This window comes from Leucoraja erinacea, chromosome 37 (assembly GCF_028641065.1).
Source record: "Leucoraja erinacea ecotype New England chromosome 37, Leri_hhj_1, whole genome shotgun sequence".
Taxonomy (NCBI): Eukaryota; Metazoa; Chordata; class Chondrichthyes; order Rajiformes; family Rajidae; genus Leucoraja; species Leucoraja erinaceus.
In genome coordinates, this window is record NC_073413.1 from 2,495,943 (window position 1) to 2,551,769 (window position 55,827).

At 47.9% G+C, this 55,827-nt stretch overlaps 3 protein-coding genes across 4 annotated transcripts; 1 reads left to right on the forward strand and 2 right to left on the reverse strand.

Annotated features, from left to right (window-relative positions):
• Positions 1–2,992: 2,992 nt before the first annotated feature.
• naga (N-acetylgalactosaminidase, alpha) lies at positions 2,993–29,849 on the reverse strand. The gene is made up of 9 exons (XM_055663048.1): positions 29,702–29,849; positions 26,310–26,525; positions 25,230–25,404; positions 19,930–20,107; positions 16,605–16,699; positions 13,298–13,459; positions 11,413–11,610; positions 7,994–8,137; positions 2,993–4,761 (listed from the first exon to the last, which is right to left on the reverse strand). Exons 2-9 carry the CDS (start codon positions 26,462–26,464, stop codon positions 4,600–4,602), a joined length of 1,269 nt encoding a protein of 422 aa, XP_055519023.1. The 5' UTR covers positions 26,465–26,525; positions 29,702–29,849; the 3' UTR covers positions 2,993–4,599.
• Positions 29,850–37,177: 7,328 nt separating this feature from the next.
• Positions 37,178–41,749, forward strand: smdt1b (single-pass membrane protein with aspartate-rich tail 1b). 2 transcript variants are annotated; one of them, XM_055663052.1, is made up of 3 exons: positions 37,178–37,426; positions 39,424–39,596; positions 40,606–41,749. In XM_055663052.1, exons 1-2 carry the CDS (start codon positions 37,193–37,195, stop codon positions 39,559–39,561), a joined length of 372 nt encoding a protein of 123 aa, XP_055519027.1. In that variant the 5' UTR covers positions 37,178–37,192; the 3' UTR covers positions 39,562–39,596; positions 40,606–41,749. The 2 variants fall into 2 exon arrangements, with proteins under 2 accessions (XP_055519027.1, XP_055519026.1); XM_055663051.1 differs by having other exon boundaries at positions 39,424–39,567.
• Positions 41,750–42,654: 905 nt separating this feature from the next.
• ndufa6 (NADH:ubiquinone oxidoreductase subunit A6) lies at positions 42,655–46,874 on the reverse strand. Its single transcript, XM_055663050.1, has 3 exons — positions 46,692–46,874; positions 44,394–44,509; positions 42,655–42,837 (listed from the first exon to the last, which is right to left on the reverse strand). Exons 1-3 carry the CDS (start codon positions 46,822–46,824, stop codon positions 42,706–42,708), a joined length of 381 nt encoding a protein of 126 aa, XP_055519025.1. The 5' UTR covers positions 46,825–46,874; the 3' UTR covers positions 42,655–42,705.
• Positions 46,875–55,827: the final 8,953 nt, after the last annotated feature.

The following is a 55,827-nucleotide window of genomic DNA, read 5'->3' on the forward strand; positions in this document are numbered from 1 at the left end:
CCTCCTTTGCCTCAGGGTGATTAAGCGCGACTACATCATATCAATTCCTGGATTTGATGCAGCAGGTTTGAAATATCTCGCCCTTTTTATGTTTCTCAACTAAAAACACAATAATTCCATTAATGTTTTACCTGTTTGTTTCCAGAAATTGGGTTTAATTGAATTATAATTTACATTTTTCTACCAATTGACCAATCACTGAGTGAGACCGGACGGTCTTACGGCCGTGAATGGCTATTTTCTCTGTCCATCATCGTAATGTAGTCCCGCCTTCCAGTTGATTGGCCGTTAGCCACGTCTGTCAGTGCGATCCTCGCTGTGATTGGCGAAGAGCTGCCGTAGGCGGGTCCAATGCAGTGAGAGCCGCCCACTGTGTTGAACAGTGACAGGAGGAAGGAACTGCAGGTGCTGATGTACACCTTAGATAGGCAACAAAGTGCTGGAGTAACTCAGTGGGACAGGCAGCAGCATCTATGGAGAGAAGGAATGGGTGACGTTTCGGATAGAGAACATTCACACGGAGAGTCAGGGGAGAGTGTGACACAGAGATAAGGAAGTGTAAGGTGTGTGAAAATGAGACATCAAAAAAAGATGTGGTTCAAGGAAAATGTAGAAATAGATCATCGTTAAATAGGAGAAGGTGACAACGAAGCACACAGAGATAAAATGCAATCAGGGGGGCAGTCAGACTGGTTGGAGAACTAGGAACGGGGAAGGGATGAAGAGAGATGGCTTCTTGAAGTTAGAGAAGTCAATGTTCATTCCGAAGATCGAAGACCCAAAATGCTGGAGTAACTCAGCGGGACAGGCAGCATCTCCAGAGAGAAGGAATGGGTGACGTTTCGGGTCGAGACTCTTCTCAGACTGAAAAGCTGCTAATTTACGCTGGGCAATGTAAACATTTAATAGGCATTTAGACAGGTGCGTGGATAGCGGAGGTAGAGATACAGCATAGAAATAGGCCCTTCGGCCCACCAAATCCAACTGGTCACACTAGTTTTACGTTATCCCACTTGCTCATTCACTCCCTTTACAGGAGCTCAATTAACCTACAAACCTGCACATCTTTGTATGGGGAAACCAACCAGAGAGACGTGCAAACTCTAATAGTTTATTGTTGTCACGTGTACCGAGGTACAGTGAAAAGCTTTTGTGTTGCATGCTATCCAGTCAGCAAAAACACTGTACACTATTACAATCATGCCGCCCACAGTTTACAGATACAGGATAAAGATAGTCCAATGGTCTCCAATGAGGATGGTACAGTTGCCTTATAACAAGCGGGAAGAAACTGTCTCTGAATCTGGAGGTATGAGTTTTTAAACTTCGCTACCTCTTCTCTGGTAGAAGGTTCAAAGGTTCGTAAGGTCCATTTATTTCAAGTTGGCATTGCAGCACATTAATAAGAATACAACATAACATTATAAAGGAATTTAACATTAAACATAAAAACATCCCCCCACAATGGTTCCCACTGTGAGGGAAGGCACACAGTCCAGTCCCCATCCCCTTGTCCACCCATAGTCGGCCTCCGCAGTCGCCGCAACAGCGGCCCGATGTTTCAGGCCCTTCTCGCCGGGTGATGGTGCTCCGGCGTCGGGAGAACCTTCTCAGCGGCTTGGGATACCTGGAACGGCCGCTTCCTTACTGGAGACTGCGGCTTCTGAAGCCGACAGGCCGCACTGGCTGGAGCTCCACCACTGGCGATCTCGGCGAGAGATCCCAGGCTCCGCGATGTCAAAGTCAGTGCCGCAGCCCGCGGCTGACCGCTCCACAGACCCCCCCCCCAGCTCTTCGATGTTCAATCGGTGGACCCAGCACACCGGAGCTCCAGCCCGGCGACCCGGGAAAGGCATCGCCCACTCCGCAATAGCGCTCCAGCGCTGTGCCGCCGCCGAAGCCGTGGTTCTTGGCCGGTCCCCTCAGGAAAAGCCGCTCCAGACCCAGTGGTAGGCCGCGAGGACAGGTCGAAGATGCTGCTCGGAGGAAAGCCGCCTCTCCGACCAGGTAGGGACTAGGAAAAGCAGTTTCCCCTTCCCCCCCCCCCCCCCCCCCCCCCCCACCACCCAACTCCCACATAAAAAGACTAGACCTCCAAAACAAAACACTATTTTAACATACTAAAAATTTTTTTAAAGTGTAAAAACGGACAGCTACAGGCAGGGCAGCCATACTCAACTGAACGGTGCCTCCCGAGGGAGTGACCAGGGTGAGACTGGTCCTTGATTATGCTGGTGGCTTTGCTAAGGCAGCGTGGAGCGTAGATGAAGTTGATTTGCATTGGTTTCATGTTACCAGGGATGAACATGGGCATGTTGGGCCGAAGGGCCTGCTTTCATGCTGCACATCTTACTGACAAGAAGGAGAAGCCTCATCAGCGTCTCTTCTTCCTGAGGAGACTGAAGAAGGTCCATCTGTCTCCTCAGATCCTGGTGAACTTCTACCGCTGCACCATCGAGAGCATCCTTACCAACTGCATCACAGTATGGTATGGCAACTGCTCTGTCTCCGATCGGAAGGCATTGCAGAGGGTGGTGAAAATTGCCCAACGCATCACCGGTTCCACGCTCCCCTCCATTGAGTCTGTCCAAAGCAAGCGCTGTCTGCGGAGGGCGCTCAGCATCGCCAAGGACTGCTCTCACCCCAACCATGGACTGTTTACCCTCCTACCATCCGGGAGGCGCTACAAGTCTCTCCGTTGCCGAACCAGCAGGTCGAGGAACAGCTTCTTTCCGGCGGCTGCCACTCTACTCAACAACGTACCTCGGTGACTGCCAATCACAACCCCCCCCCCCCCGCCCCCCAGACACCCCCCCGACACTTATTTTTTTTATTCAAATCGTTTGCTATGTCGCTCTTCAAGGGAGATGCTAAATGCATTTTGATGTCTCTGTACTGTACACTGACAATGACAATTAAAATTGAATCTGAATCTGATAACTTCATTTTGCCTCACTTAAGTTAAGAAATTTAATTTAAAAAACACCACAGCAACAGAACATGGTAACATTTTATTGAAAAATACAAATTCACAGAAGCAACAAGTTGATTTAAAAACAATAAGCTCATTTTTGCTATCCCTTTGTAAACTCACCCTTTGGCAATCGACCCACCACCATTTAATCTTTCAACACCACCACAATGTGGCTGCAATGGTGTGGGATAATTCACAATTAATCCCAGGGTCTTGTTCAGTAAAGAGAAGATTTATGTAATACGGGAGTTAGCCTCAACTGGAGGTTTTGGGAAACTTGGGATTAAAAAAAAAATGTAGACACAAAATTATTTGTCTGGGAAGGAACTGCAGATGCTGGTTTACACCACGGATAGACACAAAATGCTGGAGTAACTCAGCGGGTCAGGCAGCACCTCCGGAGAAAAAGAATAGATGATGCTTCGGGTCGGAATCCTTCTTCAGTCTGAAGAAGGGTTCTGACATGATAAGACACCCATTCTTTTTCTCAAGAGATGCTGCCTGACCAGCTGAGTTACTCCAGCATTTTGTGTCTATCCGTGGTGTAAACCAGCATCTGCAGTTCCTTCCCAGACAAATAATGGAATTGGAAAAATGTGCAGAATCCATGTGTGGTTAACAAACAGTCAACTCTTTCAAACAATACCAGTTCAAGGGACCCATTGCCCACATTCTGTGTCTTCAGCTTCAAGGATAGGCATGGTTCAAGGACAGCAATTATGTTCCCTCATACTTACAGCTATCACCCTTTAAGTGAAGTGAAAAACGCCCAATGTGCTATCACGCCATCATGTCTAGTGGCTTTTTTATCTGTACTTTTTGCTGCAGCTGTAACACCAATTTCTGCACTGAGTTAATGATGCTCTTTGCCCCATCTGTTATACTTGTGCAGGGTTTGATTGTACCCATTTACTGGATGGTAGGATAGGCACAAAAAGCTGGAGTAACCTCAGCCGGTCAGACAGCGTCTCTGGAGAAAAGGGAATAGGTGACGTTTCAGGTTGAGACCCTTCATCTGACTTCCTCTCAGTCTGAAAAGGGTCTCGACCTGAAACGTCACCAATTCCTTTCCGCCAGAGATGCTGTCTGACCCACAGAGGTTACTCCAGCTTTGTGTCTATCTTTGGTTGAAAGCAGCATGTGAAGTTCCTTCCTACACATGAGTATGGAGGAATTGGGGTTGGTCCGACCTAAGATGGGCTGAATAGCCTCCCTATAGAGATGAGTACTTTTACCTGAGAGTCTGAACATTCGCTGTTCAGCAGTGACCATGAAATCTAGTGCAGAAATTCCAAATTGACTGCTTAGCCTTTTGACCAGCAGAAGCAGCATAATCACAGGAAGGCTGAATTAAACATAAACCATCAAAAGAGGCAAAAGGGAATAGCAACCCCTTCTGAAAAGCCCAATCATAAAAGCATGAAATATGCTCAATTTGCAAATCAAATGTGCATTCAAAGAGTTAATACACCAAAGTGGAATTGAAGACCAGATACCTCCATAGCGATTAAAGCTGCTTCAGTGCAGCAGAGGGTGGACTTTGGGCCTTCTGTTGCCGTGGTGATGGAGGCTCCTTCACAGCAACAGGCTTTGGGCCTTCAGTTGCCGTGGTGATGGAGGCCCCTTCACAGCAACACTGGGTAGGCTTCGGCCTTTCTGTTCGGTTGCTGCTGCTGCTCTCCTGGATACATGTAGAGCATAACCACTCCGCTTGGGTTGACGGTGACAGTGAACTTGCTGTCAAATTCCAGGTTGTGGTAGCCCCGGCCCGAATAAACATCCAGCATCTGAACATGGAGGAAAGAAAACCAGAGAGGTCAGGGCCACACAGACTGGATCTTTAGTTTAGACCAGGGGTGGGGAACCTGCAGCCTTAAGGCCATTAAGTGCGGCTTTTTGAATGAATCCAAATTTTGTAGAACAAATCCTTTTATTTTTATTAATATGTTTTTGTTTGTCTTTTATTTTAATTTTAATCTTAAAATGAACGTATTTCAAATACCAAAGAATAAAAGAAGATTCAACTAAATAATCCTATATCTAATTGAAGTTTCTTGGATGCAGCCTTATTAGATTACAGCTAACTTAATGCGGCCTTCCTACATGAAAAGGTTCCCCACCTCTGGTTTAGACCAAAGATCGCTCCGCTATAAGATCTTTGGTTTAGACAGACACAAAAAGCTGGAGGAACTCAGCGGGACAGGCAGCATCTCTGGAGAGAAGGAATGGGTGACATTTCGGGTCGAGACCCTTCTTCAGACCGAGAGTCAGGGGAGAAGAGGACACAGAGATAAGGAAGGGTAACGTGTGAAAACGAGACATCAAAGGGGATGAAGCAAAAATAAATATTTAGAATAGATCACTGTTAGCTAGGGAAAAGTGACAACGCAGGAGGATAGTCAGACTGGTCAGAGAACTAGGATGGGGAGGGATGGAGAGAGAGTTTGGTTTATTGTCACGTGTGCCGTGGTACAGTGAAAAGCTTTTGTTGAGGTGGAAAGACAATACATGATTACAATCGAGCCATTCAGGTACTTCACGTATCTTCACATATCTCGTACATCAACTGGTCACAAAGACTTGCTGAGGAACGATATTTCACCCACACTCCAAAGACGTACAGGTTTGTAGGTTAATTGGCTTGGCATAAATGTAAATTATCCCTAGTGTGTGTAGGATAGTGTTAGTGTGCGGGGATCGCTGGTCGGCGCGGACTCGGTGGGCCGAAGGGCCTGTTTCCGCGCTGTATCTCTAAACTAAACTAAACAGAACAAAGAACTACAGATGATGGCTAATGTACAAAAGGACACAAAATGCTGGAGTAACTCAGCATGTCTGGCAGCATCTCTGGAGAATGTGGATACGGGACGTCGAGCCCGAATCATTTCTGCTGAGTTATTCTGTTACTCCTACACTTTGTGTCGTTTCATCTTAAAACTCGGGGCCGATGCCGCTGGTCTGCACCAGCGGGCTCATCCCCATCAGCTACATTACCGTACGGCAAATGTGGCCACCATCACAGTCCTTGGCCTTCAGCACCCTCTTAGTCCCCCCATCGCCCCCCACAACAGCAGAGACCCTCCGAGATGGGGTATGTCAGCAAGACTAGGGGTGAAGGGGGAGGAGAGAGAGGAGGCGGCGCTGTGGAGGGGGGGGGGGAGGGGGGGGAAGTGAGGAGAGGAGAGGACGAATGGACGACAGAAGCTGGTGAGAGAGGAGGGAGCCCCATGGTGAGCGAGTGTGTCATGTCAGTTTCAGCGACCTGAAGCTAGCACCGTCCCCAGGGGCTACAACGTGAGCCACAGCAACAGCTGCACCGACTGGATCGCATGGTCGGCGGAGGGGGCTTGCTGCTGAACTCTGCGAGCCGGGATGACGTCGGCAGGGACCGTTCACTATAACTGAAATCCGTTATAAAGGGATCCGTTAAACCGAGGGTTTACTGTATTTTTCAAAACTGAAGTACAGACTTGCATTAGTGCTTTTTAGTAAGCCTCCCTCAGTAGAACTTTGCAGCAGGAAGAGCTGCTGTTTCACCACTCCAGCTAGCTGGGTTCAATCCTAACCCATGGTACTGTCTACCTGCAGTTTTCACATTCTCCCAGTGTAGGAGCCATATGTTTAGGCTAGCTACTGCTGGGATATTATATTATTTTGTCTAGATATTTCTAGCAGTATTATTTTGGACACTTGGGGGCGGTCATTTGAACCATAGAGGGGTATAACATATGGGCTTAGGGGACAGGGAGTGATCAGACCAGGCACAGGAGGTGGAGGGTACACAGTTCTCACCAGATAGGGGAAGACAGAAAGCAGCAACGTGCTAGAGAATAAGGAGAACCTGGGGTACGTCATCTCTTTGTTTGTACAACTACTTCAATAAAGAACCAATGAAACTAGAAATAACGGCTGGAAGATCTGTTCTTTTTGGTCTGTGTAAGATCACTCCCACTTACCTGTGTAGTCATGCTCAGGGTTCAGTCTGAAGAAGGTTCCCAACCCGAAACGTCACCTATTCCTTTTCTCCAGAGATGCTGCCTGACCCACTGAATTGCTCAAGCATTTGCAGTGGCAGACTGGCCAGGGTGTCAGCTTGCCCGATGGCAAGTGGGCCCCTGATGAAGTGGGCCCCCTTTGTCTCCTGGCAACCAATATTTTTAGACCCAGTCCACCACTGAGCATTTGTGTCTATCTTCGGTACAAACCAGCATCTGCAGTTCCTCCCTCCCAACTCCACCCATCTCTTGAGAACAACCTGCTGTTCCTTTCTCCCCTGTGCTTATCCAGTTCCCCCTTGCAGGCATCAATTGTACTCTGCCTCGATTACTCCAAGTGATAGGACCCCTTGTTCTAGTCTCTAATAAGGTCATATGGGATAGAAGTAGAATTAGGCCATTCGGCCCATTAAGTCTACTCCACCATTCAATCATGGCTGATCTATCTATCTCTCCCTCCTAACCCCATTCTCCTGCCTTCTCCCCATAAACTCTGACACATTTACTAATCTAGAATCCATCTATCCCCACCTAAAAAATACCAATGACTTGGCCTCCACAGCCTTCTGTGGCAAAGAATTCCACCACCATATTACTAGGTCAATCTTTCAAACAACTGAATCATCCTACCACAACAAGAGAGCAGTTCTGAACTGCTATCTTGGTGACCCTCGGACTATCTTTGATCGAACATTACTGGCTTTACCTTGCACTAAACATTATTCCCTTATCATGTATCTCTATACACTGTAAATGGCTCCATTGTAATCATGGATTATCTTTCTGCTGACTGGTTAGCACGCAACAAAAGCTTTTCGCTGTACCTCGGTACACGTGACAATAAACTAAACTTATAAATGATAATCGAGTGCCTCACCAGAATTCCTCTTGGAATGATCAGCTATCTTCCACCACTAACCCTGGTTTAGGGATCATTCACCATGGTTTGAGCCCCACTATACTGACAACAGCATTTGATCTCTGTTTTGCACACTTGCTACATCCAGAGGTGGGTCGCACTCACCGAGAATATCTTTGGAGCAGTGATGTTGAGCTGGCTGAGAGACGTGGTGTAGTGGTAAGGCATGTCAGTGCGCTGGCTGAAGAAAGCGATGGCCATGGTCGCCGAGGACAGTGGCCGCATCCACACCTGAATCCCGTTCTTACCCTGCGGGCAAGATAAATTATATTAGCATTGCAAACACAGAAAGCTGCAACTTGTTGAAAGGGAGCGGGGCGGCACGGTAGAGTTGCTTCCTTACAGCGCCAGAGACCCGGGTTCAATCCTGACTACTGGTGCTGTCCCTTCGGCCCACCAACTCTCCCAGCTATCCCCATACACATATTATCCCACACATACTAAGGAAAATATACCATTTTTTACCAAAGCCAATTAACCTACAAACCTGTACGTCTTTGGAGTGTGGAAGGAAACCAGTGCACATGGAGAAAACCCACCAGTTCTGTCTGTACGGAATTTGTACGTTCTCAATATGGCCCCATGGATTTACTCCGGGTGCTCTGGTTTCCTCCCACACCCCAAAGACGTACAGGTTTGTAGGTTAATTGACTTCAGTAAAAAATTGTAAATTGTCCTTAGTGTGTGTGGGATAATAGGGTCGGCGTGGGACGAAGGGCCTGTTTCCATGCTGTATCTCTAAACTAAACTAGATTGTCCCCTCAAAATAAATAACAAATGTTGCCAACCAACCAACCTACAACCCCAAATATCTTTGGTATGTGGGAGGGAACCAGAGCACCCAGATGAAACCCATGTGGTCACGGGGAGAACGTGCAAACTCCACGCAGTAAGCACCCAAGGTCCGAATCGAACCCAAGTCTCTGGCGCCATCAGGTGGCAGCTCTACCAGCTGAACCACTGTGCAACCCTGACTAATACAAGTTTTTGAAACAGAATTGGCTAAACTGATTAAAGTTGACTAAACTGGGCTTAGACTCACTGGAATTTAAGAGAATGAGAAGCAATTTTACCAAAGCATATGAAATTACAGGTGCAGCGGTAGAGATCCTGCCTCACAGCGCCAGAGGCCCAGGTTCGATCCTGACTACAGGTGGTGTCTGTACAGAGATTGTACATTCTCCCTGTGACTGTGTTGGGTTTCTCCGGCTGCTCCGGTTTCCTCTCTCACCCCAAAGACGTAGAGCTTTGTCGGTTAATTGGCTTCTGTAAATTGTAAATTGTCCCTAGCGTGTAGGATAGTGAAAGTGTACATAACAATCGCTGGTCAGCATAGACCCAGTGGGCAGAAGGGCTTGTTTCCACACTGTGTCTCCAACGTCTAGAGCAGTGGTTCCCAACCTTTTTTTGGCCATGCCCCACCTAATCACCTCTAAAATCCTGATGCCCCCTCCCCCCCATGTGGTGATATATAATTCTTATCATTTAAAAAGTGAACTCCGTTTCAGCTGAAGAAGCTTAAAACGCCAATACCTTGGTTTAAACAAGCTTCAAAAGAACATTGTGGTGATTATGTAATAACTACACAATAAAGACCTTTTATACCCAAAAAAATAATTTACTCAAAATAACATCTGAAACATAAACTACATATGTTTACCTGATGGAAAATCCAAAAAAATAAAAATGGAAAATTTGGACCCAGACCTCCTCAGTCGCGCTCAACTGCCCCCCTTAAAAATCAAATTGCCCCCCTGTGGGGCGTACGCCCCACGTTGGGAACCACTGGTCTAGAGTAAAGTCTAATGTCTGTGGATTAGAGTTGGTGGGAGCTTGGTAAAATACATGCTGAGAAAATAGTTGCCCTGACAAAGGGTGGTGGGGCAGGCTAGTGGGCTGTACACCAACGCTTTGCTCCGATTTCTGTTATGTTTGTGCAAGGATAGTGCAACAAACTATAGCCTTTTTAACTGCAGTGAGAACGACTCAAGCAATTCGAGTTTCCTCCAGCAACTATCTGCAGATTTATTAAGCTGTTGGAGAAAAAGTTCACCCCGACAAGTTACTGCCACCATCATGTAAACAAAAAACCACAAACAGATCACAAGGCACAAACACACCCATGACGTACAAACAATAGTGTGAACTGGTGATCAATGGGTTAGCATGGACGCGGTGGGCCGAAGGGCCTGTTTCCATGCCGTACTAAACAAACGTCTCCAAACTAAAGGCAACTTGTTCCCCTTAGTGCAAAACTCACCACATCTGTACATTTCTATCGTTATGACTGGACATAATCAACTACAGAGGCTGCAGATTAACCCACGATCTTTTGCTTGCCGTTTGACACAAAATGCTGGAGTAACTCTGAAACGTCACCCATTCCTTCTCTCCAGAGATGCTGCCTGTCCCGCTGAGTTACTCCAGCACTTTGTGTCTATCTTCGATTTAAACCAGCATCTGCAGTTCCTTCCTATACATCTTTTGGTCGGTGCAGTAAAATGGCTCGTGGGCCTTGCTTGATTTTGGCAAGCTGGGAGGGCCCCAGTCTTACCGTTTTATTTTTGCTATGCACTTTTGTACTCAGCCCAATCCCCTTCATATATGAATATAACCTTGCAGGAAAAAGACAATTGAATCTGTGATACACAAAATGCTGGAGTAACTCAGCGGGTCAGGCAGCACCTCTGGAGAAAAGGAATTGGCGACCTTTCAGGTTGAGACCCTTCTTCAGTCTGAAACGTCACCTCTTCCTTTTCTCCAGAGATGCTGCCTGTCCCGCTAACTTACTCCAGCATTTAGTGTCTATGGCTTTGGTGTAAACCAGCATCTGCAATTCCTTCCTACACATACTGTAGGAGCTCTATGGGGAAGGGCCATAGTTTAAGAACTGGCCCGCTGTGTTACTCCAGCAATTTTAGTTTAGAGATACAGTGCGGAAACAGGCCATTCGGCCCACCGGGTCCGTGCTGACCAACGGTCCGCGCATATTAACACCATCCTACACACACTAGGGACATTTTTTATATTTACCAAGCCAATACCTGCACGGGTTTGGAGTGTGGGAGGAAACCGGCGATCTCGTAGAAAACCCACGCAGATCATGGGGAGAACGTACAAACTGCGTACAGTCGGGATCGAACCTGCGCTGCATTCGTTGTAAGGCAGCAACTCTACCGCTGCGCCACCAATGACTGCCCTTTGTGAATTTGTGTCTTTCTTCGGTGTAAAATGGCATCTACATGCCCTTCCTACACCATTGAATCTATGGCCAGCACTCATTCCCCCACCTATATGAGAGGGTTAGATATAGCTCTTCGGGCTAACGGAATCAAGGGATATGGGGAGAAAGCAGGAACGGGGGACTGATTTTGGATGATCAGCCATGATCATATTGAATGGTGGTGCTGGCTGGAAGGGCCGAATGGCCTCCTCCTGCGCCTATTTTCTATATTTCAAAGCCCAGGCAACTTATTCTCCCATGCACGCCCTGCCCCCATTGCCAGCCTGAAGTCACCACTTACCTGCAGTAGCATACGGCCCTGAATCGCCAGCGGATCCTGGCTAATCCTGATCAGCAGCTTGTTCTGTAGGATGTACATGTCTGGCCTGGAGATTGTCCGTAGGTCGTTGGACATGAAGAGGGGAGCAGCGAGAATGGCCCAGAGAGCCATCTGCGACTTGGACTGCTCGTGGCTCAGGCCAAAGTTGCCAATAATTAACTAGAGAAGGGATTAAAGAATGAGAGGATGATGACAGTGCACTGGCCAGGATTTACCATCACTCTTCATTTACAGTCGTAGGGTCACAAGTTCACAAGGTATAGCAGAATTAGGCCATTCGGCCCATCAAGTCCACTCCGCCATTCAATCATGGCTGATCTCTGCCTCCTAATCCCATTTTCCTGCCTTCTCCCCTTAACTCTTGACACCCATTCTAATCAAGAATTTGTCTATCTGTGCCTTAAAAATATCCACTGACTTGGCCTCCACAGCCCTCTGTGGCAATCAGTTCCACAGATTAACTTACTCTCCTCCTCACCTCCTTTCTAAAAGAGCGCTCTTTAATTCTGAGGCTATGACCTCCTAGACTCTCCCACCAGTGAGAAACATCCTTTCCACAACCATGCCTTTCATTATTCTGTAAATTCAATGAGGTCCCGCCTCAACCTTCTAAACTCCAGCGAGTAGAGGCCCAGTGCTGTCAAACGATCAGTCATACAGTGTGGAAACAGCCCCTTCAGCCCAACTTGCCCACACGGACCATCGTGTCCCATCTATACTAGTCCTACCTGCCTGTGTTTGCCCATATCCCTCTGAACCTGGCCTATCCATGTACTTGTCTAATTGTTTCTTAATGCGATAGTACCTGCCTCAACTACCTCCCCCTGCAACTCGTTCCATACACCCACCACCATTTGTGTGAAAATGTTATCGACAGATTCCTATTAAATCTTTTCCCCCTCACCTTAAACCGATGTCCTCTGGTTCTTGATTCCCTTTCTCTGGGCAAGAGACTCCATGCATTCACCCAATCTACTCCTCTCATGATTTTGTACACCTCTCCAAGATCACTGCTCATCCTCCTGCGCTCCATGGAATAGTCCTAGCCTGCTCAACCTCTCCCTGTAGCTCAGGCCCACGTGTCCTGGCAGCATCCTCGAAAAATCTTCTCTGCACCCTTTCCAGTCTGACAACACCTTTCCTATAACATGGTGCCCAGAACTGATCACAATGCTCTCAATGTGACCTCACCAATGCCTTATATAACTGCAACATGACCTCCCAAATTCTATACTCAGTAAATTTGTCACCAAAACTTTCTTCATAGGTGCATTTTCAAAGAAAGTTTAATACTGAAGTAGGTAATTCTATCGTGCAAAATATGACTTGTATTTTTAGTAATCTCACATAGGAGGAGAGAAGAAAGAAGAAGTGTGGGGGGGGGGGGGGGGGGTGAGGGAGCAGATATGGCTGGTGGGGGTGAGAGAGCAGGTGTGGGGGGTGGGGGGAGGGGTACCAGGTGTTGGGGTGGGGGAAGGGTAGCTGGTGTGAGGTGCGGTGGGGGAGAGGGAGCAGGTGGGGGTGGGGGGTGGGAGCAAATATGGCTGGTGGGGGTGGAGAAGCAGGTGTGGGGGAGGGGGGGGAGGGGGTAGCAGGTGGGGGGTGGGGGGGGGGGGTGAGGGGGGGGGTGGGGGAGAGTAGCAGGAGTGGGGTGGGGGGGGGGGGAGGGAGCAGGTGTGGGGGGAGGGGGTGGGGGGGGGTTGGGGGAGGGGGCAGGGGGTGGGGGGTGTGGGTGGGGGGAGGTGTGGGGGGAGGGAAGCAGGTGGGGGGGAGGGGGAGCAGGTGGGTAGGTGGGGGGGGGGGGGAAAAGCAGGTGTGGGGGTGGGGGGCAGGTGGTGTCATGTACCATGTCTGGGTCGTTCCACCTCCCCGGGCCGGCTGCCGGCTGCAGCATGTCTTGGTGAGCCCCGTACCAGTTGATGATGCCCCGGACACTCTCCCACGAGTCGCTGATATCATCGTAGTTCCTCCACAGATTGCAGATCTCCCCCAGCAGAGTGTAGTTCACCTGCAGACAACCCACAGGCATAAAGATTCAGAGTTTAGTTTAGATAGAGTCTGGTCTGTGTGACCGATAAACAGAGTATTGAGTATAGAAGATAAAACACAAAATACCTGTACTGGAGTAACTCAGCAGGACAGGCAGCATCTCTGGAGAGTAGGAATGGGTGATGCCTTGAATCACGACCCTTCTGCAGTTTGAAGAAGAGTCTCGACCCGAAACATCACCCATTCCTTTTCTCCAGAGATGCTGCCCGACCCGCTGAGTTACTCCAGCGTTTTGTGTCTATCTTCTGTTTAAACCAGCATCTGCAGTTCCTTTCTACACATTTAGCTTAGTTTAGTTATACAGTGTAGAAAAAAGCCCTTCGGCCCACCGAGTCCACACAGATCAGTGGTCCCTGTACACTAGCACTATCCTACCCACTGGGGACAATTTACAATGATTACCAAAGCCAATTAACCTACAAACCTGTACATCTTTGGCTAAAGAAATTCCTCCTCATCTCCTTCCGAAAGGAACGTCCTTTATTTATGAGGCTATGACCTCTAGTCCTAGACTCTCCCACTAGTGGAAACATCCTCTCGACATCCACTCTATCCAAGCCTTTCACTATTCTGTACATTTCAAAGAGGTCCCCAATCATTCTTCAGAGTCACAAGGTCAGAGCTTCAAATTGCCACCTGAAGGCTCGAACCCAATAGACAGTAGACAATAGGTGCAGGAGTAGGCCATTTGGCCCTTCGAGCCAACACTGCCATTCAATGTGATCGTGGCTGATCATCCCCAATCAGTATCCCGTTCCTGCCTTCTTCCCATATCCCCGAACCCAAAGTCTGTCAAGTGCTACCAATCCAAGCCCCACCAAGAACAGAGAGGGTCCATTTGGGACCACACCGAACACTTTGTAACTTTGTCGGTGCCCTATACGTGGCGACCCTTCGCATACCTTGTGTCTGGTACGCAAAACAAATCATTTCACCGTGAGGTGTCACATGTGATAATAAAGTTTCTTTCGTTCAATCATAGTTGGTGACAGAAAGATGAGCATTAGCCAAGATACTGAGTATTGTCCTACTCTTCTTCACAGTTCTGCCATGGATTCTTTTATCCATCCAATGAAAATAGGCCTCAGTTTAACGTGTTTAAGAAAGAACTGCAGATGCTGGAAAATCGAAAGGTAGACAAAAATGTTGGAGAAACTCAGCGGGTGAGGCAGCATGTACGGAGGGAAGGAAATAGGCAACGTTTCAGGTCGAAGCCCTGTCTGAAGAAGGGTTTTGACCCGAAACGTTGCCTATTTCCTTCGCTCCATAGATGCTGCTGCACCCGCTGAGTTTCTCCAGCATTTTTGTCTAAGTGGAAGGAAACCCCAGAGTAGTTGTCGTGCTCAAGACCTCATCTCCAGTCCAGAACTTCCTCAGCACACCACTAGATGCATCATTATTTAATAACAACTTAAAGGGGGGGGGGGGGGATTTGCCAATCAGGTCCCTCCTAGCTCAGTTCAGTTTAGAGATAGTGCGGAAACAGGCCCTTCGGCCCACCGAGTGCGTGCCGACCAGCAATCCCCGCCCGTTAACACTACCCGACATACATTTTATACCAAGGCAATTAACCTACTAAACCTGAATGTCTTTGTGGGAATGTGGGAGGAAACCGAAGATCTCGGAGAAATCCAACCCAGGTCACGGGGAGAAGGAACCAGGGTCTCTGGCGCTGTGAGGCAGCAACTCTACCGTAGTTCTCAGTGCATTCACATTCCTCCACTTATTTACCTGCCCACTAATTCTCTTACACATGTACAGTAGTGCTCCACTCTCTGTCTCACCAGCCACCAAATACCAATTCTACTCCTATTCCTTATGACCTTATCCGCAATGGTCTGCAATGACTGTGTCGAACATGATGCCAAGTTAGACACAAAATGCTGGAGTGTTTAATACCAATTAATCCAACTACCAGCGTATCTTTGGGAAGTGGAAGGAAACCCCAGAGTACTCACGGGAAGGGGGAAGAGGAACATGCGATCTCCATGTCGCCAACACCCAAAGTTGAAACTGAAACCAGGTCTCAGGAATCTCACTGTGCTGGGATTTTCAGCGATAGAGCTGCTGCCTCACAGCATCAGTGACCCGGGTTCAATCTTGACCTCGGGTGCTGTCTGCGCGGAGTTTGCACATTCAACCCTGTGACCGCGTGGGTGTTCTCCGATGCTCCGGGTTTCCTCCCACATTCCAAAGCCTGCAGGTTTCGTAGGTTAATTGGCGTTTTATTGAAGCTTACAAAACATCACCTACCCTTTTCCCCCCCCAGAGATGCTGCCTGGCCCGCTGAGCTACTCCAGCATGTTGTGTCTAACTTGGCATCATGTTCGACACAGACATTGCAGACCATTGTGGATAAGGTCATGTGGAATAGGTCAGGAAGGACATTCTTGCCATAGAGGGAGTACAGAGAAGGTTCACCAGACTGATTCCTGGGATGGCAGGACTTTCATATGAAGAAAGACTGGATAGACTCGGCTTGTACTCGCTAGAATTTAGAAGATTGAGGGGATCTCATAGAAAATTACAAAATTCTTAAGGGGTTGGACAGGCTAGATGCAGGAAGATTATTCCCGATGTTGGGGAAGTCCAGAACAAGGGGTCACAGTTTAAGGATAAGAAGGAAATCTTTTCGGACCGAGATGAGAAAATAATTTTTTACACAGAGAGTGGTGAATCTGTGGAATTCTCTGCCACAGAAGGTAGTTGAGGCCCATTCATTGGCTATATTTAAGAGGGAGTTAGATGTGGCCCTTGAGGCTAAAGGGATCAGGGGGTATGGAGAGAAGGCAGGTACAGGATACTGAGTTGGATGATCAGCCATGATCATATTGAATGGCAGCAGGCTCGAAGGGCCGAATAGCCTACTCCTGCACCTATTTTCTATATTTCTAATAGGAGTGGAATTAGGCCATTCAGCCCATTTACTCTGCCATTCAATCATGGCTGATCTATCTCTCCTTCCTAACCCCATTCTCCTGCCTTCTCCAAAAAACCTCTGGCCTGTTATTGTGCTGCACTGCTCAATGGTCTAATATATCTAAAGCCACTCATTTCCAAATCACTCCTCTTGTTCTGTCTATATGAGCCTGGTGTGAAGTTACCCGAGGCGGTAATCCCCCTTCGTACGCTGGCCAGCTACAGGAGAAGGCAATTGGACGCCCTGTGGCATTCAATGCCCTCGACATCAGTGGATAACCTGTGTAGAAAAAAATGTGACAGCATTAATAATCAGTCTGCTTTCTCCTCAACGGCACAGCACACTGAAATTCTTTAGCACAGCCAACAAATAATAATAATAATAATATTTATAGAGCACTTTAAAAACAAACATAGCTGCAACAAAGTGCTGTACATCACTAATCATTGACAAAAAAGTTAATACACACCAAAAATAACAATCAAAAGAAATTGTAGGAAAAGACATGTAAAATAAAGAAACATCAAAAACACCACAAACAGAAGCAAAGCCTCAGGCATGGTCAAAAGCCAGGGAGTACAAATGTGTTTTAACACTGGATTTGAAGATGGACAGTGAGGGGGCCTGTCTGATGTGCAACGGCAGGGTGTTCCAGAGTGCCTGAGCAGCAACAGAGAAGGCTCTATCCCCTCTGAGCCTCCGACTAGACCTCGGTACCTCCAGGAGCAGCTGACCAGCTGACCTGAGGGACCGGGCAGGAGCGTATGGGTGGAGCAGCTCAGAGAGGTAAGGCGGGGCACAGACACAGCTTACAAAATAAAAATTCGGTCCACAAGCTGTCAGTACTGGAGCACCCCCCCGATCCAGGTAGGCCCCAGGCTTCTGCAGGCCCCAGGCCAGAGGTCCCCCTCCTCGCCCGACCACCTCTGTGTCCCGGGGGAGCCTCCTGCAGCCGACCTTGAAGGCGCTGGAGGCAACATCCTGAGTTTAACCAGGACAATTCTGCAGAGAGGGAGGGAGTTCCTTCAGATCCTGTACCACCCCTACCCTCTCCTGAGCCCCAACTTCAACCAGGTTGGAGATGCGAGGGGGATACCCTCTGCCTCGGGGTGGACCTGGACTTGCATCCCACCAGGGTTCTTCCCCACACTGACCCGTCCGTCCTGGGCCTCCTCCATTGTCAGAGTGAGACCCAATGCAAATTGGAGGAACAGCACCTCATATTCCACATGGGCAGCTTACAACCCATCACAACTTGGGTTGTCAAGTCAACAGAGTTTATTGCCATGTGTCCCAGATAGGACAATGAAATTCTTGCTTTGCTTCAGCACAACATAACATAGTAGGTGTGAATACAGAACATATCAGTGTCTATCTATCTATATATCTATCTATTTATCTATCTATCTATCTATCTATATATAAAACTGTGTGGCTGCCGGCTGGCTTTCTGCCTGACTTGTGGCTGCCAGCCTTTGATTCGTTGCTACGCCAACACCTGACCCAGAAACGCACTGATTTTTTCCATCTCGGTAGAGATTTCACTTTTCATTCCAAGTATCCACTCCTCATTAAATTTATGTACACATTTTTAATCAAATCCTTCTCCCCCCCCCCATCCCCCCCCCCCCACTCACTCATTTTGTCGCCTCCTGCTGGCCAGCGACCATAACGGCTGCTGGCGCCCGCATCTCGCCTCAAAGACAGCCGCACTGCTGATTCCTGAGCCGCTTGAGTTGGAGGACCACGTCTCCCGTGGGGGCTACGGGTAGGGAACAGCTGCGTTGGGGGAGCAGACCCAACGGGTCTGCACTTGGTCTAGTACCATTATATAAATATATACACAAATCAATAGTAGTAATAATTATGATATCTTGAACTTCAAGTAACCCCTGTATTCCTACTCTCCCCATCCCACTCTCCATTCCCCACTCTCCCCATCCAAGTCGTATCAGCTTCAAAGTTGTCTTCTTGAGTCTCAAGGGCCTGTCCCACTTGCCGATATTTTCGGCAACTGCCGGCAACATAGACTGACGTATCAGGTCACGGGAAAAGTCGCAGTGTGACGCAGCGTGATGCCGCATTGACGCGCGGTGTTTTTTCAAGTGTCGCAACATTTTGTTTGTGTCACCGCTGGATTTTGAAATGTTCAAAATCTTTTGGCGACCCTGATATGATGCCTGGCCTGCTGAGCTACTCCAGCATTTTGTGTCTAACTTGGCATCATGTTCGAAACAGGCATTGCAGTCCATTGTTGCTGCAGTCGCTGAAAATAAAAAATTTCCAAGTGGGACAGGCCCTTCATTGTCTGTAACGGTTTCCTTTATCATCATGTTTTCCTTAATCATATTTAATTTTTTGCATATCTTTCATTCATTTGAATTATATTTCTCCACATCACCATCTATGTCTCTCATTTCCCATTCCCCTGCCTCTCCAGTCTGAAGAAGGGTCTCGACCTGAAACGTCACCGATTCCTTTTCTCCAGAGATGCTGTCTGACCCGCTGAGTTACTCCAGCTTTTTGTGTCTATCAGCAATAACCAGCACCTCTGCAGCACCTGCACATGCTAGTTTGTCCTGGACTACCCACATCGAAGCAAAGGCCAAGAAAGAACACCACTACTTCCTTAGAAGGCTTAGGATGGCCCCAATAAATCTCGCTGACTTCGACAGATTTGTACCTTGTACCTTGCCAGCAAGAATTTCATTGTCCTATCTGGGACACATGACAATAAACTCTCTTGACTTGACCTACCTACTGAAGAGTCCACCAGGGACTATACTGGAAGTTGGACACATTTTTTTATACTGGACAATTTTTACATTTACCAAGCCAATTAACCTACAAACCTGTAGTCTTTGGAAATCCAAGATCTCGGAGAAAACCCACGCAGGTCACGGGGAGAACGTACAAACTCCGTACAGACAGTGCCCGTAGTCGGGATCGAACCCGGGTCTCCGGCGCTGCATTTCGCTGTAAGGCAGCAACTCTACCGCTGCACCACCGTGACTGTCATGTTGCAGAAAGCATTTTATCAGGATGCATCACCGCATGGTTCGGGGACATTGTGCAGGAAGGAACTGCAGATGCTGGTTTACAACCAAGAGAGACACAAAGTGCTGGAGTAACTCAGGCAGCATCTCTGAAGAAAAAGAATAGGTGACGTTTCAGACTGAAGAAGGATTTTGACCCTTTGTGTGGAAGTTGGAAGGAAACCGAATCTGCCAGAGAAAACCTACGCAGTCACAGGGAGAGCGTGCAAACTCCGTACAGACAGGACCCGTGGGTTTTATCCGGCTGCTCCATTTTCCTCCCACACTCCAAAGATGTACAGGTTTGTAGATGAATTGGCTTTGGTAAAATTGTAAATTGTCCCTAGTGTGTGTAGGATAGTGTTAGTGTGTAGGGATCGCTGGTCAGCACGAGGGGCCTGTTTCTGCGCTGTATCTCTAAACTAAACTACACAAATGGATGAGCGAGCAGTGGGCAGCTGATCCTGTCCTTACCCATGGCCTTCTCGGACGAGTTAGAGTAGCATCCATCCAACTTCAGCATGTCCACTCCCCATGAGGCGAAGGTGCGAGCATCCGTGTCGATCATGTCCAGAGTGGTGCCAGGGTAGCCCCCGCAGGTGAACGTGCCCAGGTCTCCATAAATGCCCAGCTTCAAACCCTTAGAGTGGACCTTTAACAGAAGACAACATTTTGATTTATTTTCATCAAAAGCTGCGCAGCCATCGGAAAGTGTTGCAAACGCTCCACAGGTCTTCGGCCTGGCTGCCCTTTCAATGAGGGCTGGCAGTAGCCTGTGGGGCAACCCCTCATCTTCCAACTACAGACACTAAATGCTGGAGTAACTCAGCGGGTCAGGCAGCATCTCTGGAGAAAAGGAATCGGTTCAGTTTCAGTTTAGTTTATTGTCACGTGTAACGAGGTACAGTGAAAAGCTTTTGCTGCGTGCTGAGCAATCAACGGAAAGACAGTACCCAGTTACAATCGAGCCATTTACAGTGTGGAGATTTACGAGTATGGAACGATTGTGATTGCAGATCTGCTTCTGTGGCCAGCACGCAAATAGTCTAGTTTAGTTTGTGAGATTCAGCGCGGAAACAGGCCCTTCGGCCCACCGGGTCCGTGCCGACCAGCGATCCCCACATGTTAACACTATCCTACACACACTAGGGACAATTTTTGACATTTACCAAGCCAATTTACCTACAAAGTGTACGTTTAGTTTTTGTTTAGTTTAGAGATACAGTGCGGAAACAGGCCCTTCGGCCCACCGAGCCACACCGACCAGTGATCCCCGCACACTAACACTATCCTACACACACACTAGGGACAATTTACACATACACCGAGCCAATCAACCTACAAACCTGTACGTCTTTGGAGTGTGGGAGGAAACCGAAGATCTCAGAAAAAACCCACGCGGTCACGGGGAGAACGTACAAACTCCGTACAGACAGCACCCGAAGTCGGGATCGAACCCGGGTCTCCTGCGCTGCGAGCCCCGTAAAGCAGTAACTCTACCGCTGCGCCACTGTGCCGCCACAAAATTCTGTTCCTATAACTTAAGTTTCTTATAGAAACGTACAAAATTCTTAAGGGGTTGGACAGGCTAGATGTAGGAAGATTATTCCCGATGTTGGGGAAGTCCAGAACTAGGGGTCACAGTTTACGGATAAGAGGGAAGTCTTTTAGGACCGAGATGAGAAAATCATTTTTTACACAGAGAGTGGTGAATCTGTGGAATTCTCTGCCACACAAGGTAGTTGAGGCCAGTTCATTGGCTATATCTAAGTGGGAGTTAGATGTGGCCCTTGTGGCTAAATGGATCAGGGGGTATGGAGAAGGCAGGGATGGGATACTAATATAACCATATAACCATATAACAATTTACAGCATGGAAACAGGCCATCTCGACCCTTCTAGTCCGTGCCGAACACATAATCTCCCCTAGTCCCTTATACCTGCGCTCAGACTATAACCTTCCATTCCCTTCCCGTCCATATAACTATACAATTTATTTTTAAATGATAAAAACGCACCTGCCTCCACCACCTTCACTGGAAGCTCATTCCACACAGCCACCACTCTCTGAGTAAAGAAGTTCCCCCTCATGTTACCCCTAAACTTCAGTCCCTTAATTCTCATGTCATGTCCCCTTGTCTGAATCTACTGAGTTGGATGATCAGCCATGATCATATCGAATGGCGGTGCAGGCTCGAAGGGCAGAATGGCCTACTCCTGCACCTATTTTCAATGTTTCTATGAACTTATGAACCTACTTATTTATGCATTTCTTTGGGATGTGGGAGGAAACCATAGCACCCTGAGGAAGTTCATGTGGGCACAGGAGGTAACTGCAGACTCCGCACAGACAGCACCAAAGGACAGGATTGAACTTGATTCTCTGATACTCTGATGCAGCGGCTCAGTCAACGCCCTGCACCACTCAGCTGCCCTCTCTGCTCCTTCTAACTGCAATGGTGTGGCTTCAATCATCAAAATGTTAGAAAGGGAATTTAAATTCAAGTAATCATATAAAAGCAAAATAAAAATCTAGTCAGTGACAGTGGTCCTGATGCTACTAGATCATTGCAATGATCCTCAGAGGTGAACATTATTATCTAAATGGTGGCCGATCTAAATGGTGGCCGATTGGAAAAGGGGGAGATGCAGCGAGACCTGGGTGTCATGGTACACCAGTCATTGAAAGTAGGCATGCAGGTGCAGCAGGCAGTAAAGAAAGCGAATGGTATGTTAGCTTTCATAGCAAAAGGATTTGAGTATAGGAGCAGGGAGGTTCTACTGCAGCTGTACAGGGTCTTGGTGAGACCACACCTGAAGTATTGCGTACAGTTTTGGTCTCCAAATCTGAGGAAGGGCATTCTTGCCATAGAGGGAGTGCAGAGAAGGTTCACCAGACTGATTCCTGGGATGTCAGGACTGTCTTATGAAGAAAGACTGGATAGACTTGGTTTATACTCTCTAGAATTTAGGAGACTGAGAGGGGATCTTATAGAAACTTACAAAATTCTTAAGGGGTTGGACAGGCTAGATGCAGGAAGATTGCTCCCGATGTTGGGGAAGTCCAGGACAAGGGGTCACAGCTTAAGGATAAGGGGGAAATCCTTTAAAACTGAGATGAGAAGAACTTTTTTCACACAGAGAGTGGTGAATCTCTGGAACTCTCTGCCACAGAGGGTAGTCGAGGCCAGTTCATTGGCTATATTTAAGAGGGAGTTAGATGTGGCCCTTGTGGCTAAAGGGGATCAGGGGGTATGGAGAGAAGGCAGGTACGGGATACTGAGTTGGATGATCAGCCATGATCATATTGAATGGCGGTGCAGGCTCGAAGGGCCGAATGGCCTACTCCTGCACCTAATTTCTATGTTTCTAACATCGACCATACTTGACATGACTCCAGACGTCATTTGACCATGTTCTCCAGGGATGCTGCCTGACCCGCTGAATTACTCCAGCATTTTGTGTCATTCCTTGGTAATTACTCCAGCGTCAGCTGTTGCTTGTTTCAACATAAACCAGCCATTGACTGCACGTTCATTCATAAACACTAATGAATAGGGTGAATGAAGAGAAATTACTTTTCATGAGAGGAGTCGGAAAGCAGAGGGATAAGATCATGAGCAAATGTAAAGTTAAAGCAATAAGAAGAAAAATAAAAACAGGTAATGAGCTGCAGAAGTGAAAGAAACTGAATTATTTAATACAATGAAATAACACAATTTTTAAACATACATATTTAGTTGTGATCAAAAGTGTGTTCTTCCTAAAATGGTAGGAGCAGGTTCACCAGTAACTTTCGAAAGAGTGAAAGAGTGTTGGATAAATCCCAATATTTGTGTATAAAATCATGTGAGGAATAGATTGGGTAAATGTACAGAGTCTCTTGCCCAGAGTAGGGGAGTCGAGGACCAGAGGACATGGGTTCAAGGTGAGTGGGAAAATAATGAATAGGAATCTGAAGTAGACAAAAACACTGGAGAAACTCAGTGGGCGAGGCAGCATCTATGGAGTGAAGGAATAGGAGTCCAGAACCAGGGGCCACAGTTTAAGAATAAGGGGTAAGCCATTTAGAACGGAGACGAGGAAACACTTTTTCTCACAGAGTGGTGAGTCTGTGGAATTCTCTGCCTCAGAGGGCGGTGGAGGCAGGTTCACTGGATATTTTCCAAGAGAGAGCTAGATCGGGCTCTTAAAGATAGCGGAGTCAGGGGATATGGGGAGAAGGCAGGAACGGGGTACTGATTGGGGATGATGAGACATGATCACATTGAATGGCGATGCTGGCTCGAAGGGCCGAATAGCCTACTCCTGCATTTACTGTCTATTGTTTCGGGTCGAGACCCGAAACATCACCTATTCCTTCGCTCCATAGATGCTGCCTCACCCGCCGAGTTTCGCCAGCATTTTTGTCTACCTACCTTTGATTTTTCCAGCATCTGCACTTCTTTCTTAAACAAATAGGAATCTGAGGGGCAACTTTTTCACACGAATGGTGGTGGGTGTATAGAACAAGCTGGCAGAGGAGCTAGTTGAGGCAGGGATTATCCCAACATATCCCAGGTACAAGGACAGGTTTGGAGGGATATGGACCAAGCGCAGGCGGGTGGGACTGGTGTGGGCAAGTTGGGGCAAAGGGCCTGTTTCCAAACTGTATCACTCTATGACTCCACAAATACCACGAAGGGAAGAAAATGTACAGGGAAAGAGCAAAGAAGGGAGATTGATGACTCAGCTGCCTCACAGTGCCCGAGACCCGGGTTCCATCCTGACCTCAGATGCTGCCTATGTGGGGTTTGTACGTTCTCCCTGTGACCGTGTGGGTTTCCTCCGGATGCTCCCGGTTTCCTCCCACTTTGTGTCCTTTGTAAACCAGCATCTGCAGTTGTTTCTACTCCAGACCAACATCGTGATCACCTTTTAACTACGCTTTCAATTCAGGAGAAAAATAAGGAAGCACAACAAAGGCTGACATATCCAGTCGCAGTGTGACCACAATACAGGAACTTACATCCGGGAAGAAATCAACACCATATCACATGATGTTGTAGGAAGGAACTGCAGATGCTGGTTTAAACCGAAGATAGATAGACACAAAATGCTGGAGTAACTCAGCGGGACAAGCAGCACCTCTGGAGAGAAGGAATGGGTGACGTTTCAGGTTGAGATCGGGGGCATCCAGATGAAACCCACACGGTCACAGGGGGAACATGCAAACCCCACATCCGAGGTCTGGATCAGTCCCGGGTCTCGGGCACTGTGAGGCAACGGTTCTAACCGCTGCACCACTGTTCCGCCCTCTTTGGGGTTTTTTTTGTAAACCATCGCATGCAATTCCTTGTGTCTACAGTGCGAAAATACCTCGTACTGACTTTTTGAGAAAACGAGGCATCAATCTCACTTCCTTGCTCTTTCCCTGTACATTTCCTTCCCTTTTAGGTTGAGACCGAAAATGTCACCCATTCCTTCTCTCCAGACATGCTGCCGTCCCGCTGAGTTACTCCAGCATTTTGTGTCTATTTTCGATTTAAACCAGCATCTGCAGTTCTTTCCTACACAGGTCCCGAGACATCCACCACGCAGACCAAGCACCTTCCCGCCACCACACAGACCCTCTTGCAACACTCCTCCCACCACTGTGCCTAGCTTCACTCTCTCAGGGTTGCACTGGTACAGTCATTGCAACTGATAGTGTAGTGTGGGACCATCAGGATAGAAAGGCAGGGGGGGGGGGAGAATGGGGAAAGAGGGGGGGGCGGGTTAACGTCCAGACTCACATATTGAGCCAAAGCTTTAATTCCACTGGGGAATCGGAAAGGATCGGCCACCAGCAGCCCCTGAGAATCCCTCTGCTTTGCTGCCCAGCAATCATCTATGTTGATGTATTGGTACCCAAGCTCCTTCCAGCCGTCCTCTGCCAACCGGTCTGCCATGTCCATGAATAGGCGCTCACTGTTTGCAAAGGGAAAAGGGTTAAGAATCTCAGTACAAGGTCCCAGGAGAACGAGACGATACAAGGAAGCCCCGGTGAAACCGCACCCAGAGCGCCGTGCGTAGATATGGCTCCCCCCTATCGAAGGAAGAATGTAGAGGGAGCGGAACAATGGTTCCTCGGGTTGATTGCTTGGATGGGCAGGGGGTGGGGGGGGATGGTGAGAGCTTTCCCCATGAGGAGAGGTCAAACAGACGGGGCGCCTATTCTATTCAGAGAAGAAGAATAAAGGGTGATATCATTGAAATGTGAACACTTCTTATAGAATTGACTGGGATAGATACATCCCATGTTGGGACAGCTATAAGCTGGACTCACAATATCAAATATCAGGGCTCAACCATCCAGGATTGAGATGGGCAAATGTTCCTTAGTCAGAGGATGGTGAATCTTTGAAATGGCTATGTGTCCGTGTATATACATGTATGTACATATCTCTATATCTATCTGTATATCTGTTTCAGGTTGAGACCGGGGGCATCCAGATGAAACCCACACGGTCACAGGGGGAACATGCAAACCCCACCCCACATGTCTCTCATACATACATATGAGAGAATATATATATACATATATATGAGAGAATATATACATACATACACACACACACTGAACTGTTTTTTCTTGCTTATTATATTGTTTACAGTGTACTATGTCTACATATTCTGTTGTGCTGCTGCAAGTGAGAATGTCATTGTTCTATCTGGGACATGATAATAAAACACTCTTGACTCTTGGCCTTGCCATGGCAGCGTGAGGTATAAATGGAGTCACGGAAGGGAGGTTGCCTAGTGTGCTGGTCTGGGCTGCGTCCACAACTGGCATTCACAGTGGGGGGGGTGGGGGCTTGCGGTTTCGGCCTCACCTGATGCAGTTTTTGGGGTCCGCGTTGCAGTCAATGTTGCAGCGGAAGCGCTCCCAGGCCAGCCATCCCATGGGGGGGGTCCTCATTAGGCCGTTGTCCAGGGTCAGCACGCAAGAGGCAAGCAGCAACACGACAGGCACAACCAGAAACTCCATCGCTCAGAGACAGCCGCTCACAGCCTTCGGCAACTGGACGTGGAGGAAGGAACTGTATACGCTGGTTTAAACCAAAAGGAAGACAGAAAATGCTGGAGTAACTCAGGCAGCATCTCTGGGGAGAGGGAATGGGTGACAGAAACACACAGAGAGGAAGAGACTGATTCAGCACTGATAGAGGCAGTGGGCCATGTTCCTGAACTGGCTCGAGCAAAGACCAATCCAAATTAGTCCCACGTCCCTCCAAATCATGGACAATCCAGCTACAAAGCCTACAAAGCCCTCAATGGGCTTGCCCCCACCTACATTAAAAGTCTGCTTACCCACCACACCACCTCCAGGTCCCTCAGATCGGCCGACTTGGGGTTGCTGAGTATCCCGCGGTCTAGGCATAAGCTCAGGGGCGACCACGCCTTTGCATCTCCTAGACCGTGGAACAGCATCCCTCTTCCCATCAGAACTGCCCCCTCCATCGGCCCCTTTAAGTCGAGACTAAAAACTCATCTCTACTCCCAAGCCTTCCTTTACGTCCTCTGAGCGTTATATAAATAAAAGCGACTTCACATATCCAATTCCCTTTTGAAAGTTTTGCATTATATCATAAGTGATAGGTGCAGAATTAGGCCATTCGGCCCATCAAGTCTACTCCGCCATTCAATCATGGCTGATCTATCTCTCCCTCCTAACCCCATTGTCCTGCCTTCTCCCCATAACCTCTGACACCCGTACTAATCAAGAATCTATCTGTCTCTGCCTTAAAAATATCCATTGGCTTGGCCTCCACAGCCTTCTGTGGCCAGGAATTACACAGATTCACCACCCTCTGACTAAAGAAATTCCTCCTCATCTTCCTAAAGGAACGTCCTTTAATTCTGAAGCTATGAGCTCTAGACCTAGGCTCTCCCACAAGTGGAAACATCCTCTCCAGATCCATTCTATCCAGGTATTTCACTATTTGGTAAGTTTCAATGACGTTCCCCCTCATCCTTCGAAACTCCAGCGAGTACAGACCCAGTGCCGTCAAACGCTCATCGTATGTTAACCCACTTAATGAGCTGCACAATCCTTACATTCACTCCAGCTCCAGGAAAGGTTCTTCCCACCCCCAATGCCAAGGCCTAAAGGTTTAAATAGAACAGTTACTGTTCTAAAACCTACATCAGTCACTGGCAAGAAAGCGTGCTATTGTTGCAAATGCTCCCTTGCTGTTAATCCTTCCTGCTTCCTCATCATTGCCACCACTCACTCACACCCACCATGGTTCCCCTGCTGTCCCATCCTGCTGCCCATATTCCCCCCGTCCCCCACCACTTTACCTCCTGCCCACAATCCCTCCGTCTCTCTCTCCATCACACTGCTCACAGGTCTTCCAACTCTCCCTCCAGCCCATGGCTGACAATCCCTCCATCTCTCTCCCTCCCTCCCATTGCCAATGCACCATTCATCATCGACTCCTTACTGACAACAATCCTTTCCGCCTTTTCCCATTTCTTCCTCCTAATCCCACTGTCCACTCTTCCCATTCTCAACACTCCATTCATTCCTCCCTCTCAGTCAACTCTATCTCTCTGTGTAGGAAGGAACTGCAGATGCTGGTTCAAACCGAAGATAGAGACAAAATGCTGGAGTAACCCAGCAGGACAGTCAGCATCTGTGGAGAGAAGGAATGGGCGACGTTTCGGGTCTAGTCTGAAGAAGGATCTCGACAGAAACATCACCCATTCCTTCTCTCCAGAGATGCTGCCTGTCCCGCTGAGTTACTCCAGCATTTTGTCTCTTTCTACTTGTTCCCCATTCCTTCCGTCCTTCCTCCTTTCCAACCCTCCCTCCACCGTTTTCTCTATTCCCTCCTCATTACTCTCTAACCCTCCCTACTCTCCCCTTCACTCTCTATCACTCCTCTCCCCTTCACTCTCTACCCCTCCCTCCCCTTCACTCTCTACCCCTCTACTCTCTACCCCTCACTCCCTACCCTCCCCTTCCCTCTCTTCCCTTTCACTCTCTCCCCTTCACTCTCTACCCTTCTCTCCCCTTCACTCTCTACCCCTCTCTCCCCTTCACTCTCTACCCCTTCACACTCCCTACACTCCCCTTCCCCTCTCTCCCCTTCTCTCCCCCTTCACTCTCTCTCTACCCCTCTCTCCCTTTCACTCTCTCCCTTTCTCTCCCCTTCCTCCCTCTCTCCCCCCCTCTCTCCCCTTTTCTTCCCCCCTTTACTCTCTCCCCTCTCTCCCCTTCACTCTCTACCCCTCTCCCCCTTCACTCTCTCCCCCCCCTCTCACCTCCCCCTCTCCCCCTCTCCCCCCCTTCACTCTCTCCCCTTCACTCCCCCCTTCACTCTCTACTCTCCCCCTTCTCCCCTCCCCTTCACCTCTCGCCCCCTCTCTCCCTTCACTCTCTTCCCCTCTCCCCTTCACCTCTCCCTACCTCTCCCCTCCTCCTCCTACCCTCTCTCTCCCCTTCACTCTCTGCCCCTCTCTCCCCTTCACTCTCTACCCCTCTCTCCCCTTCCCTCTCGCCCCCTCCCTCCCCTTCACTCCCTCCCCTTGTCTCTGTGCTCTCTCCATCACTCTCTACCCCCTCTCTCCCCTTCTCTCTCTCCCCTTCACTCTCTCCCCCTTCACACTCCCCTCTCTCTGCCTCCATCTCTCTCCCTCTCCCCCCCTACACCGCCTTCTCCCTCTCTCCCCTTCTCTCCCCTTCTCTCTCTACCCCTTCTCTCTCCCTTTCACTCCTCTCCCCTCCCCTCTCCCTCCCCCCCTACCCTCTCTACCCCTCTCTCCCCCCTTTACTCCCTACTCTCCCCTTCACTCTCTCCCCTTCCCTCCCTCCTCTCCCTCTCCCTCTCTCCCCTCTCTCCCCTTCCCTCTCTACCCCTCTCTCCCCTTCACTCCCTACTCTCCCCTTCACTCCCTACCCCTTTCTCCCCTTCACTCTCGCCCCCTCTCTCCCCTTCACTCTCTCCCCTTCACTCCCTACTCCCCCTGCTCTCCCCTTCACTCTCCCCCTTCTCCCTACTCTACCCCTTTCTCCCCCTTCTCCCTTCCCTCTCCCCCCTCTCTCCCCCTTCACTCCCTACTCTCCCCTTCACTCTCTACCCCTTTCTCCCCTTCACTCTCTCCCCTCTCTCTCCTTCACTCTCTCCCCTTCACTCCCTACTCTCCCCTTCACTCCCTACTCACCCCTTCCCCCTCTCGCCTTCACTCCCTACTCACCCCTTCTCTCTCTGCAACTTACTTGTTCCCAATAGTTGTTGGCGAGTTTCAGCCCAGCAGTTGCAAACAGTTGAAGCCAAAGATCGTAGAGTGGAATATGATCTTTGGTTGAAGCTCCACTATCAGGTGACTTTACTGCCAGCCAAAGATCCGGTATAGGATCTTTGTTGTCAGCTGACCTAAACCTCAGGCAAACTACTCTGGCAGCGAGCAAGATGAGCAGTTGAGGCATTGAGAGAAGCCAAGGCTCCTGATACACTGCCATCTGCAGCCAGTCCCTTACAGGAGACACCAGGAACTGCAGATGCTGGATGCTGAAGCAACTGAAGGAGATAGACACAAACAGCTGGAGCAACTCAGCAGATCTGGCAGCATCTTCCTGCTCCAGAGTTGCTGCCTGATCCGCTGAGTTACTCCAGCTTTTTGTGTCGATCTTCGGTTTAAACCAGCATCTGCAATTCCTTTACCAATCTTAAGAAGGGTCTCGAGCCGAAACAGCATCCATTCCTTCTCTAATGCAACTCAGCAGGTCTGGCAGCATCTTTCTGCTCCAGAGATGCTGCCTGTCCCGCTGAGTTACTCCAGCATTTTGTGTCTTTCTGCTTGTTCCCCATTCCTTCCCTGTCCTTCCTCCTTTCCAACCCTCCCTCCACTGTTTTCTTCTCTCTTTCTTCCCTCCTCATCACTCTCTACCCCTCCCTACCCTCCCCTTCACCCTCTGCCCCTCTCTACACTCTCACACTCTCTATCTGCTGTTCCTTCCCACACATCCAGTCTGAAGGATGTTCCAGACCCAAAATGTCTTCTGATAATTTCCCTCCACTGAAGCCTGGCCCACCGACTGTTATTTTAATAGAAATGAGTGAGAAAAAGAAAATGAGAAAGGAAAGAGAATTAGTGGCTTAACATATGATGACCGTTTGATGGTGCTGCGTCTCTATTCACTAGAGTTTAGAAGGATGGGTGGGGGCTCATTGAAATTTATCAACACAGTGTTTAGATATTGTTGGAATTAAGGGCGTAGAAATGTGCAGTTACAGTGAAGGATCAGCCATGACCCTCTGTGAATGTGGAGGGGATGTTTACACTAGCAGAAAAGTCTAGGACCAGAGGCCATTGATTCAGAATAAAAGAACGCAGAAATAAAAAATAAAAGAAAGATGAGGAGGGGTTTCTTTTTTTCTTTTTTCTTTTCTTTTTATTAGAAGTACAATAATATGGTACCATAGATACCTGGTATATATTGACATGCTACAGTTCATGTACAGCTTCTTATTTATTTATTTTTATTTTAACAATAAATAACAGATGGAAAGAGAATAGAAAAGAAATAGAGAAGTGTGTGATATCAGAAAGTGAGAAAAAGAAAATGAGAAAGGAAAGAGAATTAAGAGAAAAGAAGAAGAGGTAGAAAGCAGAAGAATAAGGGGAGAGAGCTATTTGTTATTCTTGACCACCATTCACTCAGTCCTGAAACCGATCACTTCTAAGTTTGTGTTGCAACATATGCTTGTAAGAAGTCGACAAATGGAGACCAAATCCTTAGGAATTGGTCTACTTTGTCTGTTAGGAGTGTGAGAAAAGGGTTAATAGGGATGGTTGATTTATACTAGAACTCTGAAAAATATAACTTAGAAAGAAATAAGGTGTCAGCAGAAGCCAGACTGCTGGTAGAAGAAAGTAACAATATACAGAACAGAGAGAAATTCTAGATAAAAAGTAGCAATAGAAAGACTTCAGCAGGAGATAGCAGAGAAATTTGAACAAAGGGGAGAGGGACACGAAGTCACGCTCAACTACCATGCTTGATGAGATTACATGAAATTCTAGATAAAAAGTAGCAAACAGATAGAAACTTCAGCAGAAGCCTTGGGAGTCTTTGACGTCAGGAGATGGTCCGAGACATTCCTGGACATTCTCGTGGGAATGTGGGCTTTATGTTATGATTGGACGAAACTCGATGGGGAGACATGAGAATGTGATAATAATGAAAAGAAATGTATAAAGATAGAAGACATCCCGATCCTCGGTGTGCCTCTAGGGGACATCAGAGGAGAGGCACCTATTCTGCAGAATATGAAATTAATAAAAACACTTCTTTGTCTGAATTTGTCTCAAGAGCATTTGTGATTTTTGAATCTCACAACTCCTGCAGCTAATTTTTATGTTTTATGTTTATGTTTATGACCAGCTTTTATGGTTTGTTGTTTTATGGTAGACATTCAAGATGAGAAACACAGAGAGAGAGAACCAGACACAGAGAGAGAGAGAGAGAGAGCCAGACACAGAGAGAGAGAGAGCCAGACACAGAGAGAGAGAGAGAGAGAGAGACACAGAGAGAGAGAGAGAGAGAGAGAGAGACAGAGAGAGAGGAAAGACAGAGACACAGAAAGAGAGAGAGAGAGAGAGAGAGAGAGAGAGAAAAAGAAGTAGGAGACGACAGGATGACAGATTATCCCTTGGGGCACCCATAAACTGAGAGGGCTAAAAATAAAAAAATTAAAATAAATAATAAATAAAAATACCTCACCCTATATCCCTGATGGGGAAGGAAATGGATTAGGGCTTTGGAGGAGGAGAACGTGGGACGATTATTGGCCATGAAAGATTTGAAGACACCATTGGTAAAAGTGGTGGGAACCGCTAAGTGTCAGATAAAGATGATGTAAATTGTTAACAATATAAAGAACAGAGAGAAATTCTAGATAAAAAGTAGCAATAGAAAGACTTCAGCAGGAGATAGCAGAGAAATTAGAACAAAGGGGAGAGGGACACGAAGTCACGCTCAACTACCATGCTTGATGAGATTACATGAATATGTACACACACCCACTATGACAAGATGCCTAATTTAAATGAACATATAACCATATAACCATATAACAATTACAGCACGGAAACAGGCCATCTCGGCCCTACAAGTCCGTGCCGAACATTTTTTTTCCCCTTAGTCCCACCTGCTTGCACTCATACCATAACCCTCCATTCCCTTCTCATCCATATGTCTATCCAATTTATTTTTAAATGATACCAATGAACCTGCCTCCACCACTTCCACTGGAAGCTCATTCCACACCGCTACCACTCTCTGAGTAAAGAAGTTCCCCCTCATATTACCCCTAAACTTCTGTCCCTTAATTCTGAAGTCATGTCCTCTTGTTTGAATCCTCCCTATTCTCAAAGGGAAAAGCTTGTCCACATCAACTCTGTCTATCCCTCTCATCATTTTAAAGACCTCTATCAAGTCCCCCCTTAACCTTCTGCGCTCCAGAGAATAAAGACCTAACTTATTCAACCTATCTCTGTAACTTTGTTGTTGAAACCCAGGCAACATTTTAGTAAATCTCCTCTGTACTCTCTCTATTTTGTTGACATCCTTCCAGATTCAATTTAATTGTCATTGTCAGTGTACAGTACAGAGACAACGAAATGCATTTAGCATCTCCCTTGAAGAGCGACATAGCAAACGATATAATAATAAGTGTCCGGTGGGGGGGGGGGGGGTGATTGGCAGTCACCGAGGTACGTTGTTTAGTAGAGTGACAGCCGCCGGAAAGAAGCTGTTCCTCGACTTGCTGGTTCGGCAACGGAGAGACCTGTAGCGCCTCCCGGATGGTAGGAGGGTAGACAGTCCATGGTTGGGGTGAGAGCAGTCCTTGGCGATGCTGAGCACCCTCCGCAGACAGCGCTTGCTTTGGACAGACTCAATGGAGGGGAGCGTGGAACCGGTGATGCATTGGGCAATTTTCACCACCCTCTGCAATGCCTTCCGGTCGGAGACAGAGCAGTTGCCATACCATACTGTGATGCAGTTGGTAAGGATGCTCTCGATGGTGCAGCGGTAGAAGTTCACCAGGATCTGAGGAGACAGATGGACCTTCTTCGGTCTCCTCAGGAAGAAGAGACGCTGATGAGCCTTCTTGATCAGAGTAGAGGTATTGTGGGTCCAAGAGAGGTCATCGGAGATGTTGACTCCCAGGAACCTGAAGCTAGAAACACGTTCCACCTCCGTCCCGTTAATGTGGATGGGGGTGTGCGTGCCGCCTCTGGACTTCCTGAAGTCTACAATGAGCTCGTTGGGCTTCTTGGAGTTAAGGGCCAGGTTGTTGTCAGCGCACCATGCTGCTAAGTGCTGGACCTCCTCCCTGTAGGCCAGCTCATCGTTGTTGCTGATGAGGCCAATCACCGTTGTATCATCTGCATACTTGATGATGGTGTTAGTACCATGTACAGGTGTGCAGTCATAGGTGAAGAGGGAGTAGAGGAGGGGGCTCAGCACACAGCCCTGAGGAACGCCGGTGTTCAGGGTGAGGGTTGAAGAGGTGTGCTTGTCTAACCTCACAGACTGGGGTCTGTTGGTTAGAAAGTCCTGTATCCAGTTGCAGAGGGCGGGGTCGATGCCCAGGTTACCGAGTTTGGTGATCAGTTTTGATGGAATAATGGTGTTGAATGTTGAGCTGTAATCGATGAACAGCATTCTTACGTAAGTGTCTCTGTTGTCGAGGTGGGAGAGGGCGGAGTGAAGTGCCGTTGAGATGGCATCCTCCGTACTCCTGTTCTTGCGGTAGGCAAACTGATAGGGATCCAGTGTGGGGGGTAGGCAGCTTTTGAGGTGTGCCAGGACCAGCCTCTCGAAGCACTTGGTGATGATGGGGGTAAGTGCAACTGGGCGGAAGTCGTTGAGGCTTGCCGCAGTGGAGTGTTTTGGCACTGGCACGATGGAGGTGGCTTTAAGGCAAGTGGGGACAACTGCTTGGGCAAGTGACAGGTTGAAGATGTCAGTCCAGACGTCTGTCAGCTACGCAGCACAGGCCCTGAGCACGCGCCCGGGGATGCCGTCAGGGCCAGCAGCCTTACGTGCATTAGTCCTACTCAGTGCCACGTACACGTCGTAGGGGGTGAGTGTGAGGGGTTGGTGATCGGCAGGTAGCACAGCCTTGATGGTGATCGGCAGGTAGCACAGCCTTCCCTTCCTATAATTGGGCGACCAAAATTGTACACCATACTCCAGATTTGGTCTCACCAATGCCTTGTACAATTTTAACATTACATCCCAGCTTCTATACTCAATGCTCTGATTTATAAAGGCTAGCATACCAAAAGCTTTCTTTACCACCCTATCTATATGAGATTCCACCTTCAAGGAACTATGCACGGTTATACCCAGATCCCTCTGTTTAACTGTATTCTTCAATTCCCTACCATTTACCATGTACGTCCTATTTTGATTTGTCCTGCCAAGGTGTAGCACCTCACATTTATCAGCATTAAACTCCATCTGCCATCTTTCAGCCCATTTTTCCAAATGGCCTAAATCACTCTGTAGACTTTGGTAATCCTCTTCATTATCCACAACACCCCCTATCTTGGTATCATCTGCATACTTACTAATCCAATTTACCACACCTTCATCCAGATCATTGATGTACATGACAAATAACAAAGGACCCAACACAGATCCCTGAGGCACCCCACTAGTCACCTGCCTCCAACCCGATAAACAGCCATCCACCATTACCCTCTGGCTTCTCCCATTCAGCCACTGTTGAATCCATCTTGCTATTCCTGCATTTATACCCAACAGTTGAACCTTCTTAACCAACCTTCCATGAGGAACCTTGTCAAAGGCCTCACTGAAGTCCATATAGACAACATCCACTGCCTTACCCTCGTCAATTTCCCTAGTAACCTCTTCAAAAAATTCAAGAAGATTAGTCAAACATGACCTTCCAGGCACAAATCCATGTTGACTGTTCCTAATCAGACCCTGTTTATCTAGATGCTTATATATATTATCTCTAAGTATCTTTTCCATTAATTTGCCCACCACTGAAGTCAAACTAACAGGTCTATAATTGCTAGGTTTACTCTTAGAACCCTTTTTAAACAATGGAACAACATGCGCAGTACGCCAATCCTGGGGGACTATTCCCGTTTCTAATGACATTTGAAATATTTCTGTCATAGCCCCGGCTATTTCTACACTAACTTCCCTCAATGTCCTAGGGAATATCCTGTCAGGACCTGGAGACTTATCCACTTTTATATTTTTCAAAAGTGTCAGTACTTCTTTTACTTTGAACCTCATAGTATCCATAGCTACTCTACTAGTTTCCCTTACCTCACATAATTCAATATCCTTCTCCTTGGTGAATACCGAAGAAAAAAATATGTTCAATATCTCCCCCATCTCTTTTGGCTCTGCAGATAACTGTCCACTCTGTCTCTCCAATGGACCAATTTTATCCCTCGTTATCCTTTTGCTATTAATATAGCTGTAGAAACCCTTGGGATTTACTTTCACCTTACTTGCCAAAGCAACCTCATATCTTCTTTTAGCTTTTCTAATTTCTTTCTTAAGATTCTTTTTACATTCCTTATACTCCTCAAGCACCTCATTTACTTCATGCTGCCTATAATTATTGTAGATCTCCCTCTTTTTCCGAACAAGATGTCCAATTTCCCTTGAAATTGCATGATAGGGGAGGTGTCTTTGATGCATGATAGGCGATGCATGATAGGGGAGGTGTCTTTGACGTTGGGTGGGCGTTCCCAGATGTTCCCGTGGGAAACAGGGCTTTATGTAATGATTGGAAGAAGCTAAATGGGGAGGGATGAGAATGTGATAATAATGAAAAGAAATGTATAAAGATAAAAAGCATGTCCATCTTCGTTGTGCCTCTAGGGGACATCAGAGGAGAGGCACCTATTCTGCAGAATATGAAATTAATAAAAACACATCTTTGTCTGAATTTGCCTCAAGAGCATTTGTGATTTTTTAATCTCACAGGAGGAATCGCATTTCTTCAAGATGTAAGTTTCCAACATGCTTGAAATCCACATTTTAAACGTTGGTATCGATGTATTTTTCCAAAACGTCAGTATAAGTTTTTGTCGTTATTAAACCATAATTAAGGAAAGATTAGAAAGAGGAGGGGTTTCTTTAGTCAGAGGGTGGTGAATCAGTGGAATTCATTGCCACAGACGGCTGTCAAGGCCAGGTTAATGGATATTTTATAGGCGGAGACTGAGAGATTCTTGATTAGTATGGGTGTCAGGGGTTATGGGGAGAAGGCAGGGGAATGGAGTTGAGAGGGAAAGATTGAACAGCTACAATTGAATCAGGGGCCACAGTCTTAGAATAAAGGGGAGGCCATGTAAGACTGAGGTGAGAAAATACTTTTTCACACAGAGAGTTGTGAATTTGTGGAATTCCCTGCCACAGTGGGCAGTGGAGGCCAAATCACTGGATGGATTTAAGAGAATTAGATAGAGCTCTAGGGGCTAGTGGAGTCAAGGCATATGTGGAGAAGGCAGGCACGGGTTATTGATTGGGGACGATCAGCCATGATCACATTGAATGGCCTCCTCCTGCACCTATTTTCTATGTTTCTATGTTACTATGAATGGCGGGGTAGACTTGATGGGCCGAATGGCCTAATTCTGCTCCAATTACATGAACATGAGTACAGTGGTTGCTGTGTTGATCCTGGCGCCATAGCAACCGGTTGCCATGGGGACCCGGCCAAAGGTCAGGAGTGCCCTGACGTCAGCGGCGGGCAGCTTCCTCCCTCCTTCTACAAACATGGCGGCGCTTGGGCGGTCTCTGCTCGGACTCAGGAACACCCTGCAGGTTGGGGTGGTTCGAGGCTTCCTGAATCCCCAGAGAAAGCCTGGGAGGCAGCTCGACTCGGTCCGGAACATGTTCGTGACGAAAGCGGGGTCCATTTTACCCAAACCTGAAAAGGTAACGTCGCGTCTTGGGAGGGGAGGGGGTTGACCAGAAATGGATCGCTTCCGGCGCGCTGCGCCAATCAGCGATCGGCGAGCAATGATTGTCATGTCCTTTGGCCAATCACCAGCTGGGGGGGCGGGTACGGACTGCAAGTTGAAGGGCTGCAGATGCTGAAATCCTGAAATAAAATTTGAAACACTCGGCTGCCTGATGAAAGGTCTTCGACCCCAATATGTTTAGCAGGTTCCCCTGTCACAGATGCTACCTGTCCTACTAAGTGATTCTAGCATGGTTCTCTTTTTATTGCAGTATTCAGCTATTTACCTCCTAAGACCAGTGAGATCTTGGCTGTTTGACCTTGGCCTCCTCTCCAGTTTCCTACCTGAGACACAAGACACTGCAAATGCTGGAGTCTTGAGGGTAAAACAAAGTGCTGGAGAAAGATAACGGGTCAGGCAGCACCTGTGGGGGGGAAAATGGACAGATGACGTCCAAAATAAAAACGGTTTGTTCTCTCCATAGAAACAACTTGACCTGTCACTTCCTCCAGTACTTGGATTTTTGCTTCTATCTAAAATCACATTTTTTTAAAGCTGGAAATGCCAGTTTTATTGTAATTTCAGATTTCCAGCATCTTGAGGGTTTTTTTTTTAATCTTCTTATCTGTTTCGCCTAACGACTCTGATATATTGACCTAAACTCTGTTCCTGATGAATATTTTTTAACCATAGTTAATCAAGGGAAGTGGATATTACTATAATTTCAATTCGTTTTTTAATTCCTTATTTAGCCTCTGAAGCTGTCTGGGATATTCTTAGTCGCCCTAAGACGAAAATTCATTGTTAATTACTGGTGGACATAGGTTGCTCATCCATTAGCATTAAAACTTGGCTTACTAAAGATAGTGGAAGTAACAAATGAGGCTTAAAAATAGTTGGATCTGAGTGATTAGTGTTTATAAATTCAATGCTTTCAGAAAAATTAAGGAAGGAAAAAAGGAGATGGCAATACTGATAGTGGAAGATGTTTCGGTATAGGAGTAAAGAGGTTCTTCTGCAGTTGTATAGGGCTCTGGTAAGCACATCTGGAGTATTGTGTACAGTTTTGGTCTCCTAATTTGAGGAAGGACATCCTTGTGATTGAGGCAGTGCAGCGTAGGTTCCCGAGATTGATCCCTGGGATGGCAGGACTGTCATATGAGGAAAGATTGAAAAGACTAGGCTTGTATTCACTGGAGTTTAGAAGGATGAGGGGGCTCTTGTAGAAACATATACAATTATAAAAGGACTGGACAAGCTAGATGCGGGAAAAATTTTCTCTTTGATAAATTTGTGTCTATCTTTGGTTTAAGCCAGCATCTGCAGTTCCTTCTTCCTTCCTTCCTTCCTCCAAGAGAAAGTAGGTGGGTAAGTTTTGCTAACCTACAGCTCCAGTGACCCAGGTTGGATTCTGACTTGTGGTGTTACGTGTGGAGTTTGCACATTTCTCCTTGCGATGCTGTGGTTTTTCCCTGGGTGCTCAGGTTTCTGCCCACATCCTAAGGATTGCTGTAAGGTTAACAATGTGTACTGTTCCTCGAGTTTATGTTGGGCCTTGGTGTAACAGTGCAAGGGGAGGCTGTGTGAATATACCAATGGTCTTTTGTAAAACAGGTGCGCACAACTTTTCAAGAATATAACGTAAGGTGTCTATAATTATTGTCTGATTTGATTGGAAAAGCATGCAAACAAAAGGTTTTCACTCTATCTTGGTAAATGGACAACAATAATAAACCAAAGCATATTTCCAGCATTTTGTCTTTCACCCCCTTCAAGCCGGTGGAGTGAAAGCCTGCACCCCTGGGAGGGAGAGTCCCAATTCCAGTCAGAGAACTGCCACCCGAGCCCTGGCTGACACCTGCATATTGTGTGGCCATTCTGTGGGACAGGGATAGATAGGCTATGCTGTTGTGTACGGAGTATGAAGAATTGGAAGAGGATACGTGTAAAGTTTCGTTTTCTTCCCTGCAGACTTCCTTCGGTCTTATGAAAGTCTTCATTGTGGTCATTCCTTTCCTGTACATGGGCACGTTGATCAGCAAGAGCTTTGCCTCGCTGCTGGAGGAGCACGACATCTTTGTCCCAACCGATGACGACGATGATGATTAGCACTGGGTAACGGAACCAGTCGGCATGTTTGTTACGTGAGATGATTATTGTGTTCATGGGCGGAAATCCCGGGGGGGGCGCGGGACGGGGCACGTTCCCTCCATGTTTTGAGAGGTGGAGGACAATCTCCCCCCCCCCCATGTTTTGTAATCCTGATTTTGATATTTGGGTGGGGATAAAAACTCCGCTTTCCGCGATACTGTGGGGGTGGGACTGATGATCGTGGGCGCTGAATGGACGAGAGAGACATTGGTCAGCAGGCAATGGGGATAGAGTAACATTTTCCATTTTGGAGGGTGTGTGATGTTATTTATAGTGGGGATAGAGTGACAAAAGGGACAATTTGAATAAGGACCTCAAATCTCCCTCCCCAAGTGGCATTGGTGAACAAGTCTGAAGAAGGGTCTCGACCCCAAACGTCACCCATTCCTTCTCTCCAGAGATGCTGCCACACCCGCTGAGTTGCTCCAGCATTTTGTGTCTACCTTTGATTTAAACCAGCATCAGCAGTTCTTTCTTACACATCTTTTAACTGTTGCCAGTTTCTTGTTAAACCAGCTTCCAATTCTAAACCTGCTCCTGATCCCTTGATCATTCTTCCAGATTTTTTGTTAGTATGTCCATGCATGTTATAATTTTATCACTGTGTTTGGTCACTACCAACAGTCAGTGGTATAAAGTATTCTGCAGTTATAGATCGAGTCATCGAGTGATACAGAGTAGAAACAAGCCCTTCGGCCCAACTTGCCCACACCGAACAACATGTCCCATCTAACTAGTCCCACCTGCCTGCGTTTGGCCCGTATCCCTCCAAACCTGTCCGATCCATGTACCTGTCTAATTGTTTCTTACACTTTGCAATAGTCCCAGCCTCAACTACCTCCTCTGGCAGCTTGTTCCATACACCCACCACCCTTTGATGTTCAGTATTAGTGCACAACCCCCTCTCCAGTGCATATAACTGTGCAGGGGGGAGGGGGAATAAATGTTTAGCAAAAAGAGATGCTGAAATGGTATAATCCCTTCTCTCTTCTTGTCTTTCAGGTTTCTGCTCTGTTTACAAAGTTGGTCTCAATTGATTGGAAAACCATGGGAGTCATGAACTGTACATATTAATCCTGTACGTAAATTGCCCAAATCCCTCGGACTGAAGAGACAACTCCTCTGAAGAGGGAAACAATCAAAAGCATGGCCATATTTTGCATGTGTTGCACATACAGTGTGTGTGGGGTGGGGTTGGGTCTACAGAGTGTGGACGGGGACACTCAGCAGTCATCAGAGTTAGTCACTCTTCCAAGAAAACTTTTCCTATTTTAGTTAGATTAGCACTTATTTAGACAAGGGCCTCTGATGTGTGAATTGCATTTGTTTTAAATCTGATTTTCCCTGCTTCCAACAAAACAAACCCAGACTAGACTTCGGAACAAATGTCCCGTTGTAACCATCCTGACCTTTTGCTTCAAAATTGGGATTGAATGGCGCAGGTATGCTGTGGATGCCTTTGAATTGCAGTCCCTCTATAAATGGGGGCATGCTGATGCCAACAAAATGTGCCCTGCAGCGTGTGTTGGTAGATGAATTCTACAATGGTCAGATTAAACACTTGAATAGTCGGTCAAATTTTATAATCTGCAGGTTGGAATCGTCAACAAAGCCTTTCATGATTTGGAACAGTGGAGCTTGCACTTTTTATGATACAGGGAAAGTATATATATAGGAAAATGGAAAACGTTTCTTCCTTGAAACGGCACAGGAATTTAATTACTATGTCAGAATGTCTGGGGAGAAGGTGGTTTTAAGAAAAACATGGAGTTAAACTTCAGAAGCATCAAGTGGAGTGCAATGTATTCAGCAGTAAATCGCCTGCACTGGGAATAAGCAGTTCTTTCCAACATTGCTGCCAGTAATACAGAGAGATCAATGTTAAGGCAAATTGGACGTGCTGTTGGCTGGTTGTATTCACTTGTCCTTTCACTTGGAAAATTCTACGGTGTGGAATGGATAGAATATGTCTCCAGTGAGTGTACACATCAGGTGTAGGTGCTTGCTCTTTGCTTTTTGGCTCCATGTTTTATCCACGATGTGTGGGGTCAATAGCCCCAGTTCAATTGCCTTTGGCTTAAAGATTTGCCGGTGTGTTTTGATGGACTGTGCTTCTGTCACCCACAATAAAAGTGATTGGACCTGACCTGACAAATCGTGTTTTTATGTGTAGGAAGGAACTGCAGATGCTGGTTTAATTCGAAGATAGACACAGAATGCTGGAGTAACTCAGCGGGACATGCAGCATCTCTGGAGAGAAGGAATAGGGTGCAGTTTCGGATCGAGATCTTCTTCAGACACCAGTCTCCGAAATGTCACCCATTCCTTCTCTCCAGAGATGCTGCCTGTCCTGCTGAGTTACTCCAGCATTTTGTGTCTAACTCGTGTTTTTAAACTGTTTTACTTCTGCACAAGCTGCATGTTGAGAAATTATTTAACAGATTTGTACATTGTGGTCTGAAGTTTGCAAGTCTCCCAACCCTAGGGTAAATGCAGGCTGTGTGGCCTGGATACGGATTGTAAACCGTGATACATTCTCTCCAACACAGTGGTGCTTTGCTGCACTTTTTTTAATATGTAGTTTTTCCCATCCATCCATTCTCTTAATTTCCATGTTTATTTCCCACCATGTCCGATCGTGAAATCTTCCTGATCAGGCAGTGCATTTATCCAGACTCGCTCAAACTCCCATTATTACCAAGGGCTTTTTCTCGTTCCTTCCCGCCTCTATTTTTGCCATGGGTCGTGGGTCTGCAGATGCTACATTTTGCATCCGGTCAAAGGCGACGGAGGGCTGGGGCTTACCTGGATCGGGAACCGCTTCGGTAGACCGAGAGACTGGCAGATCGGACTTTGTAATTAATACAATCATTGTATTAATGTAAAATTGTCCCTAGTATGCGTACGGTAGAGTTAGTGTGGGGGGAATCACTGGTCGGCGTGGGACAAAAGGCCTGTTTCCGTGCTGTACCTCTAAACTAAAGAATACAGGCCAATGAATTCCAGATACAAATAACCTCCCTTTAATAACTGATCAATAAAGCCATCAGATTTATTATTCTGGAATATGTTTATTTTACAACAGACAGTGAGCCTCATTATTTACACATCATGTCCCCCATAGAATCTGGAGAGGAAATCGGTGGGTCGAGGAGTCTCCGTTTCGTGAAAGTAACGCATGACGTGTGTCTTCTGTTTCCAAACTCTGATTGTTTCTTCAAGATCCAATTTACCCTGGAAACAAAAAAAACAACAGCGTGTGAAATCAGGGCAGTGAGAAAGACGGAAGGGAAAGATAACTGTAGTTTAGTTTAGAGATACAACGTGGAAACAGGCTCTTCAGCCCACTGAGTCGGCACCAACCAGCGATCATCCCGTATACTGACACTGTCCTACACACTAGGGTCAATCTACAGAAGCCAGTTAACCTTTGGAGCGTGCGAGGAAACCAGAGCACCCGGAGAAAACCTATGCAGTCACAGGGAGAAGGTGCAAACTCCATACAGACAGCACCCATGGTCAAGATCGAACTCTGGTCGCTTGCGTTGTAAGGCAGCAACTACTATTGCACCACTGTACCGCCCTGAAGCAGAAGAATGGAAAACGCAAAAGTAATTTGTAAGTTCAGTTACAAAAGATGGAATTCTTCATCGGATAGGCAGAAGAAAAAACTGATTTTGCATTTCAGGTTGACGACCTTTCATTAAACTAAGAAAAGATAGGAATCAAACATGTTTTGAGTTGCAGAGGCTTGGAAAGAACCTAGTCTGTGATAAGGTGCAGGCTCAATGACCCTCAACCCAAAACAAGCCAAGTTGAGGACTCAGTGCTGGACTAACTAAGCAAGTCAAGCATGATCTCTGGAGAAGAAGGAGGTCTCTGGAGTCTGAAGAGGGTCTCGATCTTCTTGTGTTTGAGGCAGCAGAAGTTATGTAACACCCTCAAGGTGCTGTAGCCAGTTAGGCCTTCTGCATTCAGCTGCAGCAGGGTGATGCCATCTGGTTCGACATCTGTAGATGCCCGCCCTAAAAAGGGCGCATGCTCCAGGTTGGCGCCAAGCTACGGCGACTGTGGTTGGATTGGGGCAGTAACCTGAAACGTCACCTATTCCTTCTCTCCAGAGATGTTGCCTTTCCTGCTGAGTTACTCCAGATTTTTGTGTCATTATCTATCCATGTTCTCCAGAGATGATGTTTCAGTTCGGGACTCGTCTCCAGTCCGATGAAGGGTCCAGACCCAAAATGTTACCTATCCATGTTCTCCATAGATGCTGCCTGACCCACTGAGTTATTCTAGCACTTTGTGTCCTTTTTTATAAACCAGCAAATGCAGCTCCTTGTTTCCACAAGCCAAGTTGAGTTGCATTTATTGTCATATATATATGGTGAGGAACAGGTAGAAATCTTACTTTCAGCAGCAGCATCACAGGATTTTTGACTTTCCACAAGTGCTTCTTGGCTACATTTTTCATAAAGGTTTAATTTACTGCTTCTGAATACTACTATTCTAGAAATCAACCTCATACTTGGTTTCTGTTAATTATTCAACTGCATTTGTACTTTTAATGAAAGGCATATGCTTTTGTCTATTTCTGTTAACTACTTGAACCGTAAGCATAAATTTAGAGAGTAAAAGATTATGCAAAACTTGCAATTAGTTTTCAGTAGAGGTGAGTAAGCTCTTGTCTAATTTGAACCAGAACAAGTTAGATCTGAATGAATATCTAAGAGCAGTGGTGGTGGGCTCAAAACAAACTTGGTGCTGTTTCATTGATCACAATTTCCCTTTACCTTAATCACCAGCAAGTCGATAACCCTGGGGTCTGTGACGTGGGCGTTTTTCATGAACATCTCCCTCACCTTTTCACGTCCTTGTTTGGCTGAGATATCCAGATTAAATTTCTGTACTGTAGAGGAGATACGATGGGAAATATCAATCTGCGGTCAAATGGTACAGGATTCTATCCCACACTCAGATGGCTCAGAAATGAGCCATTCGGCCTGACTGGTCAATGTTATGGGCCTGTTCCACTTACGCAACTTTTTCGGCGACAGCTAGGTCGTTACAGTTCGCCGAAAATTTTCAACATGTTTAAAATCCAGCGACGACCAGAACAAGGTACGACTCTTTGGGCGACTACTCATGACCATACATGCTTCACCCCACGACATGCCGCCGGTGTGTCGCCTGTATGGTCGTGAGTCGTCTCCTCAGTCACCCAAAGAGTCGTAGCGTCTTTCTGGTTGCCGTGGGATTTCCAACATGTTGAAAATTTTCAGCGACCTGCAACAACTATGACGGGTATCGGCAGTTACCGAAAAAGTCAAGTGGGACAGGCCCATAAGAATGTTCACCCCACAAAAGGTTCTTCCCAACCTAACACAACCTGGAAAATTGTCTGAAGACTATTTTGCCTGTACCGCTGAGTTACTCCAGCATTTTGTGTCCATCTTTGGTTTAAACCAGCATCTGCAGTTCCTTCCTACAACCTGGATACCTTCTATTATCTTTCTTGAGGGATTAGATTGTATGTAACTCAATATGCTAACCAATAGACACAAGGAACTGCAAATGCTGGTTTACAATATTTCTGATTTGGTTATTGGTCAATCAGGTCATGGAGAAAAATGCATCCCGTTGTTCGTTGCAGGCGACCCTCACACCTCGACCATGCGCTCCTGACACAGGTGTGCACTCATCCGCCAGGTACAACATCGCCCCATAGAACCTCAAGCATAAGATTTTGCTTCATATTCTCAAGCACAGGCTGGCTCAGCAATAAAGCAGCAAACACTGCCGCCAAAGTTTGGTGTAGTGGGTTTTAGGTCTATCCCAGGGACAATCGCAGTCAATTAATGAGACACGATTGCACAGTTGGAGATGCCATTAAACCATCTCCACTTCCAGAGTCATACAGCACGGAAGCGGACCATCGGCCCAAATTGCTCATGCCGACTAAGATGCCCCATCCTGCTCGCATTTGCCCCATATCCCTCTGTACTTTTCCTATCCATGTAATTGCCCAAATGTCTTTTAAATGTTCGTATAGTAGCTGCCTCATATCAGTCTTGTGAGAAAAGGGTTAATAGGGATGGTTGATTTATGCTAGAACTCTGAAAAATATAACTTAGAAAGAAATGAGCTGTCAGCAGAAGCCAGACTGCTGGTAGAATAAAGTAACAATATACAGAACAGAGAGAAATTCTAGATAAAAAGTAGCAAACAGATAGAAACTTCAGCAGAAGCCTTGGGAGTCTGTGACGTCAGGAGATGGTCCGAGACATTCCTGGGCATTCTCGTGTGAATGTGGGCTTTATGTTATGATTGAACGGATCTCGATGGGGAGACATGAGAATGTGATAATAATGAAAAGAAATGTATAAAGATAGAAGACATCCCGATCCTCGGTGTGCCTCTAGGGGACATCAGAGGAGAGGCACCTATTCTGCAGAATATGAAATTAATAAAAACACTTCTTTGTCTGAATTTGTCTCAAGAGCATTTGTGATTTTTGAATCTCACAGTCTGAAGAAGGGTCTCGACCCGAAACGTCACCCATTCCTCTGCCTGTCCCACTGAGTTACTCCAGCATCTTGTGTCTACCTTCGGTTTAGACCAGCATCTGCAGTTCCTTCCTACACAATATTCTTCCACAGAGAAGAGAACTTCTTCAAGGTAGGCATATCTTGAAGAGATAACGCAGTGGAGTATACACAGTGTTTAAGAGGGAACTGCAGATGCTGGAGAATCGAAGGTTACACAAAAAAGCTGGAGAAAATCAGCGGGTGCAGCAGCATCTATGGAGCGAAGGAAATAGGCAACGTTTCGGGCCGAAACCCTTCTTCAGACAGTTGCTTGCTGAGCCTGCGACTGTCTGTGTGCGACCCGGCCCGCACCCCCTCCTCCCCTAGACCGGCTACACAGTCACCCCGCCAGGCTGGGATCCTACCCTCGTCCCCGGCTTCTCCCACTGCCCGGCGCTGGCTCTAGGTGAGGCCCCCGCTTTCCGCGGCCTGTCGCCGGGCCGCTGCTCGACCTTGAGCCGGACCCACTCCAACCCTAATGCCGCCGCCGCCGCTGCTCCTTACTGGTGTTGGGCACCTCGCGGTACCAGGCCCGGTACAGCTCCCGCACCCGCCGCTTGGCCTCCCCTTGGTCCCGTGATAGGAACGGCTTCACAACCTTGACCGAAGCGGCAACGCTGCGGCCCGCGGCCGCCATCTTCCCTGCTCAGAGGGAAGCCCCGCCCCCCGTAACCACGCCTCCTGGGTCAAGACCCGCCTCCTTAAACCACCAGGATCATCCCCAATCAGTACCCCGTTCCTGCCTTCTCCCCATATCCCCTGACTCCGCTATCTTTAAGACCCCTATCAATTGCTCTCTTGAAAGTATCCGGAGAACCGGCCTCCAGGGAATTCCAGACTCACAACTGTGAGAAAAAGTATTTCTTCATCTCCGTTCTAAATGGCTAACCCAACAGTATGAACATTGAATTATTATGTGACCACTAACAACCTCTCCCCTATCTGCCCCACTCTCTCCACTGTGCCCCACCTGGATTCACACCTATTTTACCCCCTCTGGCTTCACTCTGTACTGTTCTATCTCCTGGAACTGTTCAGCAACTAGTTGCCAGTAAAGCAAGCAATCCACACAAAAAAACATTGGGCTATTAAATTATTCATTTATCTTTAAATGCTTTTATTATTAATAATAAGAATCTAGGAAATGGGATAAAGAGTTTGATCAGCTGGGGTGTTTAGACTGGAGACTTCCTGCGCTCTAATTCTGCATCGGACACTTCTTCAGCTCCCCACTCAGCCTCTTTTCCTCTTCGATGAGGAGTCTCCAGATCTTCTTCAGATCTTCCAGTGCCTGGAGGTTCTTGGCAGGGTCTCTCTCCAGCATTATGACCCTGTATAAAAACAGCATCGTCTGATGGTTTCAGCTGTGAAAGCAGGCGTTCTTGTCTTTCCCTATCATCATCAGATGGCCCGGCATGTAGCAGCCACCTCAATTATGTCTGTACAACCCACCCACATGTACCTCCATAGAAATAACAAGGACCAACAGCACTAACCAAGGCCGTCTAGAACAACAAGAAGTTGGACAAACTGGTTAAACAAGCTAGCTCAGTGCTGGAGGGGAGAGTAGACTCTGGGATGGATGTGCTTGAGAGGCGTATGAGGCACAAGGTGCAGATCATCCTGAAAAACCCCGGGCATCCCCTCCATGTAATTCTGGAGAGTCAAAAGAGCACTCAGAACAACCAGCTCCTCTCCCTGCCCTGTAGAACGGAGCGGTTCAGGAGATCCTTCACCCCTGCAGCCATTAGATTTTTATAGGCTGTAGGGGGGTGCATTTTTGCATTTTTTAAATGTTTTAATTGTTAATTATTGGTCTTTTTAAGTATTTATTGCTCTCAGGTAGTGTCCACATTGTATTTTATGTATTTTCTGTCTGCGTTTGTTTTGAATGGTTGGGTTTGCTGGTTGGGGGCTTCTGGACATTGAATTTCCCTGAGGGGATCAATAAAGTATTTATTATTATCATTAATATTATTATTATTAGTGGATATCAGCAGAGGAACACTATGCCCAACCCCTTGCCCACACCACTTCAGCCCATTCTGGGACAGAGCAATGGTTTGGTGGTAGGGCAGCGTGATGGATTGAGGGAAAGATACACAGCTTGAAAACAGGCCTATCTGCCCACTTAGTCAAGTCACATTTATTTATATAGCACATTTAAAAAACAACTCTCGTTGGCCAAAGTGCTTTACATTTGTTATAAGAATAGTATAAACAAACAAACTACATACATATATACATATAACCCTCGCTCAGTGGACGTCAGGAAAGGCTTGGGAGTATAGATAGGATTTTAGTCTTGACTTAAAGGAGTCGATGGAGGGGGCAGTTCTGATGGGAAGGGGGATGCTGTTCCAGTCTAGGAGCTGCAACCGCAAAGGCACGGTCGCCCCTGAGCTTATGCCTAGACCGCGGGATATTCAGCAACCCCAAGTTGGCAAATCTGAGGGACCTGGAGGTGGAGTGGTGGAGTGAGAAGACTTTTAATGTAGGAGGGGGCAAGCCCATTGAGGGCTTTGTAGACATAGAAGAGGGTCTTGAAATGTATACGGAACCGCACAGGGGAGCCAGTGGAGAGAGGCCAGGATCGGGGTGATGTGGTCCCTTTTTCGGGTGCCACCACGCCAACCATAGATCACCCGTTCACACCAGTTCAATGTTATCCCATTTTTGCATCCACTCCCTACACACTGGCGGCACTTTACAGTGACCTATTACCCAACGAACGTCTTTGGCTTGTGGGAGGAAATCGAGCACCCGGAGGAAACCCACACGGTCACAGGTTGAATGTGCAAACTCCACACAGACAGCACCCAATGTCAGGATTGGACCCGGGTCTCTGGCGCTGTGAGGCAGCAGTTCTTCCAGCTGAGCCACTGCGCTGCCCTAAGCAGGACGTGGGTGGGACGGGCTGCAGGGAGACAGAATTAACTCTGGGTAGACACAGCTCCTCTGATGCCTGAGCTAGCTGCAGCCGGAATGACATTACAAGAGAGAGACTCAAGGCCGCAGTGTCATGCGCTTGATATGCTGAAAAATAAAGTCATCTCTCCAGCAGCTGTATTAAAGACGAGGAAAATATTCAACACTGGTATTCATTCCATGAACGCCAGCATCCTCACAAACTTCTACAGATGCACCATCGAGAGTCTGCCGAGGGGCTGCACGGGGCAGTCTGGTACGGAAACTGTTCTGCCCACAGCCGCAAATCACTACAGAGAGAGTGCACATCACTGGCAACGGCAACTGTCTCCCGGCCATTTTCCACCAGCGGTGCCTGTGGAAGGCAGACAGCATCATCAAGGACCACAGCCACCCAGCACGCAGACTGTTCTCCTTGTTACCGTCAGGCAGACGATAAAGGAGCATGGCTGCACGTACCATTAGATTTAAAGGGCCTGTCCCACCAACATGCGTCTAGCGCGACCAAACATGGTGGCTTGAGACGTACGGCCTCGCGGGGCCGGTCCCAATTAGAACCGCGGAGGCGTATGGAGTTGTGCGGGGCTGGTCCAGACATCATACTCACCAATCAGCTGTGCAGGAGGCGGGCTGAATGAATTTGGAAGTCGCACGGCGTCGGGCGGTGATGTCACCGCTCAACGCCACGCGCTAGGCGTACGCCGTCAAGACGTTGCGTACAACGTCAAGACGCTGCATACCCAGATTCAGATTCAGATTCAATTTTAATTGTCATTGTCAGTGTACAGTACAGAGACAACGAAACGCATTTAAAGACAACGAAATGCATACGCCCTCAATGCGCCTGCGGGCCGACAGGCTGTTGGCGCGCAAAGATTTCAGACAGTGCGGGATTTTCGGAGCCCCGCACAACTCCATACGCCTCTGCGCTTGGAAGTGGGACCGGCCCCGCGAGGCCGTACGCCTCAAGCTACCACGTTTGGTCGCACTAGACGCATGCAATCGTATGCTGGTGGGACAGGCCCTTTAAGAACAGTTTTTATTATCATGCCATCAGGCTTCTGAACTCATAAACACATCATATATGTTGATTATTTTATTTATTATTCTCTTTTACCTACCAATGTCACTCTTATCTTATCTCTTTTTTAACCTTATTTTTATCCTTGTAATATCATTGCTGAGGTGACCCGCTGTCTTGTCAAACACATTTCATTGTATCGTTGATCCTGTGTTAACCTACATATGACAAATAGAACTGAACTGAACTGAACTCCTGGGCTAGTAAGGAACAACACAAGCCATCTGGTCCGCCTTGGATCGAGGGGATTAGGAGGATGTTTCCACTCGTGTGAGACAGTCTAGGACCAGACGTCATGGGCTCAGAATTAAAGGAGGTTCCTTTAGGAAGGGGATGAAGAAGAATTCCTTTAGTCAGAGGATGGTGAATCTGTGGAATTTATTTGCACAGAAGGATGTGGGGGCTAAGTCAATGGATATTTTTAAGGCAGAGGCAGATAGATTCTTGATTAGTGCTGGTGTCAGGGTTTATGGAGAGAAGGCAGGAGGCTGGGGTTAAGAAGGAAAGATAGATCAGCCATGATTGAATGGCGGAGTAGACTTGAAGTTCCGAATGGCCTAATGCTCCTATCACTTATGAACATGTTCGTGGTTAGACAGTAATCAATCTCAGTTTTCTCAACGAGAACCTCGAAACACGAGCCCACATCAAGGGTTGGGTAACAAGTAGAAACAAGGAACTGCACGTGCTGGTAAACGCAAAAGGACACCAAGTGCTGGAGTAACTCAGCAGGTCAGGGAAAACATGGACCGGCGATGTTTTGGGGTCTGGACCCTTCTTCAAACAGAGCACCATAGAAGTGTCCCGACCCGAAACGTCACCTATCCATGTTCTTCGGAGATGCTGCCTGATCCGTTGAGTACTTTGTGTCCTTTTAGTTTAGTCCAGTTTATGTCATGTGTACTGAGGTGCAGTGAAAATTTTTTTGTTGTGTGCTATCTAGTCATTGAAAAGATTGTAGATAGACACAAAATGCTGGAGTAACTCAGCAGAACAGGTGGAAAGACAATTCTTGATTACCATCAGGCTGTCCACAGTGGCCGGATACGGGATAAAAGGACCGGTGGGCGGCGCGACTCTGGTCAGCAGCGGCCTCTGCAGTCTGTCCGCGTTTTATTATTTTTCTGTCTGTGTTTCCCAATGTAGTTTTTGTTATTTTTGTGTTGGGCTGTGTGTGTGGGGGGTTCCCTTAATGCTTGGGAGGGGGGGGGAAACTTTTTAAAATCTCTCCCTGCACTGGATGACCCGACCTTTTCTCGTCGGGTTTCCGTTGACGTTGGGGCCGCAACGAGGAGCGGCCTCCAACAGGAAGAAGCCGGGGACTCTGGTGCTACGCCTCACCGTGGCCGTCGCGGAGCTGGCCGAGTCCGGAGCGGGTGGAGCGGTGGAGGAGCGCTGCTGCTGCTGCTGCTGCTGCTACCGGAGAGTCAGAGGCTCCAACGGCAGGTCTGTGGACGGCGGCACCGGGAGCCCGTGGGTCCCTGGAGGGAGACCGCTTTTCAGGGCTCTCGCAACGGCGACTTCCCCCGCCCGAGTTGCGGGGTCGAAGAGCTCCTGGAGCGGGGCCTGACATCACCGCCCCGCGCGGCTTGGAATGGCCGCGGGACTCTGCGAGCGCACGCCGGGGGCTCTAACACCAAGACCCGGTGTGCGACCTCGCACCACCCGGCGTGGCTTTAATGGCCGTGGGACAATCGCCATCGCCAGCCGGGGGCTTTGACTTTGACTCTGACATCGGGGGGGGGGGGGAGAGTGCAGTGGAGAGATAAGTTTATTAGGCCTTCCATCACAGCGATGTGATGGATGTTTATGTAAATTATGTTGTGTCTTGGGTCTATGTGTTTGTAATGTATGGCTGCAGAAACGGCATTTCGTTTGGACCTCAAGGGGTCCAAATGACAATTAAATGTATCTTGTATCTTGTATCTTGAATAACATTTAGTGCAAGATAAAGACTAGGAAAGTCCGATTATAATAGTCTGAGGGTCTCCAATGAGGTAGATGGGAGATTAGAACCGCTGACTATTTGGTGATAGGATTTTGAGTGATATATATGTTGCGTCATGGGGAGATGAATCAGCCAGATGCCCCCAGGCATCCTCTGTTCCCCACACTGAGGGGACTGTCTCAGACCCCGGGGATGGGCACAGCTGACTGCGAGGGATGTGTAGAGGAAGGAACTTCAGATGCTGGTCTCCACCCAAGGTAGACACAAACTGTTGGGAGTAACTCAGCGGGTCAGGCAGCATCTCTGGAGAAAAGGAATACGTGATGTTTCGGGTCGAGACCCTTCTCTGCAGAAGGGTTGAGACCCAACATGCCACCTGTTCCTTTTCTCCAGAGATGCTGCCTGACCCGCTGAGTTACTCCAGCATTTCATGCCTATCCTGACTGTGAGGGGTGCAGTTTCTGCACTTGGCTGTGGCAGTAGAAGGCGGAGCTGGGGCAAAGTTGACCAGGAACCAGGGCTACCGACTAATGCCCTACCAGAACTACACGGACATCAATGTTTTATGGTGAGCCCAGCAAATCCCTGTGCACCTCTGTTCAGCGATAGTATGGACCATTGGTCATGAAGGACTGCAAAGATCAGACAGATAATTTGCGTCAGGACTCTTCTCCAACTGAAGTGGCCTTGTTCCAAACCTACACTGGCATCATTGCCCAACCCTATCTCCACTACATTGGGGCAGCCTTCTGCTCTCATCACGAGGAACTAAACTCGTTGATTTCATCAACTTGACCACTAATCTCCACCCTGCCTTCAAGTTCACTTGTACCATCGCTCTGACACCGTTGCCTCCAGCCTCCGTGTACCTCTGTTCGTCGGCAGTCTGCCTGGCCCACTCCAGGACGTCGAGGAGGTGATTGCGGTACTTCCTCAGGACCATGGCGTCAGCCAGCTCCAGCTCCAGGTTGTTGCTCAGCTGCCCCCGAAGCGTCAGCGTCTGATTCTGTAGGTTCAGGTGGTAACTGTACCTGGTCCTAAACACAGAGAGTGGACATCTGAGCGGAGCCCCAGGGCAGGTAGAAGGGAGGGGAGGAGGGGAGCTAGGAGCTAAGAGAGGGGAAGGAGAATGAGGGGAAGGGGAGAGGGAGTGGAACAGGATGAGGGTCAGTGGGAAGTATTAGGATAAGGAGGAAGAGGAGATTGGGATGAGAGAGATGAGAAGGGGAAGGGGAAAGGGAGAGAGGAGGGGTAAGGGAGGGGGGAGAGGGGAGGGGTGATGGGGAAGGGAGGGAGAGATGGGATGAGAGCGATGGGGGAAAGCGAGACAGGAAGGGGGGGATGGAGAGGGGGAAGGGAGAGAGGAGGGGGGGGGGGAGGAGGGGAGGGAGCGGGGAGTTGGGGAAGGGAGATGGGAGAGGGAGAGGGAAAGGGAGGGGAGGGAGAGGGGGGGAGGGGGAGGGGGAAGGGAGAGGGGAGAGGGGAGGGGGGAGGGGAGAGGGGGAGGGGAGACGGAGAGGGGGAGGAGGAGTGGAGGGGGAGGGTGAGGGAGAGGGGTAGGGGTAGGGGTAGGGGGAGAGGGGAGGGGGGAGCGGGAGGGGAGGGGGGGGGAGGGGATGGAGAGAGGGGAGGGGGGAGGGGGGGGGGGGAAGAGAGAGGGGAGGGGGAACGGAGAGGGGAGGGGTGAGGGGGAGGGGGAGGGGGGGGAGGGGGGGGAGGGGGAAGAAGAGAGGGGGATGGGGATGAGAGATGTGGGAGAGAGATGGGGATGATGAGAGATGGAGAATGAGGAGCAGGAGGAGGGGTGAGAGGGTAGTAAGAGTGCTGTAACTCTCCCAAAATACTAATTGAGACACCTCCGACACCTCACTGTCCCCAGTATGACATTATCCCTGCCACATCTCACAAACCCTCCCCCAACAACACACCACTAACTCACCACCTCACCCCCACCTACCACTCCACTGCCCCTCCAACACCTCATTGCCCCTTATCCACTCACCATTCCCAACATCCCAATGTCCACTGTCCCACACCCACCCCCCAACCTCTGGGAAACAAAGGTTGGTTGGCTGGGAAACAAAGCTGTGGTTCTAACAGAAATGTTCAAATCCTCACTGGACCACATGCATGGTGCCAGATGCCCAGAGGGCAGCAAGTATGGACCATCGGTCAAGAAGGACAGAAAGAATTTTTGTTTAGTTTAGATAAAGCGCGGAAACAGGCCCTTCGGCCCATCGAGTCCGCACCGGGCAGTGATCCCCGCACATTAACACCACCCTACACAAGGGACAATTTTTTACCCCTCATAACCTAAAATCCCCATCCCAGGCAGCATCCTGGTGAATCTGCTCAGCATCCTCTCCAGTGGGAACGTGTCCTTCCTATAATGGGATGACTGGAACTGCACACCACACTCCAGCCCTGGCGAAGCTTATGCTTTGTACAGTTGTGCCACAACCTTGTGGCTCTTGCATTCGATGATAGGTCATCTGGAACACACTGCTCGAGGAACGTGGACGCACATGGTTAAGTATCTGCATAAGCACATGAATGATCAAGCCATAGAAGGCTTGTGGGATAAGTGTGGTTAGGTACATCATGGTTGACATAGTGGGTTGTGGGATAAGTGTGGTTAGGTACATCATGGTTGACATAGTGGGTCAAAGGGCCTGCTTCCATGAGCGTAGCTTCATGACAGCATACAACCCACTAGTTTACAGATACAGCGTGGAAACGGACCCTTTGCCTCACCAAGTCCATGCTGACCATCGGTCACCTCTACTCTAGTTCTATGTTATCCCACTTTTGCATCGTACACTAGGGGACAATTTTTAGAAGCCAATTAACCTAAAAATCTGCAAGACAATAGACAACAGGTGCAGGAGTAGGCCATTTGGCCCTTCGAGCCAGCACCACCATTCAATGTGATCATGGCTGATCATCCCCAATCAGTACCCCGTTCCTGCCTTCTCCCCCATACCCCCTGACTCCGCTATCTTTAAGAGCCCTATCTAGCTCTCTTTTGAAAGTATCCAGAGAGCCGGCCTCCACCGCCCACCGAGGCAGAGAATTCCACAGACTCACCGCTCTCTGTGAGAAAAAGTGTTTCCTCGTCTCCATTCTAAATGGCTTACTCCTTATTCTTAAACTGTGTGGCCACTGGTTCTGGACTCCCCCAACATCGGGAACATGTTTCCTGCCTCTAGCGTCAAGTCTTTAGAATGTGGGAGGAAACTGGAGCACCCAAAGAAAACCCCGAGCGGTCACAGGGGGAACGTGCAAACTCCGCACAGACAGCACCCGTGGTCAGGATCGAACCCGGGTCTCGGGTGCTGTGAGGCAGCAACTCTACCGCTGCACCTCCGCGCTGCCCCAAGTTTGCTTTGGGTGGCATTGAGATTTGTGCAATCATGCAGCATGGCCCTTTGGCCCATCTTGCCCATGCTGACAAAGATGCCCCATCTACACTAGTCCCATCTGCCAGCATTTGGCCCATATCCCTCTAAAGTCTAAACCTTTCCCTCCATCTACCTCTCCGAATGCCTTTTAAATGTTATAGTACCTGCCACTACGACCTCCTCTTGCAAAGAGTTGTCCCTCAGGCTCCTATTAAATCTTTCCCCTCTCACTTTAAACCTATGCGCTCTGATTCTTGGCCCTACTCTGGGTAAAAGACTCTG

What these genes read in the sequence shown, in the direction of transcription:
- naga (XM_055663048.1), bottom strand. Translation starts at nt 26,464, where the DNA reads ATGGAGTTTCTGGTTGTGCCTGTCGTGTTGCTGCTTGCCTCTTGCGTG. An exon ending in GACCCCAAAAACTGCATCAG is followed by an intron (nt 25,405 to 26,309) that starts GTGAGGCCGAAA and finishes CTTTGCAAACAG; the next exon opens with TGAGCGCCTATTCATGGACA. An exon ending in AAGGGGGATTACCGCCTCGG is followed by an intron (nt 13,460 to 16,604) that starts GTAACTTCACAC and finishes GGTTGTCTGCAG; the next exon opens with GTGAACTACACTCTGCTGGG.
- smdt1b (XM_055663052.1), top strand. Translation starts at nt 37,193, where the DNA reads ATGGGGACCCGGCCAAAGGTCAGGAGTGCCCTGACGTCAGCGGCGGGC. An exon ending in TTTTACCCAAACCTGAAAAG is followed by an intron (nt 37,427 to 39,423) that starts GTAACGTCGCGT and finishes TCTTCCCTGCAG; the next exon opens with ACTTCCTTCGGTCTTATGAA.
- ndufa6 (XM_055663050.1), bottom strand. Translation starts at nt 46,824, where the DNA reads ATGGCGGCCGCGGGCCGCAGCGTTGCCGCTTCGGTCAAGGTTGTGAAG. An exon ending in CCGCGAGGTGCCCAACACCA is followed by an intron (nt 44,510 to 46,691) that starts GTAAGGAGCAGC and finishes TCTCCTCTACAG; the next exon opens with TACAGAAATTTAATCTGGAT. An exon ending in TCGACTTGCTGGTGATTAAG is followed by an intron (nt 42,838 to 44,393) that starts GTAAAGGGAAAT and finishes TTTTGTTTCCAG; the next exon opens with GGTAAATTGGATCTTGAAGA.